Consider the following 72089-nt stretch of genomic DNA (forward strand, 5'->3'; position numbering starts at 1 on the left):
ACAGGAGGTTCAGTGGAGACACCTAGATGGTGGGGAAAAGTGCCAGGGTATGGGGCAGCGGGATTCTGACGCAATGCATAGTTGTGTTCGCTAAAATGACTCAACAGTTTTGTCACAATATCATCGTACCCTACAATAAAATTCTTCGCATCCTGATTTTGTCCTACAGTCCGTAGTGAACACCGATGTGAAATAATCATCAAGGATTTACCGAATTCCTTGTCTCCAGATAACCGGCTTTCTCCTTTTGAAGGCACACCATTCTCCTCGCTCCCCATTTGCGCCTCATATACTTTCTCAATATCCCTCGTTTCAACATTCGCGCTTTGCTTAGTAACCTCCGCGTGTCTGGCTCGATCTCGGATGACTAAACATTAATCATCATTAACTTCCTTATGCCCATATCTACAATGCTTCGAAATATTTACCTTCTCCAACTCTCCTTGTCCTGTTTTCCCGGGGTGGGGGTGGTGGGGGACATGCTGTTGCTGAGATCGATATGATATGAAATCCACATGTCATGTCTGGGTTTATACCGGACGGCGGTTATTAATGAATTTTGCCCAGTTCCTGCCCAATGCGTTCCTATTCGGCATTCGACCGACTGAGCTCTCTCCCGTGAAGACCTGTTTCATCATAACCTGTAACGACCTTCACACTTCTGTGATTACGGCCACTGCTCCCAAAATGGTCCCAATCTAATTACTGATAATTTGGTCGGTGTAACTCAATATATTTTTCTTATCTAGACCCTGGGCACGGGAAATGTAACAATTGAAAACTAATGTTCTTTAATGACCTGTAAATTTAACCGGTTCTTTACATCTGTGTTTGCTGTGGAAAACACTATCAGGGTGCCAGAGTCCCGAGAGTCTCAGGAACCGAGAGTGAGTGCTGTTTTAATTACAAATGAAAAAGTGCTCAGCAAAGACAAAGTTCTTAAGATGCGAAGTCTCCTGGGACAGATGGATTATATTCTAAGGTGTTGAGAGTGACTGCTGGACAGATAATGGATAGATTTGTCATCTTCTTTCAAGAGTCTGCTGAATCTGGCATTTCTCGGAGGAATGGAAGATTACAAATGTGATTCCACTCTTTACGAAGGGATGAAGGCAAAAGATTGGAAATGTTGGGCAAGTTAGCTTAATCTAACTGGGAACGCTTTGTACTCCTCTATTAAGGATGAGATTGCGAGTTTCTTGGTGCGTAATGATAAAATAAGTCAAAGTCAGTAGGGTTTCTCTGAATGGAAATCTAGCCTGATACATCTGTTAAGAGTTCTTCGAGGAAGTGAAAAGCGGGAGGGGGGCCCGGAGGTGGAGGATACAAGTGAGGCAGTGGCTGTCATTTACATGGATTTTCAGAAGGTATTTGAAAAGGTGCCACACATGAAGCTGTTTCACAATATAAAATCCAATGGTGTTACATGAACGATAACAGATGTGAAGGATAACAGAATTACTGTCAGGCAGGAAGCAACGCGTGGGAAAAATGGGCTTTTTGTGGATGGCTGCTGGTGACTTGTGGTGTTCCTCAGGGTGAGTATTGGGACATCTACTTTTCACGTTGTTTGTCCATGATTTGAATGAATGAATGAAATTAATTTATTTCGGTCAGTACAAACGTAAGAAAAGGTATCATTTACAACGATTATTTCATAATACAAAATTACCAAAAAATATTAGATATCCTTTAAAACAGACCGAAACGATGTAAGTTGAAGCTATATCAAATTTCGCCTCTCCCTCTTACTTCTTCAACAACATATTTGGCGCCAATCATCACATCAAAAACAAAAAAAATCATCATCTTTTAACACAATATGTAATTCCAAATACATTTTATTACATTACTCCCTTTCATTTTAAATCACGTGTTTTATATTTGATCATTAACTAATCCTAAAATAATTAGGATTATGGAATTAAAAGCTTTGTAGTAAAGTTTGCAGACGATATGAAGATAGGTGGGGTGGGGTAGGTAGAACTGTGGAAGCAATGAGATTGCAACAAAACTTAAACAAATCGGCAGGATGGGGGAAAGTAGCAGATGGAATAAAGTTTTGGAAAATATATAATAATGGATTTTGATACAAGGAAAAAAAGTGTAGACTATTATCTAAATGGGAAGAAGATTCAAACATCGGAGGTGCTGAAAGTGCAGACTCGGGATTCCTCGTGCAAGACTCCCAGAAGGTTAATTTACAGGTAACATCTATGGTAAAGCAGAAAATGCAATGTCAACATTTATTTCAAGGGGAATAGAAAACAAAAGTAAGGAGATAACGCTGATGGTTTATAAGACGCTAGTCAGGCCCCACTTGAGAGTATTGCCAACAGTTTTGTGCCCCATATTTCAGAAAGTATTTGTTTTATTGGGCATTTCAGAGGAGGTCCACGACAATGATTCGGTGAATAAAGGTGTTAACATATGGGGAGTGTTTGACAGCTTTGGGCCTGTATTCGCCGGATTTTAGAAGAATGCGGGGGGATCTCATGGAAACCCATAGAATACAGTAAGGATTTGATAGGGTCGATGTGGAGAGAATGTTTTCGTCTGGTGGAGTTGTCCATCACTGCAGGACACAATCTCACAAATGAGGTGCGACCCTTCAGAGAAGATTGCTGTGCTGCCCAGGTCCGTGTAGATAGATGTGCAAGGTGGAAATCAATCGCACCCTGATCGATCAGGGCATCAAATGATACAGCTTGACAGCTTGAAGGTGGATCTATGTGTTTGAGTGAGCTCTGGAATCAACCATGATAGAATGCCGTAGAAGACTCGACAGCCCAATGGCCTATTTTTGCTCCTCTGTCTAATGGTTTTATGGACTCACTGAATATTTTATTCGCATCTCACTTTTTTTTTACTGTTGTTTTAATTTTCATTTATCATTCATCCCACGATTTACTTTGAGGACGTGATTTACTCATTACACTGCATTCTGTTCTCGTGCTATATCAATGCTCAGTCTATCAACACGATCTCCGGAGAATGAATGAATGAATGATCTTTATTGTCATTATACAGAGATACAATGAAACTCTGTTCGGCTTCCTCTCAGGCAATTAAACAAAGCGGTAGATAACAACAATACAGTAATAGAAAAACAGTATAGAATAGATAACTTGCAGAAAATAAATTGAATCAGCACCAGAATATCACAGTAATGCACAAAGTGCCGATAGTGCAAGTATTTGAGTCCGTGTATGTGCGTGTGTGTGCTCACGGTTTCAGTCATTGTTTTGTGGGAGTGGTGTGATGGAGGCCAGAGCTCTGAGGTAGAAGCTGTTCCTCAGTCTATTTTCTTCCGGCTTTTAGGGTCCTGAAACTTTTTCTGGACGGTAGCGGGTCAAACAGGATGTGGCCGGGGAGCGTGGTGTCTCTGGCTATGCTGATTGCTTTCCTCCTGAGTCTGCTGGAATAGATGGTGTCCCGTCCTGGGAGCTCCATCCTGACAATTTGTGAAGACGCTGTGAGGAACCGGCCAGATATTCATCGGATATTCTATCTGATGTTTTTCTACATTTCATGGCCATTCCAGCAGATTGCCGTAGGCTGTGACAATTTACAGAGCAAAACACTTTGTACAACCACGCACCCCACTCCCTTCAACACCCATGCCTGCCAAAAAAAAAGATTAAATGGCGTTGTATTGGGCCCGGTGCAGGATCACGATAATGACAATGGGAATAAAAGGATTAACAAATGAAGTTCTGAACTTGTACTCGCTGGAGATTAGAGCAATGAGGGGAGTTGAGGAAATCACATCGAAATCTATCCAATGTTAAAAGGACCAAGACAAATTGGATGTGGAGGAGTCTCGGAACAGAGGGCAGAACCTCAGAAAAGACCGGTCGATGTAGAGTGGAACTGAGATGAAATTTAAACTGCCAGTGTCTGGCTAATCTAAGGAATTGACTGTCCCGGACGGCTATGGAGGCCACGTGTTTGGGGTATTCAATGTGTAGTTTCATAAGGAAGTTGAGGAGGCAGATCGGATAGAGTTGGAAAGACCCTTAGTAGAACGTGCGAGCAGGCGCGATGGTTGCGAATGATCGAATTCCGCTGTTTTGCCTCAGATTTCTCTTCTCTCTGGTTATCCATTCGTCCATACGATATCGGAGCAGAATTCGGCAGTTTCACACATTGAGACTTCTCCGCCATTTCATCATGATTGAAATAATTTTCCACTAATCTCTCAGGTCCTCCTTTCGCCCCGTATCTCCTCATACATAATGGCCTCGACAGCTGCCTGATGAATTTTGATGAATTTACTCAAGGGAAATAAGGAGGAAGTGTGTAAAGCTCCGCAAGTTCGGGTCGAACGAGACGCATGAGGAGTGAAAGGAAGCCAAAAAAGAACTAAAGGAGGAGAAACACAAGGAAATTGCAGATGCTGGAAATCCAAGGCAAAACACACAAAATACTGGTGGAACTCAGAAGGACAGGCTGTATCTATGGAAATGAATAAACAGCAGGCGGTTTCGCTGGAGACAGGTCTGCAGGGAATTAGGAAATCTGGGAGGATAAATAAAAATTAATAATTGGCAATCATCAATAAGATGGATCACCAGGCACTGTGTAGATTCACCAGGACGAAGAAGTGCCAGGTCCTCTCACTAATAAAGGGGGAAGATGTCCTTGCAGGCGCAGATTGCGCGGGGGTACTGACAGAGTCCTTTGATTCAGTATTTTCCAAGCAAACGGATATGGGGAAAATCTGAGCTTCACTGCCCAGTGTATAAATCCGTTGCAACTTCTTGAAGTCAAGGAAGAGCAGGGGCTGGGCCTCCAAAAATGTTGGCCAGCTCCGCGGATCCTGATGGAATACATCCCATGGATATTGAAAGCGGGAACAAGGTCTTTTGGTGCGGCCTTGATTGTTTTCCTCATGCCCCATCCAACCACAGGCGAGTTCACGCAGGACTGGTCAGTGGTAATGTTTTATCTCTTTTTAAAAAGAGAAAATGTTAAAATCCAGGGAACTATCTATACATGAGACTCATTTCAGTTATATAGAATTAGTAGGAAACGATTCTCATGTGCAGGATTTACGAGAGTTGGCAAACCCAGCCAGATTAGGGAGAGCTAGCATGGCTCTGTTCAGGGCAGATCTTGTCTTACAACTTGATTGGGTATTTTAACAAGCTGACAAAAGGGATTGATGAGGGTAGGGCAGTGGATGCTGTTGACATTTTTTTCAGTCAGGCCTTTTACAACCTCACTCAAGGGAGGCTAATCCAGTATTTTAAGAGGTTAGGCAGTTAAGTGTGAGGTGGTTAAATTTGGTAGGTCAAATCTGACGGCAGGATATGGTATTAATGGTAAGATCCTTTGCAGTGAGAGTATCAGAGGGGTCTTCGGGTCCAAGTCCATAGAACACTCAAAGCAGCTGCGCAGTTTGACACTGTGGTCAAAAAGGCATTCGGTTTCCTGGCCTTCATCAACCGCGGGGTTTGCTTTTGAGAGCGGAGAGGTAATGTTACAGCTATATTGGACACTGTTGAGTTACCACTTGGTGTACTGTGCTCTTTTCTAGTCACCTCACTACATGAAAGATGTGGAAACTATAGAAATGGTTCAGATAAGATTTGGAAGGATGTTTCCTGGATTGGGGAGAATGTCTTTTCTCCTTGGAGTGACGGAGAATGAGTTGAGACTTTATAAAGCTGTATAGCTGTATTAGATGATGGGAGGCATTGATCATATGGATAGTCAAAGGCTTTGTCCCAGGGTTGAAATGGCTATCACGAGAGGGAATAGTTTTATGCTGCTGGAAGGAGGTACAGAGTCAGTCATATATATATTAACTTAATACTATTCTTTATGCGTTGTGATTAAAATGCGATTCCTGGGATACGACATAATATCTGTGCATCGCAATCTGCCAAGTACTGGCGGCATACAAATCTACGTTTTTATTTTTGCAGATGAGTGAGTTAAACTGCAGTGTTACTGAATTACCTCTCCAAGAACAGGTGTTTCGACCAAGCATAACATTCTTATAATACCTGATCATAAACCATGTTTTGTTCACTCCATTTTCTCTATCTTCCTAAAAATATTTCCAATTCTCGTATTTTTCTATCGTTCGAGACCGAACTGTCGAATTAGCATAACACAGTTGTCATATCTCCGGCCACATTTCCAACTGGACTTTTACTAAATTTCCTCAACGTCGACAACTCCATCACGTTTGTGTCGTCTGCAAGAGTGTTTATGAGCCCCACCCATTTCAATCAAATCAGACGCCAGAACATTCCCATCAATTGTCACATGCAGAATGGCTGCCCTCCACCACTGCCGTCTGTTTTCTATTTGAAGCCTTGCTATCCAACGCAACTTAGTCTCATGTCTCAGACTACCGGAACGGGTCCTTCTCAAAAGTCTTACTTCCAGTCTAATCCCAACGTTCGGGACTTGACTGGCGCAATGCTTCACGGTCCGAGCGACCCTACTCATGGGAAAATTTACAATGACCGATTAATCTATCAACACATAGGTGTTTGGTATGTGGGAGGAATCAGGAGTACGCCGAGGACACCCAGGCGGTCACGGTTTACAGACAATGGCGGGAAATGAGTAGAACGGCTTATAATCAACCGGAGAAGGAGAAAGGCCAAGCTACGAGGGAATCAATAAATAAATAGACATTATGTGCCCTTTCCTCAGCAATCACCTTCACCACATACTCAATGTACACAATCCAATTTGGGACGTAGGACAACTACTACAGGAAGTGTCCAAAAATTATTTAATATCCCAAAGGCTTTGCGATGGGGATTGCTGCTAGGGACGGACGATTGGATGAGCGGTTTTACGAGTGCGGGTTATTAAATAATTCTCGAGGTGGCTGACAGATCTCCAAAGAACTCCGCTGCAATGGGACACTTGCGGTATGTTCACGGTAACCAGTCTGCCTGAACGGTTCAAAGGCAGGGGCTCTTGGAAGCAATAGCCCTCGCCAGAGGGAAGAGATGGGGATACATAGGGAGCACCTGACCAGCGATTCGGACCGAAAGGAATACCGACAGGGCACCACGGTCGGATTGCGATGGTGATGTCAAGGCTTCGCATGCCAATAAGGGTAAAACCACGCACTTGTTGGAACTGAGGGAGATATTACCGCGAACCCGTGAAGAAAGTAAACTGGAAGGAGCAGAGTGGAGACAGACTGTGGATGCTCCCAAATCCTGTTGGTGCATGGAGGGGTGGAGGGCGGGAGATTTTTAGGGACGTCCACATCCCCAATGACGAAAAGGGATATTTTGCAGCGGTATGGGAGAAGCGTCACTGAGGATTAAAACTCTCCTGACAACGCTGAGTGAACTTTGTCATTAGAAGGAAGGGAGATTTCATCGTCTCCTTCAGCTGTACCCTGAACCTGACCTGTACAACGGCGTAGAGGGCCGTGTTGGTGCAGCAGCTCAGCAGCTGCAGCATGTAGCCCAGCTCCCGCAGGGTTGACGGGGGATTCACGAAAACGTAAACACCGATGCTCTCCCATACGGAAGACACCGTCAGCAGAGCCCATAGGAGGATGAAATTCCCCGACATCACCAGCAGTAACAGGAGGGATTGCCTGCGGTTCCTCATCTCCGGGTCGGCGGGCTGCTCGCTGTCGCGTGAAACACGGAGTCTCCTCCGGGCTCGGCTGGCCACTAAGACGTGGCTGATGGTTAAACTGTTGAGCAGGAGAATCAAGATAAAGGGTAATATTGGGGTAAAGACGTAATGAATCACAAGAAATGTTCCGAGCTGCGGTGGGGAATTGTCACTGCCATAACAGACCAGGGACGTACTTAATATCGAATATGTCCCAGCGAGCAAGAAGTACCAGAAAATGTTCTTTACGCAGCTCAGTACAGTTACTGTCCCCAGAACCAGAGCCGCCCCTCTCCCGGTGCAGTATTTTCGTTTCAGCTTCTGAAAACAAATGGTGACAAATCGATCAAAGGTGAAAGTGACGGTGAACCAGACAGAACAGTCCGTGGCGGCGTAGAGCACGACAGCGTGGATATTACACACGGGAACACGATGCGACCAGAGGAAAATCTCTTCTGCAATGTGAGTCATCGGAATCTTACTCAATACCAGATCGAAGAGAACGACCAGCTGATCCGCCGCTACCATGGCAACCAGGTACCTTGTGACGCCTTTGGAGAGACCGCACTTTCCTCGCGACAGGATGACTAATGTCACCACGTTCACTGTGCGGAGAGAAATAAAGACCATTAACACACGTTTTGATGGAAACATTCTCTGTGAACTATTATTTTATTCGACAACACTTCAGAGAGCAGAGATGAATATAGAATTAATGTATCTGCTAAGGAGATTATCGGGAGTCATTACTAAATCGGTGGTGATCATAATGTATCTGCTGAAGTTCAGGGCAATGAGGGGAATCTCATTGAAACCTATCGAATATTGAAATGCCGAGATATCATGGACTTAGAGAGCTAGCTTCTGTAGTTGGAGAGTCTGCACCTGAAGGCGAGAATTAATAATAGAACGACATCCCTTTGGATCAGAGATGGAGAGCAATTTCCTCACTCACAGACTCGTGAATATGTGGAATTTTTCGCCACAGAAGCCTATGGGGGCCAGTACATTGGAAACTTTTGCAGCGCAGAGTGATAGGCTCTTGATTCGTCGGGGTGTCAATGGATTCGGGGAGTGGGCGCAAAAATGTGGGTCAGAGGGATGATAAATCAGCTATGATGGACAAGGTTCGGTGCTCGAAAATCTGAATTCAGCTGGCGTGCCCTGTGGGCTAATCAGGGATATCAGTGTATGGCTGGAATGTATTCTGATCGTTGCCGTCAGAAGAAGGAATTGAGACCGACAAGGTTTAAGCGAATAGTAAACTGATTAATATGCCATGTATCGCGGTAAGAATTTCAGGTCCCCTCAGCTGTAAACACGAGAGAAAAGGAAAACATAAGAACATTAGCAATAGTATCAGGAATAGTCCATCTGTTCGAGTAGGCATGATCTGGCAATGTAAGTGATCACGGCGGATCTAGAAACATCGAAATATGGAAAACGTACAGCACAATGCAGGCTCTTAGGCCCACAAAGTTGTGCCGAACATGTCCCCAACTGAGGAATGATGAGGCTGACCCACAGCCCTCTATTATTCTAACCTCTAAGTACCTATCCAAAAGTCTCTTAAAAGAACCTCTCGAGTCCGCCTCCACCATTGTTGCCGGCAGCGCATTCAACACACTCACAACTCTCTGCATTACAAAAATCCCCATGATATCTCCTTTGTACGTACTTCCAAGCACCTTAAACCTTTTTCATCTCATCTTCAGAACATGGAAAAACCCTCTGACAATCCAAACGATTAATACCTCTCATCATCTGAAATAGCTCCATCAGGTCATCCCTCATCTTTCGACGTTCCACGGAGAAAAGGCCGACTTCACTCAACCCGTTTTCATAAGGCATGTTCCCCAGTCCAGGGAACATCCTCGTAAACCTCCTCTGCTCTGCACCTTTTCTATGGCTTCCACAGCCTTCCTGTACCAAGGCGACGAGCACTGAGCAAAGTACTCCAAGTAGAGTCAAACCAGGGTCCCATATCGCTGCAATATTACCTCTCAGCTCCTCAAATTATTTCAACTATTAATGACGGTCAATACACCGTGTGCTTTCCTAACTACAAAGTCAACCTGTGCAGCTGCTGTAAGCGCCCTATGGACTCGAAACTCAAGATCCCTCTGATCCTCCATACTACCAACAGTCTTACCATTAATACTATATTCTGCAATCATATTTGATCTACTAAAATGAGCCACGTTGGACTGATCTGGGTTGAATTCCATCTCCATTTCTCTGCCCAGTTTTGCATCTCATCAATGTAACTCGCTGTAACCTCTGACAGCCCCTCTACACTATCTACAGCACCTCCAACCTTTGTGTCACCAGCAAATATACTAATACAGCCCTCCACTTCCTCATCCAGGACATTTTCAAAAATCACGAACAGTACGATTATCATACTAGATCACTGAGGCATACAACGGGTCACTGTCCTCCCTGCGGAATATGACCCGTTTACAACAACTCTTTGCCTTCAGTGCGAAGTCAGTGTTGGAGCCACAAAGCAATGTCCCCTCCATGCCTTCTTACTTGCAAAATAAGCCTTGCATGGGGTACCTTATCAAATGCCTTCCTGAAATCCATACGCTCTACATCTCATGCTCTTCCTTCATCATTATGTTTCGTCACATCCTCAAAAAATCAAATCAGTCTCGTAAGGCACGACCTGCCCTTGCCAAATCCATGCTGACTACCCCTAATCATATTATTCTTCTCTAAATCTTTGTAACTTTTGCCTCTCAGGATTTTCCCCATCAAGTTACCAGCCACTGACCATGCCTACCTACCTTTTCCCCATAGCCGTTAATTCTTCTTCTATGCCAAAACCAGTGCCAACCAGTCTTAAATATACTTATTGAGGTCTCTTCCATTGCTTCTTTGAGCAGAGTATTCCACAGATTCACCACCCTCCGAGAGAAGCAGCTCCTCCTCTTCACCGTCCTAAATACACATGCTATTTCCCGCTGTTTTAGTCTCACCAACCAGTGGAAATAACTTTGCTCCAACAGTCATATCTATCTATTCCATAATTTTACATGTTTGCAGAGGATTTCCTCTCATCCTTCTGAGTTCCAGCGAGTACGATCCCAGTCGACTCAATTGCCCCTCATAGTCGAACCACCTCATCTCTGGAATCAGCTGGTGAACCGCCTACACAGACAGTTTATCAATCCTCAAGTCGGGAGACCAGAACTGCGCAGTACTCCGGATGCCGCCTCACCAGTACCTTGTGCAGTTGCAGCATGACCACCCTGCTCTTAAATTCAATCCCTCTGGCAACAGAGGCGAACATCCCATTTGTCTTCCTGATAGGCTGCAGCACCTGCAAACCAACCTTTTGTGATTCAGGAATAAGCTCTCCAAAGTCCCTCCGCACAGCAGCATACTGCAATCGTTTACCACTTAAATAATATTCTGTTCTTCCAGTTGCCCTTCCCAAGTGGATGACCTCGCATTTACCAACATTGCACTCTAACTGCGAGACGCATACTTTCGCTGAACATATTAATATCCCACGGCACTCTTTGTCTAATGGCAGTGCTGATGCCCACGTGGCCTCATGCTTTTAACTGGTGAGGCGTTGGAGTAACTTATTTATTTGTTTAATTAATTCCGTTAATACTATATTCTGCTATCATACTTGACCTACCAAAATGAGCGACCTCACACTGATCTGTTTTGAACTGCATCTGCATCGTCTTAGCGCAGTTTTGCATCCCATCAATGTCCCGCTATAACCTCTGGCAGCCCTCCAGAATATCCACAGCATCTCCAATCTTTGTGTAATCAGAACATTTACTAACCCATCGCTCCAATTCCTCACCCAGGTCATTTGAAAAAATCACGAAGAGTAGGGGTGCCAGAACAGATCCTTAAGGCACATCATTGGTCAACGACTTCAATGCAGAATATGACCGTCTGCAACAACACTTTTCCTTCTGTGGGCAAGACGTGTTTGGATCCACATAGCAATGTGCCCTAGGATCACATGCCTCCTTACTTTCACAATAAGACTTGCATAGGGTACCTTATCAAATGCAGTCAGCCGATGTTTGCTGCAGCGATACCGTTTGGAAAGACCTGTCTTGCAATATGCGAGTCTTTAGGTGACAGGTATTGAGGAGAGGTTGACTTATATTTTTCAAGAGATATCATGAGGAAGAGACGAGACACTTACCAGGAAGAGCTACAATGGCGAGTACAGGGTAGTAAACCACTTGGAATGTCCCCAGCGCCATAGCGATTTCAGAGTCCAACTTCAGCCTATTGAGAAAATATTGCATTGTCCAGAAAACATTCTTCACAATTCCCGTAGCATTGCGTGATATATTTTGAAGATTATGATCCATTGCTGGGCGAGTCCAGACTCCTGTTCCCGATCCAGCCTCTGGCTTCTCTCTGTCTGCCACCGCTGCTCTCACTGAAACTGTCGTCGTGAGGGATTCTGGACATACTAATAGTGTAGGCAACCAGTAGCCACACCTCCGTGGTGACGTCGTTAATCCCCAAAGATACTCCCATAATTAGGTTCTACGGAATGACAGGTGCACGTGAACCCATTTTGTTTTCCGACCGTCAGAGAAGCAGTTCAGACGCAGATTGGAAGTGTATCTAATAATCCCAGCAGTCGGCTGTCCATGGATATGTGCCGTTACTGTAAATGGACACAAAATAGAAAATTATTGGCACACAGTTAGACACTGATATACTACCAGTCTGGAAAGGAAGGTACACGCAGAAAATAATTTAAAAAAAAACAAAGAATAATGATGATATAAATAGATTTAAAATAATTATTGCATAGATAGTTCCTAACAATTATAGTTGCATAGGTAGTTTGAAAATTATATCGAGTTAGTTCAATCGCAAATAATGATTTTCAGAAAAAGAGTTTTGACAAGCGTCAAATCAGGTCTTCGGGTGATTTGTGAGGAGAGGACTTCAATCAGCAGGGGCATAAAATGCGACAAAGGGTTCGTATAGTGAAAATCAGCTCTGACCAGCGAATAGGTGGCTTTTGTCTTTTGTTCGCAATAGGCCGGCAGGGGCAAGTGCAGTATCGATCATCTGAATGGACCGTCAAGCAGGTGATCTTCAGGCTTCTGCTCGCCGAGGCTTCAGTTAAAGCAGGCAAATAAAAGAAAAGCACTTGGCTAAGAGTTTTTCTTCCTTCCCTTCTTTATATCTGATCAGATTGGGTAACAGAGATGCCAGGCAGGATAGTTGAATGCTCCTCTTGCGGAATCTGGGAAGGCATAGAGAACTCCAGTAACCCTGACAACGACAGTTGCGAGAGCTGCGTTCAGCTACAGCTTCTGACAATCCGCGTTAAGGAGCTGGAGGTGGAACTGGACGAGCTCCAGTTCATTCGGGAGGCTGAACTGGCGGTAGACAGGACAGACAGTGAGAACAAACAACTCACTACAGCCAGATGCATTCCAGTCAGGCTGTAAGGTGCATGAACATATCAAGGGAGATATTGAAGTCAAGTGGGCTGTTCAATGATGTTACCATAGCGGGATGGAACCTGTCTTTGAGCCTCCACTTGAATAAAGAGGAATGTTCGTAATTGGAGCTGGTCTTCATTTATTTAGACGGCTTAAACTGTGTAAACAGAGTTCATGGAGGGGAGATTGTTTAGCATCAGTGATGATGCTGACATTACCTCAGCCCATCACCGCATAGAAGATTGTACTGGCGACAACAGACTGTTAGAACATGACGAAAGAAATTAATGGACACTGCAAAGGACCTGAGTCTTCTCATGAATTAGAGGTGCCTCTGACCCTTCTTGTACACAGCCTCTGTGCTGGGGCTTCACTCAACTCTGTCATCCAAGTACACTCCCAGGTACTTGTAGGTCCTCACCTCATCCACGTCCTCACTATCAATAGTAACAGGGAGCAGTGCGGGCTTCGTCATCCTGAAGTCCATCCTATCTCCTTTGTTTTACTGATGCCAAGTGGCAGATGGCTCAGCTTGCATCAATTGACAAAGTCCTCCACCAGAGCCCTGTATTCGACCTCCCGTCATCCATTTACACACCCAAATATTGCAGAGTCAGCAGATCATTTCTGCAGTTGACATGACTTAGTGTTGTATCAGATGTCCGAGGTATACAGGGTAAACAGGAAGTGAGCCAGTATAGTTCCCTGAGGGCACACAGTGCCACCTATAGCCTTGTCTAAAGCACAGCTCTGAAGCCGCACAGACTGTAATCTGCCCGTCAGGGAGTCCATTATCCAGGATACAATATATCCGGGTAAGATGTTTTTTATGATGAATCAGTAAAACGTTGCTGAGGATTTAAAGAGAGGTGTAGAACTTATTTAGCCTGCTAAGGGATTAGAAGTTTTGGTCAGCCATCTTGCTCTGACGTCAATGTGACGGACTAACACAGGTCTTCTCGCGATGATCACATGTACATACTTGATCTCGGTACCATTGACCTGAACAGGAGCTTGTGGACGCGATTGTACATTCCTGAAGTCCATATCTAGCTCTTATGTTCTGCCGCCACTGATGGAAATCCGAACTATTCATGGAAGATGCAAAGTTACAACGGGAAATCCTACAAAAGTACTGGATATGACCCAGTGCACTCCGGGTTAAGCCCTCACCACCATTCAGCGCATCTGCACTGAGCGCTGTCGCTCCAAAACAACATTCAGCATGGAGGAGCCCCAGCTCCCAGGACATGATCTCTTTTCGCTATTGCCGTCATGTAGAGGGGCCAGGGGTGCCCATGTCCCTCACTACCAGATTTGAGAACAGTTGTTACGTAAGCGATTATCACGCTCTTGAACTCGGGGTACGAACCTCACTCAATTTCACCCGGTGGATCACTAATCTGTTCCCACGACCTATGGATGCATATTAAACACCCTTCATCTCCTTCTTGATATTTATTGCTTATTGGCTTGTTATTACTATTATTATTGATTTCCATAGTTTATCTGTTGCATATTGTTGTATTGTGTGTTTTTGTACGTCTTATTCGCTGCTGTCTTTCATTCAATCTATAGCGTTTCTTCTATTAAATATGCATGCCGACAAGAAAAGGAATCTCATTTCTGTATATGGTGGCATAAACCCACTCCCACAATACATTTACTTTGATCATTGAAACGTCATTTTTTAGAATCTTGCTTTAGATACACCAAGCGGACAGTAGTTAGCCCTCTAGAGCCATGAGTGAAGCAGACGGATGAATAGTTAAAAAGCCTTTTTGAAAAAAACTGCTCCAGCCCTCAGAAAATCATTCCTCTATGTGCCTCTGCACCAGGCGTCTTCAGAACGATTAAGCGGGTTGGAACTGTCCCAACAGAGGCACTAACAATGACGACAAACAGGTGTTGACTGGGGAGTTTGGCAGTGGTGGTAGTTGAGAAGAAATAAATGTTGGCTTCTGCGGTTAGTCCATGCTCAAATGTGCATAGATATGGAATTGCTGAAAAATATTACTAAAGTACAGGAAATGGCATCACATGATGATCCTATCTACATTGACAAAGTTGCTGTTCAACCATTTCCGATCCTCTGCCCGTTCCAATGTCTGGCTGCAACCGGTAGAAAACGTCCATCTTTGAAGGTGTCCGCCTCTGACGTTATGTGTCTGCTGTCTGGTATTTGACATGTTCAGTTTCGCAGAGGTCTGAGTGTTCGGTGCGTTTCTAAAGTGCTCCACCCCCTTAGAAGTTGTACTGGGTTTCAACATTGAATCGCAGTGGATTTAATTTGCCTTTTATGACACTGATTAACAGAATAAAAGACACGTCGTGTCAAAGTGAAAGCAGATCTCAACAAAGTGGTCGAAATTAATTACAAATGAAAACACAAAAGCATTGAATGTACAGTTATTCGCCCCCTGTAATATGACACGTCACATCATCACTGAGGCAGCTAATTGGTTTCAAAGTCACATAATCCAAGCGAGGTGGTAACACCGATACTGCTGGTGTGTCAGAATCCATACAAAAACTACACCATGAGGAGGAAAGTACACGCTAAACAGTTCTGCGAAATTTCCATTGGCAAGCACAAGTCGGGAGATGGATACAAGACATTTTCCATGTCACTGCTGGAGAACAATTAAGTCATCATCAGGGAATGGAAAGAATATGGCACAGCTGTAAATCTACCCCGAGCAGGCCGCCCACAAAAACTGAGTGACCGTGCAAAAAATGGACGACTGAGGGAGGCCTCCAAGAGACCTACAACAACTCTGGAGGAGTTACAAGTGTCAGTGTTTGAGATGGCAGAGACTGTGCGTGGAGCAGCTGTTGTCCCGGTGATTCAGCAGCCGCAGTGTTATGGGGGATGGCAAAGAGAAAGTCACTGTTGAAAGCGACACTCACATGAAACCTCAGCTAGAGTTCGCCAGAATGCATGAGGGAGACTCTGCAGTCAGCTGGAAGGAGGTTCTACGGTCTGATGAAACCGGACTTGAGGAATTTGTCTTATGGACGACACAGCTAAATGCTATGTTTCACGTAAGCCAAACATCGCTTCGCATCAGAAACACACCACCCGTCCCATGAAGCATGACGATGGCGGCATCTGGCTGTGAGGCTTGAGAAGGTAGAGGGCAAAATAAATGCAGCAAAACACAGGGGAATTCTGGAGGAACGCCAGAAGCAGTTTGCAAGAGAACCTGGACTTCGGAAAAAGAATTGTTTTTCCAGCAAGACGATTGCCACAAGCATAAAGCCAATAAGACACCGGAATAGTTATAAGTCAGGAGAGTTAAAATAAGGTAGGGAGACGAGCAAAAGGCGATCTGGAACGTGATAGGTGAAATCAGGTGGGTCGGAGCGGTTAAAGGCTGGACAAGAAAGTATCTGATAGGACAGCAGAGCTGTCTATACGATAAAGGGAGTGAGGAGGGAACCCGGGGAAGTAACAGGTAGGTGAGAAGAGGTAGAAAGTCAGTGGCGAATAAGGAAAGTGTGGGGATTGCGGTTCGGTTCAGGGTTAGAGAATGTTCAAAGTGGGATTCATTTCTCGAAGGATTAGACCACGTGGGTACAGATGCCTCCAGTTGCCCTCTTCTCCAGCCCTTCACCTTTCCTCGCCACCTGGCTTCACCTATCGCCTTCCAGATAACCTCCATTCCTCCTTCCCGTTCATTCCTCGGCCGCCCACATCTCAGGCCGCAGCAGCCCGTCAGTTACCCGCAGTCTGAACCTCAAAGCCGAGTAACACACAATTTCAACTCAGAGCCACCAAACATGCGCACACAATCAGTGACAAACTCTACACAAATAACCTTGCGAGGTATGACGACTCTATATTATTCTATGTCTGTTTATGTTCTGTGAGATTCCTCGCGTCCCTGTCGTGTGTTGTTAATGTACTGGCCGCAGACCCCTCCTCTGACAATTCTTTTCAGTTCATTTATAATAATTTTGTAATAGCTAGAACAGTCAATGTAACGTAGAAGACACTCGGATCAACGTAAGCTAATCAGTCTGAGGGCCTGGTGGAAGAAGTTGTCCCGGAACCTGTTGGTCCTGGCTGTTATGTTGCGGAACCGTTCCCCGGATGGCAGTAGATGGAATAGTTTGTGGTGGGGTTACTCGGGTTCCCAATGATCCTGCGGGACCGTTTTACAAAAGTGTCTTTTTAAAAGTCTTGAATAATGGGAAGTTCACAACTTCAGATGTGCTGGGCAGTTCGCACCACTCTCTGCAGAGTATTCCATCTGCCAGATCTTCCCCATTCTCCCAGTCTGTGCTCGCCAATCTGTAGACTCTCCACTTTCTGCAAACTACCTGCTTCTTCACCTATCTCCGTATCGCCTGCAACCTTTGCAGACTCTATTGTGGACCTGTACTCTTTCAGGTTGAAGAAGAGGGCAGGGAACATCATAAAGGACTCCTCCCATCCTGCGCACGGACTGTTGGATCTGCTTCCGTCTGGTAGGCGCTTCAGATCCCTCCAGACTAAGACTAATAGGCACTGGAGAAGTTTTTTCCCTTCTGCGGTCACTTTGCTGAACAGTTAACTGCCGGTTAACTGTCGGCTAACTATTACTTGGATTGCACTACCTGTATGTACATTTATATTTATCATTATTATTGTTATGAGCAGAGAGACAACATCTGCCGGAAGTAAATTCCTTGTATGTGCATAGGTACTTGGCGATTAAAGTCTGATTCTGATTCTGATCAAGGCTATCAATTCCGTCATCCAAATCATAGACATTTAACGTAAAAAAAAAATCAGTGCCAACACAGACTCCTGTGGAACACAACCAGTCACCTGCAGCCAAACAAGAAAGGCTCCTTTATTTCTACTATTTGTCTCATGACAATCAGCCACTATTTTAACTATTGTATCCATCGCAGACCCTGATGGGGTACTTGCCTATTCTCTCGTTTGTCGACATTTACTTTATTTCCCTTCACCTCTAAAAGTTGGTTTCGCTTGCCAACAATTGCTAAGAAGTCATCGTCACGGAACACGGTTACAGCACGTCGGATCAAACAATCAATGCCTGTGTCATATCACTCTGATGCCCACCCCTCCAAGTATATCTCCACTTGGTTTTTAATGATACTCTCGTGTCTTTCTCAACCACTCTTTCTGGTATATTTTCACTTTCAGATAACTCCATCTACGTACGTTAAAAAATTCCCTTCCGTTCCCTATTACAACTCTCTCATCTCACGATCCTATTTTACCTGCTTTTGCCTCTTGCTGTTCAGGTCGTTTCTATAACACGGACTTCCTCAAAATGACTCCTTTTAATCAATCCTACCCCCTTACCTGAACGCACGTCTGCAAGACTTAGACTCCCCGATGCAGGACCTCAAAGACTACCTCGACTACGCCAGTTCAAATGCAAAAGAAAGTTCTGCAAGTTCGTCTCTCATTCTATTAAGTTCCAAGTATCCTACCAGTCTCCATGCCTCAAACCCTCTAGTGCTGGGTACAAGCCCGTCACTCTTTTCTACCCTTGTTCCTGCCCAGCCGCACCTTTGCATGGTGACCAAATACTGTACTCAGTATTCCGAGTGCGCCCTCATCGACAACTCAAAGAACTGCAACATGATCCCAAAGCGTCTCTGCTGAAATCCCTGTCTGAGCAAGTCAGGCGTACTGAACGCTACTTTTCGATTGCTAACCTGTAATCGTTTTCTGTATGAGATCCTCTGTTTGGGGTTCGAGACTACAGGACACTCAAAGCTGCTGCGCAGGTTGTCTCTGTGGTTAAGAAGGCATAAGTTTGTCGTACTGCCTCTCAGTTTGTAATCCATCCCCTCATCCCGCTGAACCCACACTGTCTCTTGGTGTTTCCACTCCCTGTGAATGATCTCGCTCCGACGTGTCCGCTGTTCATTCCCAGATTTAGAATCGAGGACATGGAATATTACAGCACAGGAAGAGACCCTTCGTCCCACAATGCAGTGCTGACCCAGCTGAATTAGCAACATAACAGCTAACAAATCTTTTCTGCTTATATACTGAGAGTATCCTTCAATTTTCCTCCTCGGCACAGGTCTGTCTCAGCTTCCGCAGGCAGCTGTGCGGAGCAAGCCTTTGGGTATATTCAGGGCAGTTGTTGATGTTTCTTGATAGGTCAGGGCAAGAAGAGATATGGGGCAAGGCAGGAGATTTGGGCTGAGAAGGAAATTAGTTCAGCCATGATAAAATGGCAAAGCAGACTTGCTGGGCCAAAGTGGCCTAATATCTCCAAGATCTTGTGGTGTTATGGTCGAATTGTCAGGAATCTTCGCGGGGACAGAGACTTTGGTAGTGCCCACATCCAAATCCTCGCCCGGTTTGATCGGGGGCTGGGTGGTTATGAATGTGAAATACGCGTTAGCATTCATGAAGAAGATTTGGATGCAGCTGGAATAATGTGGCGGACCGCAGGAGCAAAATTCGACATTTGGCCATCGAATCTACACAAAAAGAATAATAGATGCTGCTTGACCAGTGAGTTTCTCCAGCAATTTGTGTGTGATTGTCATGGACCCCGTGACGGGTTTACAGAACCAACAGAAATGGAAAACACTCCGGAGTTTGGTATCCTGGAAACTAATAACTTTTATTAGTATCTAAGCAATGCAGTAATATCGATGTAAGTATATCAAACGGGTTAGCATTATATATACATAAGTGTAGAAACAGGAACTAGCTGGTCTCTTTCAAACCTAGAGGTAAATCGGTACAGACTTAAGATATGATGAGGAGAGTTCAGTTCAATTCGAGGTAATTTGTTGAGTAACGTTGGAGACAGATAGAGTGAGTGAGAGAGAGAGAGAGAGAGAGAGAGAGAGAGAGAGAGAGAGAGAGAGAGAGAGAGAGAGAGAGAGAGAGAGAGAGAGAGAGAGAGAGAGAGAGAGAGAGAGAGAGGTGAGAGGTGATGCCGTCGATCTTCCCGTTGTCTTCCGAAGTCATTGTTGTGGTCACCGACTATGACAATGGTACGTACGACCGTTCTTCAGTGGTGGGTGGAATTATCACACAGGCAAGGATGGACACACAAATAATTCCGCACCGGTCGCACCTTATCACACTGTGAGGTACTGATCGATTTCCCCGAATCGAACCTCCGACACCCCCGCCTTCCTATGAGTGCAACAGAGCTCATCCAATGCCTGTGTTGTGTGTCCCGTGGTGTGTGCGTCTGTGTAACAGCGGAGCTGGCTTTAATCTCTCCATGTTGGACACCAGCTGTCCATCAAAGTGCTCCGTCCTCCACTTTCTGCAGGAACTCTACAAGCGGGCAAGTGACCTCGCGGAAAAAGTAAACAAGCTGGCAGAGAAACCCTAACATCAACCTTCCGAGCAGTTTCTGTCCCTCTCTCCAAATAGCAGCAGAGTTCAAAGGGTCTATTCTGGACCCCGTTTCAGACTAGGTTTTCTCCTGACATGCTGATTTAGCTTTCCAAAATCAGTAGAACTCTCGTGTTTATGATTTGCTGCTGCATAGTCTCCTCGGGGCATGCCTATCTTGAGGAAATTTAAATCCTCATTTCAACAGGGGTTCAGTAAGATCCTCTCTCACTGCTCTCCCTCTGGCCTATCAGATTATTTCCTCTCCCACCCTTTTACTTTCACGACCAACTGGCTTCATCTATCACCTTCTAACTATCGTTCTTCTACGCCACTACCTCATCCACTTTTATTTCTGGGGACTTCCCCCATCCTCTCCAGTCCTGTGGAAAGGTCTTGCTGCACAAAATTGACTGTATATTCATTTTTGTTTGTTAAGTTACTCTCGCATTTTTAAAGAAGATAGTTCACTTCCCATTTTTATTCTCCAACCGAAAATTGTATATACTCCGCTATTCCGTCATGGCTGATTTACGATCCCTCCCAATCCCATCCCCCTACCGTACCCCGTAACCATTGACTGCCTCAGTCATGAAAAACCTTTCAAAATCCACTTCAAAGATGCACAACAACACCACCTCTCGTCTCTTCTGTTCAGCTCACTGACCATTATTTGTCAGCTGGAGAACCCATGCCTTCTATTTTGCCCATTGCCAACAATCCTCAAATTCTTTCTTCATCGTTCCATTCCCACTTACTCTTATCTCCTTACAGAAACTTACTGCACCCCCAACCGCTCATTCCCCGGCATTTCCCGTCACTCTGTTTGCCCTACCACCTGCCAGTTTGTAACTCATCCCCTCATTTCCTCATCCCGCTGAACCCACCCGGCCCCTTGCCGTTTCCAATCCCGATGAAGGATCTCGGTCCGAATTGTCATTTGTTCATTCCCTGATTTAGAATCCAAAGCATGGAACCGTACTGAACAGGGACAGAGTTTCGCAAACAATGTCCTGCTGATCCAGCTAAATTAGAAACCAAGTTTGTAACTGATCTTGTCAGTTTACATAATGAGCAAATATTTCCATTAATTTTCCTCATGTGCACATGCCTCTCCGAGCTTCTCTTAAAAATCACTAATAATTGTCCTCTACCACCTCACCAGGAAGAGCATCCCATGTACTCACGACTCTCTGTGTGAATCTCTTGCCCTTTACACATCATTTGAAATGACCACCCGTCCTACTTTAATTTATCCCGCACTTTTTGCATGTCTCCAAATATATATTATTATTTTTTCTGCAAGATCATTTATCAGCCCATCTGCATTCCTTCCAGACGGTTTCGTATGTACACAAACCCCAGAACAACTCCCTGTTAAACACTGCCTACTGATGTTTTTAAAATGCGATCCCTGGGTCACCACATTGAAATGTCTGAATTGCTGTTTCACACTTTCTAGCGGCATACGAATCTCCGTTTTTTATTTATTATTATTGCATATGAATGTATCAAACGGTAGAGTTACTGATTTACCTGTCCACGAATGGGTGTTCCTGTCCAAGTCCACGAAGCTTAGCATTTTTCTGATACCTCAACTTGAGCAAACTTGGTGTTATCTCCTTTTCCTCTGGATTCCTATCAGAAATCCCTTTCCCGAATACCCTGTCGTTTAGAAGCAACGTAGAGACCGAACTGTCGTATTAGTTTGATAAAGTTGTCATTTCTTGGGCTAATTTTCCGACCCATCTGCACTTTCACCAAGCTTTGTCAACATCCACAACTCCATCACGTTCTGTGTCCTCTGCAAGCGTATTTATGTGTCATCTACATTTACGCCAGAGCATAACCAATCCATGTTAAAACCAGAATGGTTGCCCTCTACCACTACACTCTGTCCACCACCTCTGGATCAAAAATTGACTGGATGCTGTGCCCTGAGGCCTAGTCTTCTGCCTCATCCTACCCGGAAACGGTCCTTCTTGAGCATAACGGGGAATAATCAAACGGAGAAGGAAAAGGGCCAAATTACGAGGCACCTAGTAAAGATGCGCATCGGCGTTTCTGACTGTTGCAATCAGTGTCTCAGGCGGAATAGTCCAGTGCAAGATGCTGATCCGGAAGGGTCAGCGGGAAAAATCTCTGACGTATCCATACCAATTCAAGGTGTTTATCCTGGAGCCATACTTCTGACAGCATCTCACATTTCGTGCCGAATCTCATGTCAAGTCAAGTCCCTTTTATTGTCATCTCAACCATTACTGCTGTTACAGTTCACAGCAAAAGCAAAACAACGATGCTACAGAACCATGGTACTACAGGAAACAACAGAAAACTACATTAGTCTTCAGGCCGACACAGAGACAACATAAAGTGCACAAAACAGTGCGAGAGCACAGTACAAACACATCACAATATAATAATGAACTATGTAAATGTAAATGCAAATCTAATCAATGTAAACAATGTTTCCGCAAGAATTGAGTAGGAAATGACCAAAAGTTGCAAAGGGAGTGGAGTAATGTTCAGTTGAGTGTGTGTGTGTGTGTGTGTGTGTGTGTGTGTGTGTGTGTGTGTGTGTGTGTGTGTGTGTGTGTGTGTGTGTGTGTGTGTGTGTGTGTGTGTGTGTGTGTGTGTGAGTAATCTCAATAAATACATAATCATCAGGTGCCCTTTCCGCAGCAATCACCTTTGCCACATACCCAATGTACTCAATCCAGTCCGATAGATTGGATCTCCACTGCACAAAGCGTCCAAGTATTTCCTTTATTTCACAGAAGGCATTGCGATGGCAGTTGCAGCTTGAGGCGGACGAAAGACGATTGGGGGCGAGTGGTTTTACGAGCCCGCGTTACTGGATTATTCTCGGGGTGACAGGCGGATTCCAATGAACTCCGGATCAATTGGAGATTTGCAGTATGTCCACAGTAACCAGACTTCCAGAACAGTGCAATGGCTGGGGGTCTTGGAACGAAAACCTCTCGCCAGAGGAAAGGGATGGATCTACATCTGACGTACCTGAACAGGCATTCGGGCCTCATGAAATACCGGCAGGGCACAAGCGTCGGATTGCGATGGTGATGCCAGAGCATTGTATGCAATTAACGGTAGAAAATAGAACGTAGAATAGCTCAGCGCATTACAGGCCGTTCGGCCCACAATATTGTGCTGACCCTCAAATCCTGCCTCCCATATAACTCTCCCCACATTAAATTCCGCCACTTGGTAGAAACACCCACTTGGTGGAACTGAAGTAGACATTACAGGGATCTCGTGAAGAACGTAAACTGGAAGGAACACAGAGGAGGCAGATTGGGAACACGTCACGGATCGTTGTCTTGCATGGAGTTGGGGAGGACGGGAGCTAATCGGGGTCGTCCACAACCTGAATGGAACTGCACATGCCATTGACGAAATGAGATATTTTGCTGCGAAATGGGGGAGGCGTCAGCGGAGATTACTGCGGTCCTGAGAACGCCGAGTGAACTTTGCTATGAGACTTACGGGCAATTTCACCGTTTCCTTAAACTGCACCCTGAACCTGGCCTGTACAACGGCGTAGAGGGCCGTGTTGGTGCAGCAGCTCAGCAGCTGCAGCATGTAGCCCAGGTCCTGCAGAGAATTCGAGCGTAGCACTTTAACGTAAAAAAAAAACAGGCTATCCCATAGGGAAAGCACTGTTAGCGGCGCCCACAGCAGGATGAAATTCCCCGACATCACCAGCAGTAACAGCAGGTATTGCCTGCGGTTCTTCATCTCCGGGTCGGCGGGCTCCTCCGGGCTCTGCTGGCCACGACGATGTGCCTGATGGTTAAACCGTTGAGCAGGATAATCAGGATAAAGGGTAATACTGGGGTGAGGAGGAAATGAACCAGTTTGAATGCTGTCTGCAGAGTTTTGGAAAAACGATAAGAACGCATACAGATCACGGGCGAAATTACCATTGAATAATACCCAGCTAGCAAAAAGTACCAGAACATGCTCTTTACGCAGCTCAGCACAGTCACTGTCCCCAGAACCAGAGCCGCCGCTCTCCCGGTGCAGTATTTTCGTTGCAGCTTCTGAAAACAAATGGCGACAAATCGATCAAAGGTGAAAGTGACGGTGAACCAGACAGAGCAGTCCGTGGCGGCGTAGAGCACGAAGGCGTGAATATTACAAACAGGGACACGACGCGACCAGACGAAGACATCTGCTGCAATGTAAGTCATCGGAATCTTGCTCAATACCAGGTCGAAGAGAACCACGAGCTGATCCGCTGCTACCATGGCAACCAGGTACCTTGTGACGCCTTTGGAGAGACCGCACTTTCCTCGCGACAGGATGACAATTGTTACCATATTAACTGTGCAGAGAGAAATAAAAACCATTAACTTATATTTTGTCGGAAACATTCTCTGAAAACTATTATTTTAAATGACAGCCCTTCCGATTATAAAGGTGAACATGAAATTAATGTACCTGCTGAGGAGATTATCGGGAGCCATTGCTAAGACGGTAATGTTTATGATGTACCTGCTGAAGTTCAGGAGAATGAGGGGAATCTCATTGAAATCTGTCGGATATTGAAATTCCTAGATATTGTCGAAATGGAGCAGTAGCTCCTGTAGTTGGGGAGTCTGCACCTGAAGACGAGTTTTCACAAAATAAAGACATCTCTTTAGAACAGAGACTGGGAGACACTTCTTTACACAGAGGCTGGTGAATGTGGAGAATTTATCGCCACAGACAGCTCAGGAGGGCAGTTCATTGCTACTTTTTGCAGTGGATACGCGGAGATGGCTCCAGAATGTGATTGAGAGGAAGAATAAATCAGCTATGTTGGTATGGCGGAGAAGGCTCGGTCCTCAAATGGCTGAATTCAGCTGCCGTACGCTATGTGCTGAGCACGGATATCAATGGACTTGAATGTTCAGATCTTTGGCGTTAGAAGAAAGAGTTGAGACCGGCAAGTGTTGAGAATAATAAACTGATTAATATACCATGTATCACAGTGACAGAAATTCCACTCAACTGTAAACACGAGAAGAATTGGGAATATAAGAACATTAGTAATCGAAGCAGAAATAGTCCTTCTGTTCGGACTGGCATGATCTGGCACTGAAGATGATCATGGCTGATCTAGAAACATAGAAATCCAGCACAATACAGGCACTTCGGCCCTCAAAATTATTCCGAATATGTCCTTGTCTTAGAAATGACTAGGGTTACGTATAGCCCTTTATTTTTCTAAGCTCCGGAAGTCTCTGAAGAGATCCGAACGTACCAGCCTCCGCCAACGTTGCCGGCAGCCCATTCTACGTACTCACCACTCTCTGCGTAAAATAGTGTCCTGAATTCTCCAGTGGTACCTACTCCCCAGCACCCTAAACCTGCGTCCTCTTCTGGAAACCATTTTTGCCCTGGAAATAGCCTCTGACTATCCACATGATCAATTCCTCTCATGATCTTATACACCTTTATCAGGTCACCTCTCATCCTCCGTCGCTCCGTGGCCAGAGGGCCGAGTTCACTCAACGTGTTTTCACAAGGCATGTTCTCTATTCCAGGCATCATCCTTGTAAATCTCCTTTGCACACTCTCTATGGTTTTCACATCCTTCCTGTAGTGAGGTGACCAGAACTGAGCACAGTACGCCAAGTGGGGTCTGACCAGGGTCCCATATAGATCCAATATTTCCTCTTGGCTCCTAAATTGAATTCCACGATTGATGAAGGTCAATACACTGTATGCCTTCTTAACCACAAAGTCAACCTGCGTAGCAGCTTTGAGCGTCCTATTGACTCGGACCCCAAGATCCCTCTGATCTTCAAACTCCGCCTACATTCTCACAATTAATTCTATATTATATCATCATATTTGAACCATCAAAATAAGCCACTTCACACTTATCTGGTTTGAACTCTATCTGGCACTTTTCAGCCCAGTTTTGCATCTTATCAATGCCTCATCGTAAACATTGACGGTCATCTACACAATCCACAACACCTCCAACCTTAGTGTGTTCAGCAAACTTAATAAACCATCCCTTCAGTTCCTCATCCAGGTCATTGAAAAAAAAATCACGATCAGTAATGGCCACAGACCAAATCGATGAGGCTCTCCACTGGTCACCTAGATCCATACAGAGTATGACCCGTCTACAGGCAGTCTTTGCTTTATCTGGGCAAGTCAGTTCTGGATCCGCAAAGCCATGTCCACTCAAATCTCATGTCTCCTTACTTTCTCAATGAGCCTTGCATGGATTACCTTAGAAAATGCCTTGCCGAAATCCATATACACTACACCTACTGCTCTCCCTTCATGAACATGTTTAGTCACATCCTCAAAACATTCAGTCAGGCTCATCAGGCACCGACTGCCCTTGACAAAGTCATGCTGACGATTCCTAACAATATTATAACATTCTAAGTGTTCATAAATTCTGCCTATCAGGAACTTTCCATCAACTTATGAACCACTGAAGTAGGACTGACCACATTCTAATCGCTGCATGCCCACCATTTCCTCATAGCCCTCGATTCTTCTACTATGCAGAGACTCTGCCAGCCAGTCTTAAATATTTTTTTTATTATTGTGATAGCCTCCACTGCTTCTTTCAGCAGAGAATTCCACAGATTCACCACCCATGAAAGAAGAAGTTCCTCCTCATCACGGTCCTCAATTTACTCTCCAGAAACCTCAGGCTATGTCCGGTAGTTCTAGTCTCACCTGCCAGTGGAAACCACTGTCCTGCCACTATCTAATCTATACATTCCCTAATTATATATGTTTCTAGAAGGTTTCCTGTCATCCTTCTGAGTTCCAGTGAGTACGATCCCACGCGACTCAATTGCTCCTCATTGTCGAACCATCTCATCTCTGGAATCAGCTGGTGAACTGCCTACACAGACAGTTTATCCATCCTCAAGTCACGAGACCAGAACTGCACAGTTCTCCGGATGCCGCCTCACCAGTACCTTGTGCAATTGCAGAATATCCTCCCCGCTCTGAAATTCAATCCCTCTGGCAACAAAGGCAAACATCCCATTTGTCTTCCTGATAGGCTTCAGCACCTGCAAACCAACCTTTTGTGATCCATGAATAAGCTCTGCAAAGTCCCTCCGCACAGCAGCATACTGCAATCGTTTACCACTTGAAGAATATTCTGTTCTTCCATTTTCCCTTCCCAAGTGGATGACCTGGCTTTTACCAACATTTCTCTCCATCTGCCTGACGCTGGTACATTCGCTGAGCATATTAATATCCCTCCTGAGTGCTGTTAGTTTCCTCGGCACTCTTCGTGTCGGCGACAGATCAAGGCAGTGATGAAGCCCACGTGACCTCCTGCTTTCTAACTGGGTAAACGTTGGAGCTACTGATTTGTTTATTTAATTTCCTTAATCCTCTATTCTGCCATCATGTTCGACCTACCGGAATTAACGACATCACACTCATCTGTGTTGAGCATCATCTGTCTCTTCACAGCGCAGTTTTGCATCCTATCAGTCTCCCTCTGTAACCTCTGACAGCCTTCCACACCATCCACAACACCTCCAACCTATATTGCCATCACCATATTTACCAACCCATCCCTCCACTTGCTCATCCAGGTCATTTATGTAAGTCACGAAGAATAGGGCTGAAAGAACAGATCCCTGAGGCACACGACTGGTCAACGAGCTCAATGCAGAATATGGCTGCCTGAAACAACACTTTGCCTTCTGTGGGAAGCCATTTCTGGATCCACATAGCAATGTTTCCTTGGATCACATGCCTCCTTACATTCACAATAAGCCTTGCATGGGGTACCTTATCAAATACACTCAGCCGATGTTTGCTGAAGCGATACCGTTTGGAAAGACCTGCCTTGCAGTTAGCATGTCGTTAGAGGACAGGTATGAAAGAGAAGCTGACTTATCTTTTTCAACGTAGTTATGAGGAAGAGACCAGGCACTTACCAGGAGTAGCTACAATGGCGAGTACAGGGTAGTAAACCAGTTTGAATATCAGAAGCACCACACTGATTCGAGTGTCCAACGTCAGCGATTTGTAATTTTCAAAAAGATATTGAATGCTTCCGAAAATGTTCTTCGCCATTCCCGTCGCATTGTGCGATGTTCTTCGAAGATTATGATCCATTGCCGGGATAGTTCAGATTCGTGTTCCCACTGCAGCTTCTGTCTTCTCTCTCTCTCTGCAGCCGCTGGTCTCTGATAGCGCAGACTGGCGGCTCTCACAGAAGCTGTTGTTGTGTGGGATACCGTACATATTAATATACCAGGTAATCAGTAGCCACACCTCCGCGGTGACGTCGACAATCCCCACGGACACACCTTTAATTCGATTCTGCGCAATCACATTGCAGTTAACGCTTTTTTTTTTCCAGACCGTCAGAGAAGCGATACAAAGGCAGATTGGAACTGTATCTAATAGTGCGAGTAGTCAGCTTTCCACGGATTGGGCCATGTGTGTAAATGGACACAACATTGAGAAACCTATTGACACACAGCTAGACACGGATATAAAAAGGGTGTGGAAAGATTGGTACACGCAGCAAATAATTAAAAAATAAACAATAATGATGAATTAAACAGATCGAAATAATTATTGCATAGAGAGTTGTTAATAATATAGTTGCATAGGGAATTCGAAAATTATATCGAGTTAGATAATTCCAAAATAATGATTTTCAAAAGCAGAGTTTTGACCAGCGGCCAACCGGGTCTTCGGGAGTTTTGGGAGGAGAGGATTTCAGTCAACACGGGTTTAAATGTCTACAGCGTGAAGAGCCAAAAGCAGACGAAGGCAGGGACAAATGCTGTAACGATCATCTGAATGGACCGTCAAGCAGCTGATCTACAGGTTTCTGCTCGCCGAGGCGTCAGCTCACGGAGGCTTCAGACAAAGTAGGCAAAGGAAAGAAAAACACTTGGCTAAGACTTTTTTTCCTTCCCTTCTTTCTATCTGATGAGATAGGATGAGAGAGATGCCAGGGAGGATAGCTGAATGCTCATCTTGCGGGATCTGGGATGGCATAGAGAACTCCAGTAACCCTGACGACGACAGCTGCGAGAGCTGCGTTCAGCTCCAGCTTCTGATATTCCGCGTTAAGGCGGTGGAGCTGGAACTGGATGAGCTCCAGATCATTCGGGAGGCTGAAGTGGTGACGGACAGGACATATAGACAAGCAGTTAAACCCAGGGGGCAGGGCACAGTAGAATGTGCTACATTCTGGAAGGAGAGACGGCTAAAGGGCGCAGTGCAGAGTTACCATGTGGCCATCTATCTCAACCTGTTGGATACCGTCGCGGAGATTGGGGGGTGGTGGGCGGAAGAATGACCTGACATTGTTCAGTTACAGTGGTCGGGTCTCAAGCACTAAGATTGCCTCTGGGACTCAGAAGGGAAGTAAACGTTGAGCGGTGTCGTTGAGTGTTTTGTAGGGGGTGGATGTTGCGGCGGCTTGAAAGTCTCGATGTGGTGATAGGATATTCTTTAGTGGTGCGGATAGGTAGCTCTTTCGGCGATAACGTCTCGGATTATGTCCTCATCAATCCTAACTAGATTATGAGCAGCTAGAAATCGTGGTCCATTGAGTTACCAACGACATGGGTTCTATGAGTGACGACGTATTGCACTGCCAGTTCCGGGAGTTACAGTGAAGTTAAAAGGCAGGAGCCGCCTGGATTTTCTGCCCGTGCTGTGGGCTTGTGAGGCCAGAACTAGGAAGGTTATACAGATCGTAGGTAGCTAAATAGTTGTTTTTATATCCTAGTCTTCTGCAAAAGGATGCCAACATTGCTTTTGGCTTCCTCACTTTTCTGCAAATGTTCCTGTTACGGAATCTTTTGAAATGGTTCTGCACCTCTCCTTTTGTTCCATTGTTAAAACAGTCCAGACCTATACAGAGCGTGCACAGTTTATTACATGGCGAAGGAGTTGTTTTTATACACCAGTCCTCTGAAAATGGATTGGAACATGGATTTCGCTCCCTCACCACTGACACAATCTGCAGATCTTCCTGTGGCTCTGCAACTCTCTTTAATCAATTCAGTTGTTCTTCCCATTTTCGAAACAACCCACGCCTTTATTCGCTCTGCCAACGTGTGAGACTAGGCACCTCCCGGCATAAATCGGTCATGATATAAAGAAATCCTTGCAGTGAGCGACATTTTAATTCCGAAAACGTCTTGCTAACGAGTGTGCTCAGAGGAGAGTGGTCTTCTTACTCTTACCGGTTGAGCGTCAAAGTGGGTGCGGTTTTTCATCGATTCTGTCCACATGATTATTATTCTATTAGGAATTTATTGAGTATCCTAGCAAGGAAATGATTCCTGTGCTATATAGAAATGTATGTATACTGACCCCACCTCTCGGTTCCTTCGGCTGCCTGCGTCCAGGGAAAGCACTCCCCGGCTACCTAGATCCGGTTCCCCCAAGCCTAGTAAGATTGAGATAGGTCAATTTCAAACCAACTCTTACCGAACTGCTGAATTAAAGGGATGATGCAAATCAGTAAAAATATAAAGCAGGAAATTGCCCTATTTTGATAGCCATTGTGCATTGAATTTTGTACTTAGAACGGAAACGCAAACAAAATGCTGGGGTTATCTCAGCATCTCTGGAAATGTGAAAACGCTCGATGTTTCGGGCTTAGCTTAGTCCATAATATATCGAAGCAGAAGTGGAGCATTTGGCCGATCATGTACTCAATCATGGCTGATCCTGTGTTTCCCTTCCTCACCGCCATTTCCCAGCCTTCTCTCTGAAACGATGGGAGCCAACAAACTATAAATCTCTGTCTTAAATACACTGAAAGACCTGGACCCCACAGGTGAACGTGTTAACAAATCCCCAAGTTCACCATTCTTCGGAGGAAGAAAGTTCTCCGCATCTCTGTTTGAAATTGAAACTCTCTAATCTGAGTCTACGCCGTCTTGTCTCAGACACACCAACCTTGAGAAACATCCTTTCCACATCCACTCTACCGAGGGTTTTCAACATTCGAAAGGTTTAAATGAAATCCCACCTCAGTCTTCTGAATTCCTGCGAGTAACAGAGCCACGACACTGACACTGACTGATTTCTCGTATAATTGTCCTTTCATTCCTGAAATAATCCTTGTGATACTCCCCTAGGCCCTTTCCAATGCCAGCACAACTTTTTTATAAGATGAGGATCCTACAAATATTACGCTGAGGCTGCAGCACTACCTTGTAAAGCCTCATCACCGCATCACTGGTCTTGCATTCTAGACCTCCTGAAATGAATGATAACATTAGAGTTTTCTTCCTGATCTCCGACTCTACCTGTATGTTAACCCTTTAGGTGTTCTGCACAAGGACTCGCAAATATAATTTGCACCTCAGTTTGGTGGATTTTCTCCACGATTAGTAAATAGTCTGCACATTGGATTCTACTTAACAAAGCGCATGACCATGCATTTCCAACATTGCATTTAACTTGCCACTTTCTTGCCCATTCTCCTTAGCTTTCTAAGTTCTTCTGCAAACGGCCCGATTCCTCAACAGTACCTGCCCCTACACCTATATTTGTACCATCTGCAAACTTGGCAACAAAGCCATCTACTCCATCATATATATCATTGGCACACAGTATAATAAAGTGGTCCCTGCACGGACGACTAGTCTCGGGCAGACGATCAGAAACAGATCCATTTATTTCCACTCGCTTGCGCCTACCGTTCAACCAATGCTCATGGTATGTCGTGTAATTCCATGGACACTTAACTTGGAAAGCAGTTTCATGTGTGGCACCTTGTCAAAGGTCTTTTGAAGGTCCAAATGCACAAAGTCCACTGCACCCCTATATCTATCCTACATATCCTCCTCAAGGATTCAGCAAGTTCCCAGGCAAGATTGTAACAGACTTCTGAGATATGCAAGTCTCTTGGGCCTGATGATATCTGCGCAGAATACTGAGAGAGCAACGAGGTGAATTTGTCCTTTCTTGTCCTCTGTAACCTTGTCCTGCAGAACTGAATTGGACTGGACTCTCTGACGGTGGTGTCTAAAACCAGGATGCTGTTCAAGCTGCATGCCATCTTGGACAATGTATCCCATCCGTTCCGTAATGTACTGGTTAGGCACAGGAGTACGTTCAGCCAGAGACTCATTCCACCGAGATATAACACTGAGCGTCATAGGAAGTCATTCCTGCCTGTGGCCATCAAACCTTACAACTTCTACCTCGGAGTGTCAGACACCCTGAACAAATAGGCTGGTCCTGGGCTTATTTCCACTTAGCAAAATTTACTTATTAAATTCAATTATTTATGTTTTTATATATTGCTATATTTCTACACTATTACTGGTTGGTGCGACTGTAACGAAAGCCAATTTCCCTCGGGATCAATAAAGTATGTCTGTTGTCTGTCTGTCCGTCTGTCCCTTCTCAACACCTTCCCAACCACTAAGATCAGGCTGTCAGGTGTATAACTCCCTTTCAGATATTTATTTCCTTCCCTAAAGAGTGAAGTGGCTTTAGCAATATTTCTGTCCTCTGGCGCCATGCGAGATTCTAATGATTTTAGAAAGATCATTGGTAATGCTTCCACAATCTCTACCACGCACTCTTTAAGAACCCTAATTTGGAGTTCATCTGATCCGGATAATTCATGCACCGTTTGGTCTTTCAGCTTTTTGAGCAGTTTCTCTCTTGTAGGAATAACTGCACCCATTTCCGTTCCTTCACATACTACAACATCAGACACACTGCTAGTATCTTTCACAGTGACGATTCATGCAAAATAGTTATTTATTTCATCTGCCATCTAATTGTCTCCCGTTATTATTTCTCATTTTCTAGCGGTCCTACATCCACTCTCGTTTTTCTTTCACCACACACCTTGAAACCACACCCCGCATTTCTGCACCGCAGACAATCCTGACAGCGTCTCCTTCATTTGTTATATGGCCAACACCTTTGTCATACGACTGTAAGTTCCTTTACTACACTGAAAGATTGATTGCTGGGGGACAGCCTACCTGAGGGAAGCAACATTGGCCGCGCCTCTAGCAGAGAGTCCGGTCCTGTGTCTCAGAAGGTTAGGGAAAAGATGAGGAAGGCAGTAGTGTTAGGGGCCTCTATATTTAGGGGGCAGACAAACGATTCTGTGGACGCCAGAAAAAAAAAACAACTCAGATGGTATTTAGCCTCCCAGTTGCCAGGGTCCGGGTTGTTTCAGATCGTTTGAAACATACCTTGCATTGTGAGGGAGAGCATCCAGAGGTCGTGGGACATATTGATACCAATGGCATAGGTAGGAAAAGTGAAATGGTCCCGAAAAATAGACTACAGGGAATCAGGAAGGAAGTTGAGAACCAGGACTGCAAAGATATAATCTCGGGGTTACTGACTGTGGTATGCGACAGTGAGATTAGAATTAGAATGAGGTGGAGGATAGATACGTGTTTGACAGATTGGAGCAGGGGACAGAGATTCACATTTTTGGATCATTGGGACATCTTTCGGGGCAGGTGAGACCTGCACAAAAATAACGGACTGCACTTCAATCCCAGGGGGAGCAATAACCCGGTGGGGCGGTTTGCTAATACTACTGGACAGAATATCAACTACAATTGTTGGGGGGGGGGGGCTGGGGGATGCTGGTAACGGAACTGAGTGCACTGAAGAAGAGGAGGTTCTCTCACAATTAGCGAAAGCTTGTCGACAGTGCGAATGGGAGGATAAGGAGATGATAGAGAAGGGACGCGCTTAGACCGACGGTTTGAGATGTGTTTATTTTAAAGCAAGGAGTACTGTGAGCGCAGCGGATGAGCTCAGAGCGTGGATTAGTACCTGGATTCAGTATCAGTATCAGTTTTATGTGTTTCATTTAGCAGTTCGGTCAGAGCAGTCTGTTCTGCTGGCAGACTGTTTGGGTTACTGTTGAAGATAACAAATGCGAGCTATCGAATTGGTATGGTAGAATTAGTGGCAGCTTTTCTACGGGAGATGAGGAATGAAGACGCTGGGAGAACGGATCGTAGGACTTAACTGTGTGGCAGTCCCGTTTGTTGGAGATGGATTGCGAGCGACGTTCGGAAGATGTCGTGTGTGCTTTCACATTGACCGAGGGACCAGCACGCGAGTTCCAAGAAAGTTCAAGGTCAGATCCAACTTTTGCATATTTGACTGTTTAATTACAATGGGCTTTCTTCTTTTTGCTCCTCGTTAGAAACCCATTAATTAAGTTAAGATTTATACAATAATCCCTTTTAATCGTATGCTGTCTGTTATTTCATGGTACTAATTTGTAACAGGGTTGCAAATTACACAGCAGTATAACCAAACGGGGTGGAATCACTACCTATACGTTTCTATATGCCATGAGATGCATTTTCTTGCTAGGATACTCTGAAAACTCTTAATGGAATGATAAACATGACAGTATCGAAGAGAGATCGCACACACAGAGGCGCTTAATCGGTCAGAGTAAGAATACCGCTCTCGTCTGAGCTCACTCGTTAACAAGACGCTTTCGACAATGAAATGGTGCCCACTGGAAGTTTTTCCTAAACATGGTGACTGATCTATTATCCTTCCTTAACCCCATTCTCTTCGTTCTACCCGTGACTTTTGTAACCCTTTCTAATCAACAACCTTGCAACCTCTGCTTAAAACATAAGGACAAGGTGACTGGTTTCTGTCTATTTCATCACCTGATTATATTCTGTGCAACAGCACAGCATGAAATCTAGATCTATTTTCTGCGAATTCAGTATCTTTAAAAATCATACTCTTCTGGGATGCTAGCCTGTAAAATAGGGAGAGCGAGAGAGCGAGAGAGAGAGAGAGAGAGAGAGAGAGAGAGAGAGAGAGAGAGAGAGAGAGAGAGAGAGAGAGAGAGAGAGAGAGAGAGAGAGAGAGAGAGAGAGAGAGAGAGAGAGAGAGAGAGAGAGAGATCTTCACATTGTTTCACTGTGTCTCCACACCGATGAACCGATTGCCAATTACCCAGAAAAAGAGTGTCTTCAACATGATAAAATTCCGAGTCAATGATTATCCACTGGTTATGAAAGGACAGGAAAATATAAATATTGGGGAGTGTCAATGGGCACCTGGCGAATTTCCTTGTCCTTCTGAGGAACTAAAGAAGTAAGGGTGCCGTCCTGACAACGACGCAGCTGGACATTGCCGAATTTTTTGCTTTTTTTTTCTCTTCAACCAGGGACTTGAATCAGGGTTCAGGATTTCTAATTCAGGTTTAGGAGCAGTTGTGACATCGCAAATGTCAGGTTCTTGAACGAGAGTGGATACCGGCGCTCACCCCACCACTGATAAATCCTGAAACCAACAGGGCCATTTCTCAATTGCCCGGAGCTTTCGGAATATTTAGAGCTGCCTAGTGTTGCAGCTTTCTTGAGAATTATGTAAGTACTTTATTTGTAGGGCAAATTTTAAAGCAGTTTTGTAGTGACTCCGATGATCCTCTTTGTAAATATTATGATTGAAACAATATATAGCCTATTCATGTTTAATCCTTTTTCACATTCCTCTTTTAACGCATACATACTGTTCGCGTCAAATGTAAGACGCTATGACATTTGACAGGTGTAAAAACACCCTGAATGCCAATTTTTAGCAGAAATTGTTTGACTTTTCCTAAAGTGATACAAAATGCACAATATTGAAAATATTTTAAAAAATGTATACTTTTGTACATTCAGTATGTTCCGGGTCAAGTTTGACCCGTAACTATTGGAATGGGTTTTAAATCCACCAGTGTGGTTTGTGGAAATATTAAAACTGTAAAACTGTATACGCCATGCCTGTGTATATCTTTATGGGTCTGTAGCGATAGAGTTCAAGGACAACCGTGACACTGCAAAAAGACCTGCCTGCGTTCCCAGCACATTTGCCCAGGTTCCCACTGAGACAGGCACCTGTTGGTCTTTGAAGTCCCCTTTTTTACTTGCAGGTCGCTGTCCTTTCCGCCAGTACATGCTCAGCAACCCACGAAAATACGGAATAAAGTTAAGGGTAGCCTATGATGCACGTTTCAGTTATGCTTGGAATATGCAAGTATGTTAAAGTATGTTATTGGAATCCAGCTGTGGGAGCCACGGAGCGAAAACAAAGCATGCGCGTCGTGTCAGTGACGGCAGAAGGGCTAACAGGACACAATGTGATCTGAGACAACTTCTTCTCATCTCCGGATCTTGGTCAGGTGCTCCTTAAGTGGAAAATCACAATGGCGGCCACTGTGACGCGGAACAAGCCTGAGCTGCCACCTGCTGTGATTGGAACAACGGGGAGAGACGTCTTGTCTTCCAAGTTTGCTTTCACCCATGACACCACAGTTGGCTCGTAAATGCAAAAGAAGAACAAGAATGTCATCCTCATGAGCACAATACATGAGGCTGCAGAGGTCAGCGCTCAGGAGGGCAGAAAACAAACCATTATCCTTAACTACAGTGCCAACAAAGGAGGAGTGGGGAACCTTAACAAGGTAAGAGGCAGATACAGCTGCAAGAGGAGAACAGCCCGCTTGCCTCTCGCCATATTCCAGACCATCATTGACATATCGACCTGCAATGCTTTTGTCATATGGTGTGAGATGAACCCTACCTGGAGGGTGACCAGGAGGAAAGGTAGGAGGTTATTTTTGGAGGATTTTGGTAAGACACCTTTTATGCAAAGGCGACACCACCTTCCCCGCACAGCAGCCTCAGCAGCAGTGGTAAGGGCAGTGCGGCGATCTGAACCTGGTCTTGATCAACAAGAAGTCCCACAAGAAGCCAACAGAAGTGGACAGAAGAGACGGAGATGCAACATCCGTTCGGCAAAAAAGGACTGCAAAACAGGGACAACTTGCTGCAAATGTGGGTAACACATATTCAAGGGCCACACACGCAAGGTATCCGACCACTGTTTTGAATACGAAGACTATTTTTCAAATACCATTTTTTTGTATTGTTTGTTGGTTTGATGTTAGTTAATGTTGAATTAATAGTTGATAGACCTGAATCTTTCTTGGAGTGGAAGCAAGAGGAAAAGTAGGTGTTTAGTTTTGGAGGAGCTTGAAAGCCCCGTGTGACTCCTGGTATGGGCAGTGCCGCGATCTGACCCTGGGCCTGATCAACAAGAAGTCCCGCAAGAAGCCAACACAAGGGGACAGAAGGGAAGGAGAGGCAACTGCTGCTCTGCAAAAATGGACTGCGAAACAGGGACAACCTGCTGCAAATGTGGGAAACTCACACGCAAGGGCCACACACGCAAAGTTTCCAGAACTGCGTTGATTGCGAAGACTATTTTTCAAATACCAATTATTTTGTATTGTTTGTTGGTTTAATGTTAGTTAATGTTGAAATAATAGTTAATAGTTATAATTACATAGTAGCTATGGGGATACATAATGATATACCAGTGAGGACATGTTTGATAGTGGTATCTAGTAAAAAATGGTTATTTAACAAAACCCCATAGTTCCCGAATGTCGTTGCCATTTTCAGTTTCAACAAATATATTTTAATCATTATGGCTGTTATGTTTTCATATCTTAGATTAACTAGGACATGATATTGTCTAATAGTAGATGCGTTTTTTTTTCTCAATAAACTATTTTTTTCTCTAAAAATACACTCTCCCTGCACTCTGAAACATTAATTAAGGAATAATCACCCATTTATTAATGTCAGATAAGCTACATATACATTCTAAAAAGATCTATGGTTCGGAATTTGTAGCAGACGCTTATGAGGGGATTCTTGGGCCGGGTCAAACTTGACCCGGACTATAATGTGCAGGTGTAGAATATGAACAGTATGGAAGGATTAATTCAGCATATTGTAGTGTTATTAAAGCAATGATTTGTGTATGTTGTGTGTGCCTGCAATTTGTTTATCCATTGAATAAGTGAATGTTCTTTGTCTGTCCTCTGTTACTATATCCGGACGGTTATTATGGATTATCCCATCTGTAACTACTGCTCGGCAGTCTTATAATTTGTTGCAACCTGACTGTTATATTGATTGTAAGCTGTTGTGCGATTTCTGTTTTTCCGCAGCTGGTGAAAGCTCATGTCCCGACATAGCCAAGCACGCTAACTACTTATTTGCTCGGAACTTTCAGAGTACCCTGGTGGTGTTTAGTATTGCGGCCTTTTGGAGATGTCCTTAAACATTACTGCGTAGGCCCTTTTCTGACTGGATATGATGATCAGTGGAGTTCCACAGCAATCGGTGTTGGGACCGCTTCTTATCGCGTTGGGCGTCGATAATTTGGATGAATGATTTGAATGCTTTGTGGCAGGGTTTGCGGATCATGAGAAGTTTGATGGAAGGGCGGGTAGAGTTGATGAAGCACGGTGCTTGAAGAAGGAATAAGACATATTGGCTAACAGGCAAAGAATTTACAGAGGAATATAATGTAGGGGCGTGCCTAGTCTCACACTTTGGCAGAGGGAATAAAGGCGTGGACTATTTCGAAAATGGGAAGAACGATTGAACTGAAAAATCAGAGATGCAGAGCTACAGGAAAATCTGCAGATTGAGTCAGTGATGAGAGAGACAAATGCATGTTCCAATCCATTTTCTGAGGTTGGTATATAAAAAACACCTTCGCCATGTAATAAACTGTATATTCTCTGTATAGGCCTGGAATATTTTAACCATGGGGAGAGCATTGAAAAAACCCAGAGATACAGAAACTTTTGGGAGGATTCCAATCAGGAAAATTTACAGACAGCTGAGGAAGCCAAATGCAATGTTAGCATCCATTTCCAGACGACTAGGATATAAAACAACTCTTTAGCAGCCTATTAATCTGGAAATTGTTCCTATTTGTGACCGCACATGCACATAGCACGGGCAGAAAATCCTGGAGATCCTTCCTTTCAACTTCGCTCTTAACTCCCGGAACCGCAGTGCAGTGCTTCGTTACTCATCCTACTAATGTCATTGGTAACTCAATGGGCCACGATTTAGAGCTGTCTACCCTCCCAGTCAAGAATGCTGAGGACTCGATCCGATATATCCCTGAAGCTGTCGTCGACAGAACCACCTGTCCGCACCTCTAACGAACATCCTAACACCACAGCGTAACTTTCACTATGCCGCCCCGCCCACACACACCACAAACACAGACATACACAGACACCGCTCAACGCCCACTTGCCATCTTAGTCACAGAGGCAAACTAAGTGCCTGCGACTAGACCACTGTGACTCAACACTGTTAGGTGATTCTCCCGACCCACAAACTCCGCGACAGTATCCAAAATGTTGAGGCGGATGGCCACGGGGGAGCTCTGCCCTGACCTCTTCAGCCGTTTCTCCTTCGTGACTATCACAATGTTTCCTGTGCCCTATTCCCTGGGTGTAACTGCCTCTCTATATGTCCATCACCACTTCAGCATCCCGAATGATCAGGAGCTCATCCAGTTCCAGCTTCACCTCCTTAACACAGATTGTCAGAAGCTGCAGCTGAACTCATTTGTCGCAACATTCGTCGTCATGGCTACTGGGGTTCTCTTTACCTTATCAGATCCGGCAGAAAGAGCATTGAACTATACTACATCGCAACACTGTTATCCTATCCGATCAGATATAAAGTACGGAAGAATAAAAAAGACTTAGCCAAGTTCTTTACTTTTCTTTGCCTGCTCTGACTGAATTCTCCCTGAGCAGACGCCTCGGCGAGAAGAAGCCTGAAGATCACCTGCTTAACGGTCCATTCAGACGACGGCTACTGTATTTTCCCCTGCTTTCTTCTTGCGGTTCAACGACAAACGCTGCCTGGTCGCTGGTCAAAGCTGCTTTTCACTGTAAGGACACGCTGTGGCCTTTTATACCCGTGCTGATTGAAGTCTCTCCTCACAAATCACCGAGAGGCTGTTGGTTCAAACTATATTACAGAAGATCATCATTTTGCAATTATCTATATCGATATGATTTTCAATCTACCTACGCAAATATAATTTTCAGAACAGCATATGAAATAATTATTTATAATATGTTCATATCATCATCATTGTTTGTGTGATTTTTTTTGTATTTGCTGCGTGTACCTTCCTTTCCAGACTGGTTGTATATCAGTTCCTAGCTGTGTGTGAACAGGTCTCTGAATTTTACAGACACGGCAGTGAACGTATCCGTGGACAGCCGACGAGTGGGATTATTAGATAGATTTCCAACCTGCTTTTGTATTGCTTCTCTGACGGTCCGCAAATAAAGGGTTAACTGCACCTGTCTTTCAGTAGAACCTCATTAAGGGAGTGTCCCTGGGGATTGTTGACGTCACCGCGGAGGTGTGGCTGCCGGTTGCCTGCTCCATTAATATGTGCGGTATCCCTGACAGCGACAGTTTCAGTAAGAGCCGCCAGTCTACGCTATCAGAGACCAGCGGCTGCAGACAGAGAGAAGGCAGAAGCTGGATCGGGAACAGGAATCTGGACTATCACGGCAATGGATTATAATCTGCGAAATGCATCGCGCAACGCTAGGGGAATTGAGAAGAAAGCTTTCTGGGCGTATTATGCTCGTGTTGAAATTTCCGAAGGGTTAACGTGGGACTTTCGAATCACCTTGGCGCTTATAACATTGCAAGTGGTTTACTACCCTGTACTCGCCATTGTAGCTCTTCTTGGTAAGTTTCTCGTCTCTTCCTCATGATAACGTTCAAATATATAAGGCAGCTTCTCTTTCATACCTGTCCTCTAACAACCCGCTAATTGCAAGACAGATCTTTCCAAACATCAGCGGATTGAATTTGATAAGGTACCTCATACAAGCCTTATTGTGAAAGTAAGGAGGCATATGATACTAGGGGACATTGCTATGTGGAACCAGAAACGGCTTGCTCACAGAAGACTGAGTGTTGTTGTAGACGGTCGTGTTCTGCATTGAGGTCGTTTACCAGTGGTGTGCCTCAGGGATCTGTTCTGGTACCACTACTCTTCGTGATTTTTATAAATGATCTGGATGAGTAAGTGGGGCGCTGGTTTAGTAACTCTGGTGATTAAAAAAATTGCAGGTGTTGTGGATAGTGTGGAAGGCTGTCGGAGGCTAAAGAGGGACATTGATAGGACGTAAAACTGCGCTGTGAAGAGCCAGATGATGTTTAACACAGACAAGTCTGATGTTTTTCATTTTGGCAGGTCAGGTATGATGGCAGAATATAGTATCAACAGAATTAAATAAATAAGTAAGTAGCTTCAACGTCTCACCAGTTAAAAACATGAGTTCATGTGGACATAATCACTGCCATTAGACAAAGAGTGCAGAGGAAACTATCAGCATGCAGAGGGATATTACTATCTTCAGCGAATGTATCAGCGTCTGGCAGATGGCGTTCAAATTTGGTAAATACAAAGTCATCCACTTGGGAATGGCAAAGGGGAGAACAGAATATTATTTAAGAAGTAAACGATTGCTGTATGCTGCTGTGCATAGGGACTTTGGAGTGATTGTGCTTGAATCACAAAAGTTTGGTTTGCAGGTGTAGCAGGCTATCAAGAATGCAAATGGGAGGTTCGCCTTTTTTTGCCAGAGGGATTGAATTTAAGAGCGGGGAGGACATGCTGCAACTGCACAAGGTACTGGTGAGGCGGCATCCGGAGTACTGTGCAGTTCTGGTCTCCCGACTTGAGGATTGATAAACTGTCTGTGTAGGCGGTTCACCAGCTGATTCCAGAGATGAGGTGGTTCGACTATGAGGGGCAATTGAGTCGCCTGGGATCGTACTCGCTGGAACTCAGAAGGATGAGAGGAAATTTTCTGCAAACATATAAATCTATTCAATGGATAGCTAGGACTGTGGCAGCAATGTTGTTTCCACCGGTAGCTGAGACTAAAACAACAGGGAGTAGCATGAGGATTTAGGACCGTGATGAGGAGGAACTTCTTCTCTCAGAGGGTGGTGAATCTGTGCAATTCGCTCCTTAAATAAACAGTGGAGGTTACCTCAATAAGTATATTTAAGACTGGCTGGCATTGTTGTTTGCATAGTAGAAGCATTAAGGGCTATGTGGAAAAGGTAGGAAGGCGTGGTCAGTGACTGGTGAGTTGATGGAGAAGATCCTGAGAGGCAAAATTTATGAAAATTTAGAGAAGGATAATATGATTAGGAGCAGTCAGCATAGCTTTGTCAAGGGCAGGCCGTGCCTTACGAGCCTGATTAAATTAATTGACGAAACACATTGATGAATGAAGAGTAGGAGATGTAGAGCGTATGGATTTCAGTAAGGCATTTGATAAGGTACACAATGCAAGCCTTATTGAGCAAGAAAGGAGGCATGGGATCCAAGGGGACATTAGAACACAGAAACAGGACATCTCGCTCCCTTTCGTCCGTGCCGAACGCTTACTCTCACCTAGTCCCACTGACCCACACTCAGCCGTGAACCCTCCATTCCTTTTCTGTGCATATACCTATCCAATTTTACTTTAAATGACAATACCGAACCTGCCTCGACCAGTTCCACCACTCCAACATTCAGAACATTAATGCATATGACAAACAACATTGGACACAGTACAGATCCTTGAGTCAAACCATTAGTCACCGGTCTCCAACCTGACAGTTATCCACCACTCGTCTCTGGCATCTCCCATCCAGACACTGTTGAATCAATTGTACTACTCCAATATAAATATCTAACGATTGAACCTTCCTAACTAACCTTCTGTGTGGAACGCAGACCAGTCCAAATTGTCTCATTTGGGCAGATCATATATGATGGAGGAATATAGTATTAATGGTAAGACTCTTGGCAGTGTGAAGGATAAGAGGGATCTTGGGGTACGAGTCTATAGGGCGCTCAAAGCAGCTGCGCAGGTTGACTCTGTGGTTAAGAAGGCATACGGTGTTTTGGCCGTCATTAATATTTGTATTGAAATTAGGAGCCTAGAGGTAATGTGGCAGCGATATAGGATCCCGGTTTGACGCGACTTGGAGTACTGTGCTCAGTCCTGGTCGCCTCGATATAGGGTGGACGTGGATTCCATAGAAACGGTGCAGAGGAGATGTACAAGAATGTTGCCGGGATTGGGGACCATGCCTTACGAAAACAGGTTTAGTGAACTCGGTCTTTTTTCCTTGTAGCGACGAAGGATGAGAGGTGACCTGATAGAGGTCTATTAGATGATCAGAGATATTGATCGTGTAAACAGTCAGTGGGTTTTTGCAAGTGCTGAAATGGTTGCCAGAAAAGGTCGAAGGTTTAAGATGCTGGGAAGTGGGAACAGAGGAGGTGTCATGGGGATTTGTTCTATTTTTTTGCAGAGAGTAGTGAGTGTGCTGAATATGCTGCCGGCAACGCTGGTCGAGGTGGACACGAGAGGGTCTTTTATGAGACTTGTGGATAGTGTCATAACGGCGAGATTGGGAGTGGACCCGAAAGCAAGACACAGACACTGAACTACCAGGAACAGGACATGGCGTGAGAAGGAAGCAGGCAAAGTGAGGAAGAAAGAACGCTGGACATACCACCGGCCCCGGACGAGACAAGGATTCCGGGCCTGGGATAGGACCTGACTAGTATAGGGAACCAGGACATGGAACAGGGGACTGGGAGCCCGGGGTTACACTCCGAGCCAGAGACTGGAGAAGAATACAGAACCTGAGTCTTGACTCGGGCTCGGTCCCCAGAACTATTCGAGGATATGACGAGGTTACAGGACGAGGAGAGGCAAGAGGACTGGACGTGAGACTCATGGACAGGATAAGGAAACGCCAGCACAGGACGAGAGAACCAAAGCACCGGGCTGGGCAAGGTACAGTTGACTCGGCGAGGCACATGACAAGACGAGAACACAAAGTCGTGTCGAGGACAGGACAAGGACCTTCGAAGTGACTAGGACAGGACGATAACTTGAAGCCTTGACTTGCTCGAGGAAGAGACAGGAACGCAAAGCCTTGGTCAAGGGAGAGACAGCAACGCAGAACACTGAGCGTGGGTCGAGGGAGGACAGGCAAGCAGAACGCAGAGGCTGGTTCGAGGGAGAACAGGAACGCAGAACACAGAGGCTTGGTCGACGGTTAACAGTCACGCAGAACCCTGGGTAGAGGGAGCGACAGGAACATGGAACACTGAGCCGGGTCTCCTCCTGAGTGCAGGACGTAGGGCCGGGACGAAATACTCTTAACACTGAACACGACGAGCGAGTTCCCAACGCCAGGTACCGGCAAAACGGCCGGATCTATCTGGCGAAGGCGTGGACACGGACAGTTCACAACGCTAGGTAGCAGCAAACGGCCGGACCTACCTAACGAAGACCTGGACACAGACAGACAGCTCCAAATAGGGCAAGGCTCCAGGCAGAGGCAAGGCGAGGCAAAGCTTCAAGCAGAGGCAAGGGGTGGAATAGTATGTATATTGGATTAGTAAGTATGCAGATGATACTCAGGAAGGTGGCGTTGTGGATCATGAAGTAGGTTTTCAAAGCATGCAGACAGATTTAGGCCAGTTAGAAGAGTGGGCTGAACAATAGCAGATGGAGTTTAATGCTGGGAAGTGTGAGGTGCTACATTTTGGTAGGAATAATCCAAATAGGACATACATTGTAAATGGTAGGACATTGAAAAATGCAGTAGAACAGAGTGATCTAGGAATAATGGTGCATAGTTCCCTGAAGGTGCAATCTTATGTGGATAGGGTGCTGGAGAAAGCTTTTGGTATGCTGGCCTTTATAAATCAGAACATTGAGTATAGGAGTTGGGATGTAATGTTAAAATTGTACAAGGCATTGGTAAGGCCGAATTTGGAGTATTGTGTACAGTTCTGGTCACCGAATTATAGGGAAAATGTCAGCAAAATAGAAAGAGTACAGGGGAGATATACTAAAATGTTACCTGGGTTTTAGCACCTAAGTTACAGGGAAAAGTTGAATAAGTTAGGTCTTTATTTTTTGAAGCTGAGGGGGGAATTGATAGACGTTTTAAAAATTATGAGGGGGATAGAACGAGTTGACGTGTATAGGCTTTTTCAATAGAGTGTAGGGGAGATTCAAAAAAGAGGACAGGATATGAGAGTTAGGGGGCAAAAATTTAAGTGTAACACGAATTGCTTTACTCAGAGAGTGATAGCCGTGTGGAATGAGCTTCCAGTAGAAGTGGTAGAGGCAGGTTCGGTATTGTCATTTAACGTAAAATTGGATAGGTATATGGACAGGAAAGGAATGGAGGGTTATGGGCTGAGTGCGGGTCAGTGGGACTAGGTGAGAGTAATCGTTCAGTACCGACTAGAAGGGCCGAGATGGCCTGTTTCCGTGCTGTAATTGTTATATCGTTATATGGTGGCAAGGCTCCAGGCAGAGGCAAAGCGAGACAAGGGTCCAGTCAGAGGCAAGGTGAGGCAAGGCTACAGGCAGAGGCAGGGCGAGGCCAGGCTCCAGACACAGGTTGCAGGACAAGGCTCCAGACACAGGTTGCAGGGCAAGGCTCCGGACACAGGTTGCAGGGCAAGGCTCCGGACACAGGTGCATGGCACGGCTCCCGACACAGGTTACAGGGCAAGCTCCGGTCACAGGTTGCAGGGCAAGGCTCCGGACGCATGTTGCAGGACAAGGCTCCGGACACAGGTTGCAGGGCACAGGTCCGGACACAGGTTGCAGGGCAAGGCTCCGGACACATGTTGCAGCGCAAGGCTCCAGTCACAGGTTGCAGGGCAAGGCTCCAGACATATTGAAGGAGTTTCTATGTTTCTATGTTTCTAGATCAATTTCATTGTCAGATCATGCCAGTCCGACAGATGGAGAATTACTGATCTATTGCTAATGTCCTTATGTTCTCATTTTCTCTCGTGTTAACAGCTGAGGTGACTGAATTTCTATCAGCGTGAAACGTGGCATATATAATCAGAATGTTATTCTCTTAACACGTCCTGGTCTCAACTTCTTCTGACGGCAAAGATCAGAATACTTTCCAGCCATCCACTAATATCTCCGATTAGCCCACAGGGCACGGCAGCTGGTTTTAGCCATTCGAGCACCGAGCCTTCTCCATCATAGCTGATTGATCATCCCTCTCAACCACATTCTGACGCCCACTCCCCGAATCCATCGACACCCCGACGATTCAACAGTCTATCACTCTCCGCTGCAAAAGCTTCCAATGAACTGGACCCGTAGCAGTCTGGGGGCGAAATATTGCGCACATTCACCAGCCTTTGTGTAAGGAACTAACTCCTCATCTCTGTTTCCAAAGTGATGTCGTTCTATTGTGAAATCTGGTCTTCAGCTGCGGACTCCCCAAGTACAGAAGCTCCCTCTCCAGGCCCACAATACCTCGGCCTTTCAATATTCGATAGGTTTCATTAAGATTGCCCACATTCTCCTGAACTTCAGCAGGTTTATTATAATCACCACCGATTTAGTAATGGCTCCCGATAATCTCCTTAGCATATACATTAATTCCCTAATCATCTGTGCTCTCGGAAATGTTGTCGATTAAAATAATAGTTAACAGAGAATGTTTCCATCAAAATGTGTGTTAATAGTCTTTATTTCTCTCCGCACAGTGAACGTGCTGACAATCGTCATCCTCTCGCGGGGAAAGTGCGGTCTCTCCAAAGGCGTCACAAGGTACCTGGTTGCATGGTCACAGCAGATCAGTTGGTCGTTTTCTTCGATCTGGTGTTGAGCAAGATTCCGAAGACTTACATTCCAGGAGAGGTTTTCCTATGGTCGGAACGTGTTCCCGTGTGTAATATCCACGCCGTCGTGTTCTACGCCGCCACGGACTGTTCTGTCTGGTTCACCGTCACTTTCACCTTTGATCGATTTGTCGCCATTTGTTTTCAGAACCTGAAACGAAATATTGCACCGGGAGAGCGGCGGCTCTGGTTCTGGGGACAGTGACTGTGCTGAGCTGGCGTAAAAAACATCTTTTGGTACTTCTTGCTCGAAGGTTCATATGCGGTATTCAGTACGATCCTGCTCTGTTTGGACAGTTACCATTTATTTTCCCCACTTCAGCTGTCAACATTTCTGCTGATTCATTTCGGGCCTCACCCCAGTATTCCCCTTTGTCCCTGATTCTCCTGCTCAACAGTTTAACTATCAGACACGTCTTAGTGGCCAGCCGAGCCCGGAGGAGACTCCGTGGTTCGCGCGTTGGCGAGACGCCCGCCGACCGGAGATGAAGAACCGCAGGCAATCCCTTCTGTTCCTGCTGGTGGTGTCGGGAATTTAATCTTGCTGTGGGCGCTGTTGACGGTTGCTATCCGTATGGGAGAGCCTCGGTCTTTACGTTTCGGTGAAATCCCCGTTCTCTCTACGGGAACTGGGCTACATGCTGCAACTGCTGAGCTGCTGCACCAACACGGCCCTTACGCCGTGGTCCAGGTCAGGTTTAGGGTTCAGCTGAAGGAGACGGTGAAATCTCCCTTCCGTCTCCTGACAAAGTTCACTCGGCGTTTTCAGAGAGCATTAATCCTCTGTGATGCTTCTCCCATATCGCCGCAAAATATTTTCTTTTTTTGCCGTTTGAGCTGTGGACGTCCCTGAATAGCTCCCTTCCCCCACCCCTTCATGCACCAACATGATCTGGGAGTATCCCCAGTCTGCATCCACTCTGCTCCTTCCAGTTTACTTTCATCACGGGTTCCATGTAATGTGTCCTCAGTTCCACCAAGTTTGTGATTCTACATTTATTTGCATCCGAGGCCTTGACATCACCCATCGCAATACGACCGTTGTGCCCATTGATTTTAGACGTAATTTCATAAGGACCATGAAATTTGGCTTGTAAAGGGTTCGTCTGCACTGGAAAAGAACCAGCACCTTATCTCCAGGCTTGAACATCCTCATTCCTGAGCTTCTTTATCGTACCAGGTTTTCATTTTCTCCTGAACCGATTTTAAATTTTCCCTGGCTAAGCTACAAGCTTTATGTAATCGTTCCTTAATATTAAAAAGTAGTTCCATCTCTTTCCTCTGGCGAGGGCGATTGGTTCCAATAGCCCTTGTTTTGAGCCGTTAAGGAGTACTGGTTACCGTGGACAGACTGCAAGTCTCCGCTTGCAACGGAGTTCTTTGGAGATCTGTCTGCCACCTCGAGAATAATTAATAACTCGCACTCGTAAAACGGCTCAGCAATCGTCCGTCTCCAGCAGCAATCCCATCGCCATGCCTCTGTGAAATTAAATAATTCTGAGACACTTTGTGTGGCGGTGCTCCTACCTGTCCAATTGGATGGAGTACATTCTATATGTGGGGAAGGTAATTGCAGAGGAAAGGCCACATGATGTCTATTATTTATGATTCCCTCGTAGTTTTGGCCTTTCTCCTTCTCCGATTCTACTCATTTCCCGCCGCTGTCTGTAAAGCGTGACTGCCTGGGTGTCTTCGCGTACTCTGATTCCTCCCACATTCCAAACATCTATGTGTTTATAGGTTCATTGGTCATTGTAAATTGTCCCATTCGTAGGGTCGCTCCGACCATGAAGCATTGGACAATCCAAGGCCCGAACTTTGGACTTCAAATGGAAGTACGACTTTTGAGAAGGAACCTTTCCGGTAGGCTGAGCCATGAGAGCGAGTTGCATTGGATAGTGAAACGTTCCAGCAACAATGAATACATAATTGAGACTGTTTTATTTTTCTCTTGTTACGAAGGATGAACAGCTCTGAGGGCAGAGGGTGCAGAGTTGCCCATATGCCACCCCCCCCCCCGGGAGAATCACAAACCGTTACTGTTGCTATGCTGCTAATGGGAGAGAGGAGAGATGTAAGACGAAAACATGCTGGAATTGGAACATCTGCTACAGATAAAGAGAGAGATAAAGCAGGGGAGTGAGAGACTTGTTGATTCACCGTATTATGACTTCTGAAAGACATGGCTTCTGAGAGGGTTGTTTATCTTGTACTATTCTGTTCATTAAAATTCTTCAGTGGACAGCCGGAGTGGGCTGGTTTGATGGACACTGCCATCAAAATTGATTGACACCTGATACCCCGTAAGTAGGGATAAAAGTGAGTTCTGAGGAGACACCCTCAGAAACACCAAGCGACACACTATTTAGCACTGATTCAGTGTTGGAACCCACGGGAAGGTGTGGGGCATCGGAGACCGACAACGAGATCGTTCAGTTTAACTCACAGTGTTATAGCAGGGCCGGTGTGGGCTTGTGTGTGTGGTCCACTCATGCCAGAGTGACGAGTCCACCACAGAAGAACGGTCTAGCTGAAGGACAGAGGGGTCATACCTGAATGGCCACAACGAAACGATGGATCAAGAACGTAAAGGAAGGTTTTGCCTGCCTGTAGCTGTTACTGCTCGCTCGCTCGCTCTCTCTCTCTCTCTCTCTCTCTCTCTCTCTCTCTCTCTCTCTCTCTCTCTCTCTCTCTCTCTCTCTCTCTCTCTCTCTCTCTCTCTCTCTCTCTCCTCTCTCTCTCTCTCTCTCTCTCTCCAACGATTACAACACAACAACCAGCATCTACCTCAGCACGTATGAACTGAACTGAATTTTATACTTATAAATGACAATTCATTATCCCCTAGACATCGATAGATCTTGTTTTATTATTGATTATTATTATTATACACACATTTTTAGGTTTATGATTACTAACGTGCATTATCTATATATATTTGCATTATTGATATTGATTTGTATATTTTACTAATAAACACGTTTGAAAATAGTACGACCAGACTCCAACAGATACTTCTTTCTCTGCTGGTTAGACACCCAGTTACGGGGTACGTAACACTCCAGCATATAAAACATGTATTAAACACTGCTAAAACAACCCCAAAATAAACAAACGACTAACTTAAACCGGAAGTCGGCTGCTCTGCGGCAGCTTGAACACTTCTTAAAGCGATAATGCGAAAACAGTTCTTCAAGCGATTGTGTATAAATATGTTCTTAGAAGAAGCAATGCGAAAGTCCAAATGTTTTACCCAGTCGCTTTGGAGAGACTTTCTTGTGGTATAAATTCTTCTGTTGCGTTACTGCCTATCCCAGCCAAAGTATGCCTTGCCCGGAAGATTTATATGAAGAAAATAAGATGGCTTAAAGGCACTGACCTTTCGTTGGCGAAAACCTGCACCCAGTCCCTTTCTGCTCTCACAACAGGGACTAATATGGGTACAGATGACTAATTCTTTCCGAAGAAGGATCAAACAATGTCGAAACTATTTCACCGTCAAAATCAACTTTCCTCAGTCTTTCGGGTTCTTCGAACTTCGATAATTCTTTACTCTCCGACTGAAGTTTAACTGGCAGCAATTTTCAGAACTACCGGCTCAATCTTCGACTTAAGTCAGAAAGTAAAATTCCACTTTTAAAACAAATCTGCGTCATAACATCGAATTCGCAATGGAATGGAATCACTGGCAAATTCAACCACGAACTGCTGCGCGTCGCAGGGAGTGTTTCCATTTATACCCTGTTGAGAAAAAAAGCTATCCCACGACCTCTCAGTGGCGGGAAAATTACGTCACTCCAACATCAGAAGACCATTCAATCATGCCCAGCAGAGCCTCAATGACATCATACTCATGTGACAGGCACAATCTACCAACTGGTTAGTAACAATAGCATGGCTTCAAGTAAAGTACAGAGGGCAGTGATGGAGGACATCCATTATGCATGTGAGAATTGTTGGAAATGTCCTGGCGTTTGACTTGGACGAGAATGGGAGTGACTCATAAATACTCTTGCAGACGACACAAACGTGATTGAGTTGTGGATGTAGAGGGAGACTGGTAAAGGTCCAGTTGGAAATATGGCCGGGTAAATGACAATTTTGCCATACTAATACGACAGTTGTGCTCGAATGATACAGACATAATGGAAAAGCAATGTCCGACAGTGAGTCCTTCTCTGGAACTGTGATATATGTAACTGACTCGGATGTCGGCAAATAGGCTAAGTAATAACCGTACAGATGACACAAAAAACGTTGGCACGTTCACAAGCATGACTTTTCCACAGGGAGTTGTGGGTACATGCGATGCAGTTCTTGGAGTGGTGGTAGAGGCACAAGGATAACTGGCCTTTAGAATTAGCCAAGACAGACTTTTGTCTATGAGGAAAATGGAAGGATATGCTCATTTTACAAGCAGAAAAGATCAGTTAGCCATTATAGAAAACATAGAAAATCTACAACACATTACAGGAATTTCGGACCACAGTTGCTGTGCCGAGCATTAACTTACTTTACCGGCAGGTCACCATTTTTTTTAAGCTCCATGTGCCTATCCAACAGTCCCTTAAAAGGCCCTACCTTATTCGCATTCACCACTGTCACCGGCACGCACGCACGCACCAATCTCTGCGTGGAAAACGTAACCTGACATCTCCTCTGTACCTCCGTCCAGCAGCATAAAGCAGTGCCCTCTCGTGATATCAATTTAAACCTTTGTCTATCCATATGATCAATGCCTCTCATCATCTGATACAGCTCGAAAGGTCACCACTCATCCTCCGTCGCTCCAAGGAGAAAAGGCCTATTCTCCTAAGGCACGCTCCCCAATCCAGGCAACATCCTTGTAAATCTGCTGTACACCATTTCTATGGTTTTCACGTCCTTACTGTAATGAGGCGACCAGATCTGAGCACAGTACTCCAAGTGGGGTCTGACCAAGGTCCGAGATAGCTGCAACGATACTTCTCGCCTCCTAAACAGAATCCCACGATTGATGAACGTAAATACGCCGTATGCATTCTTAACTACAGAGTCAACATGAGCAGCTGCATTAAGCGTCCTATGGACTAGTACCCCAGAATCCCTCTGCACTTCGACACTGCCAAGATACTTAACAAAAATACTATATTCAGCCATCACATTTCACCTTTCCAAAATGAACCAATTCACAATTATCTGTATTGAACTTTATCTGCCACTTCTTTGCCAGTTTTACATCCTGTCAATGTCCCACTGTAAACTCTGACAGCCCTCCATTCTATCCACAACACATCCAACCATTGTGTCATGAGAAAATTTACTAACCCATCCTTCCAGTTTCCAACCGTGATATTTAAAAAAAATTCTAAAAGTCGCTGTCCCAGAATAGATCACTGAGGCACACCACAGGTGACCGACTTCCACGCAGTATATGTCCTGTCTACATCAACTCTTTACCTTCTGTGTACAAGCCTGTTCTGGATCACAAAGCAATGTCCCCTTGGATCCCATTCCTCCATAATTTCTCAGTTAGCCCTGCATGAGGTAGGTTATTAAATGCCTTGGTGAAATCCTTATACACTACATCTACTGCACTTCCTTCACCTACATGTTTAGTCATATCTCCAAAAATTCAATCAGGCTCTTAAGGCATGACCTGCCCTTGACAAAGCCATGCTGACTATTCCTAATCATGTTATACCGAATCAAATGTTCACAAATCCTGTCTCTCAGGATCGTTCCATCGACTTATCAACCACTAACGTAACTTTCTATAATTTCCTGGGCTATATACTTGACAGATAGACCTCAATATGTGCGGTTGGGAGACTGTAGGTCTGACACGGTGGTCAGCAGCACAGGAGCGCCGCAGGAAACCGTACTCTCTATCCGGTCCTGTTCACCCTGTACACATCAGACTTCCAATATAACTCGGAGTCCTGCCATGTGCAGAAGTTCGCTGATGACACGGCCATAGTGGGGTGTGTCAGGAATGGACAGGAGGAGGAGTATAGGAAACTGATACAGGACTTTGTGATATGGTGCAACTCAAACTACCTGCGTCTCAATATCACCAAGACCAAGGAGATGGTGGTGGACTTTAGGAGTTCTAGGCCTCATATGGAGCCAGTGATCATTAATGGAGAATGTGTGGAGCAGGTTAAGACCTACAAGTATCTGGGAGTACAGTTAGACGAGAAGCTAGACTGGACTGCCAACACAGATGCCTTGCGCAGGAAGGCACAGAGTCGACTGTACTTCCTTAGAAGGTTGGCGTCATTCAATGTCTGTAGTGAGATGCTGAAGATGTTCTATAGGTCAGTTGTGGAGAGCGCCCTCTTCTTTGTGGTGGCGTGTTGGGGAGGAAGCATTAAGAAGAGGGAAGCCTCACGTCTTAATAAGCTGGTAAGGAAGGCGGGCTCTGTCGTGGGCAAAGTACTGGAGAGTTTAACATCGGTAGCTGAGCGAAGGGCGCTGAGTAGGCTACGGTCAATTATGGAAAACTCTGAACATCCTCTACATAGCACCATCCAGAGACAGAGAAGCAGTTTCAGCGACAGGTTACTATCGATGCAATGCTCCTCAGACAGGATGAAGAGGTCAATACTCCCCAATGCCATTAGGCTTTACAATTCAACCGCCAGGACTTAAGAACTTTTTAAAAGCTATTATTAATGCTTTTTGAGATAGTGATTTAGTTGCATATCATATTTTTTACTGAGTTATGTATTGTATGTAATTAGTTTTGCTACAACAAGTGTATGGGACATTGGAAAAAAGTTGAATTTCCCCATAGGGATGAATAAAGTATCTATCTATCTATCTATCTATCTATCTATCTATCTATCTATCTATCTATCTATCTATCTATCTATCTATCTATCTATCTATCTATCTATCTATCTATCTCTACTTTTTTTCTTGAATAAAGGAGCAACATCCGCAACCCGCCAATTCTCCGGAACCTCTCCGGTCCCAGTTCCTGATGCAAAGATCATCGTCAGAAGCTCAGTAATTTTCTCCCTCGCCTCCCGAAGTTAGCTGGAATACATCTCATCCGTTCCCGGCGACTTATCCAACGTTATGCTTTCCGAAAGCACCAGCACATCCTCTTTCTTCTTATGTAGATGCTCAAATTTTCAGTCTGCTGCAAGTCATCACTACAGTCACCAGGATCCCTTTCCATTGTGGACACTGTATTAAAGAATTCATATTGTCCCTCTGTTAATTCCTTCGGTCCCATTCACACGTTCCTGCTGTCACACGTGATAGGTCCTATTTTTTTCACGTCTTATCCTCTTCACCTACCTGTAGAATGCCTTGGGGTTTTCCTTCATCAGCCCGCCAGTGCCCTATCATGGCCCCTTCCGGCTCTCCTAATTTCCTTATGAAGCTCTTTCCTGATCGTCTTATAATCTTCTAGATCTTCTAGCATTACATCATTCTATTCCTAGCACAGTCAATAATTATCCCGAGACTACTAGTTTTGCTGTTCTGCTTCTCAACTTCCTTCCTGACTCCCTGTAGTCTTTTTTTTTCGGAACCTCTTCCCTTTTCCTACCAAATGTCATTGGTATCAATATGTACCAAGACATCTTGCTTTTCTCACTCCAACTGCAGGATATCTTGTACACGATATCAAAAATCCTGTACCCTGGCACCTGGGAGGCAAATTTCCATCCAGGTTTCATTCCTGCGTCCACAGAATCTCATATCGACCCCAAACTATAGAACCCCCTATCTCTACTGCCTTCCCCTTCCTTTCCCTACCCTTCTGAGCCACAGGTCCTGACTCTGTGCCAGAGGCATGACCACTGTTTCTTCCCCCAGGTAGGCCTTCCGCCAACCATCAGTACTCAAACAGGTGTACTTATTGTCAGGAGGTATCACCAATGTGGCACTCTGTAGTAGCGGACTCTTCCACTTCGCTCTCCTGAATGTGACCCACTTGTCTGTCTCCCGTGGCCCCGGTTGGAGCTCCTGCCTATAACTCCTTTCTATCACCTCCTCTCTCTCTCTGACCATACGAAAGTCATCGAGCTGCAGCTCGTCACACGGGGTCCACATATTGTTGACCGGGAGTCTGGGCGACTCCCGGACCTCGCACATCTGACACCGAACACAAAAAACGGCCTCAAACACATACATCCTGTCCCCAATTAACACAGGCAAATCTACCTCACTGTTGCAGACTGCCTGATCATAGGATGTTACGGCCATCACTGAATCGTGCTGAAGGTTGGTCGTATTTCTTATATGAATGTCCCAGGTTACAAGTTGTATCGGAGGAATTGGAAGGTCTTTAGATTGGATGACGTGGCTCTGCAGTAAAGAATAGCATCAGCTCAGTAAAAAGATGTGACATAGGATCGTAATCTGTGGAATCATTGTGGGTTGTGTTAAGAAACTGACAGAGTAAAAGGATCCTCATTGGAATCCAGACCACAGATTCCTGATAGATCTGGAATCCAGACCACAGATTTCAACGGGAAAAATGTGTGCATAAACGTCGATGATATGATAACCATGGGATTGTTCTACATGCAACTCGTTTGGGTTGGTTTGTTTTTACAGTTTGTCCTTACGCCGACTTGTTGATTAGCTATACTGGATTGGTTGTTAAGAAATGAATCGGAAATGATCAGGGAGCTTAAGGTAAGCGAAGATTTAGGAAGCAGTCATTACAATACAGTCGAGTTCAATTACAAATATGAGAGATAAATTTAAAGTCCGACGCAGCAGTATTTCAGTGGCGTAACGGATATTACAGTGATATGAAAAATTTCTTGGCCAAATAACAATTGAAGGAGACGCTGTCAGGATTGTCTGCAGGGCAGATATGCGTTGAGCTTCTGGCGAAACAGAGAAAAGTATAGAATAGATGCATATAAATACTCAAATGACGAATTCGCACATCGGGACAAAACGTAAAAGCAAAAGAGAAGGCATATAACAAGGAACAACTAATGGGAAAACAAAGTATTGGGAATCCTTTCCGATGAAATATGAAAGCAAGATAGTGAAAAATATCAAGGTGGGTAGAAATTCGTTTTCAAGTCCAAATAAATCAAAGAGAACTAAGAGTGGATATAGGACCGCTAGAAAATAAAGCAGAAGAGATAATAATGTGGGACAAGGAGACTGCAGATGATATAAATTAGGATGTTGCATTAGTCGTCACTGTGGAAGATACTAGCAGTTTGTCTGATGTTGTAGTGTGTGAAGGAACAGGAGTGAGTGCAGTTATTCTCACAAGAATGAAGGTTCTCAAAAAGCTGAAAGACCAAAGGGTACATGATTCACCCAGACCAGAAGAACTCCACATTCTGCTTCTTAAAGACAGAGCGGTAGAGATTGTGGAACATTAGCAACGATCTTTCTAAAATTATCGGACTGTCTCATGGTGCAAGGTGACAGAAAAATTGCAAATGTCAATTCGCTCTTTAGGAAAGGAGGAAGATAGCAGGAAGGGAGTTATACACCTGAAATGATGTTTCCCAAGGTTTGGGTGTCTGGGACAGGAGGGCATAGCCTCAGAATAGCGAGGCATCCATTTAAAAGAGAGAAGCGGAGGATTTCCGTTCGCCAGAGGTGGTGAAGTTTTGGGATCAGTTTTCACATTCAGCTTTGAAATCTGTGTCCTTGGTTTACTTAAGGCAGAGATTGTTCTGTTTTTAGAATATGCAAGTATGTAAGGGGAAGTCAGCTGGGAGATTCCCCGAGAGAAATTAGGGCATCCGGGCCGTGATAGAGATGACAGAAGGGCTGAGAGGACACGATGTGACCTGTAACGACTTCTTCACATCTCAGGAGCTAGGTCAGGCGCTCCTGAAGAAAAAAATTACAATGGTGGGCACTGTGAGGCGGAATAAGCCTGCGCTGCCGCCTGCTGTGATTGCAACAAGGGGGAGAGACGTCTTGTCTTCCAAGTTTGCTTTCACCCATGGCACAACATGCAAAAGAAGTACAAGAATGTCATCCTTCTGAGCACATTACAGAAGGTTGCAGAGTTCAGCGCTCAGGAGGACAGAAAACCAGCCATCATCCTCGACTACAATGCCAACAAAGGAGGAGTGGACAACCTTGACAACGTAACAGGTACATGCAGCTGCAAGAGGAGAACAGCCCGCTGGCCTCTCGCCATATTCCAAAACATCATTGACATATCGACCTGCAGTGCCTTTGTCAGATGGAGTGAACTGAACCCTACCTGGAGGACAAACAAGCGGAAAAGTAGGAGGTTATTTCTGGAGGATTTTGGTAAGACACCTTTTATGCAAAAGCGACACCACCTTCCCCGCACAGCAGCCTCAGCTTCAGTGGTAAGGGCAGTGCGGCGATCTGAACCCGGCCCTGATCAACAACAAGTCCCACAAGAAGCCAACACAAGGGGACAGAAGAGAAGGAGATGCAACTTCTGCTCGGCAAAAAAGGACTGTAAAACAGGGACAACTTGATGCAGATGTGGGTAACACATCTGCAAGGGCCACACACGGAAAGTATCCGACTACTGCTTTGAATGTGAAGACTAGTTTGCAAATAGCAATTGTTTTTTTTTTTCAGTTTTGTGTTGGTTAAATGTTAGTTAATGTTCAATTAAGTTACTATTTATAATTACTTCGTGATTATGAGTATATTTTATGATATAGCAGTGAGGACAGTGCTTCATGGTTTCACTGGTTATAAATGGTTATATAAATAACCACACAATTGCAGAATGTTCTTGCCATTTTCAGTTTCAAAAAATATTGAAATAATTATGGCCGTTATGTTTTCTTAGGTAAAATAGAACATGATATTTTGTGGTAGTAGATTTTTTTTCTCTCCAAAAACACACTCTCCCTGTTCTTTGAAACATTAGTTCAGGATTATTCTCAAATTTATTAATGCCATATAGGCTATTTACACATTCTAAAAAGATCCGTGGTTCAGAATTTGGTATCGACACTTGCTATGAGGGGATTCTTCGGCCGGCATAAACATGACCCGGACCAGACTGTGAAGGTATAGAATGTGAACACTATATAAGGGTTTATTCCGCATATGTTAGTGTTTTTAAAACATTGATTTCTGTATGTTTCGTGCGTTTGCAATGGTTTAACTATTGAAAAAGTTGTTGTTCTCTGTCTATAATCTGTTAGGATATCGGGACGGCTATTATGGATTGTCTCGTCTTTAATTACTGTTCCACAATCAAATAATTTCTTACAATTTGACACTTGTATTGATAGTAAGTTGTAGTGTCTTTTATGTTTCGCAGCAGCTGGTGAATCCTCATCTCCGCAGAAAGCCAGTCACGCTCATTTCTCATTTGGTCGGATCTTTCAGACTACCCTGGTGCTGTTTAATATTGTGACCATCTGGAGTTGTCCAAAATCATTACAGCGTAGCTCCTTTACTGAATGGACGGCGGTGATCAGCGGCCTTCCGCAACAATCGGTGTTAGGACCGCTTCCTAACGTGTTATACATAAATGATTTGGATAAAGGATATGTTTGATTTGTGACAGGGTATGAGACACATTATTCCTGCACTTCTGTATTTATCATTGCTAACCTGTTTTATATGTATATATATTTTTTTGATACTGTATTGCTTAGTTTACTAATAAACACCTTTAGTAACAGTACCACCAGTCTCCAAACTCCAACATTTCTGCTGGTTTACTAACCCGGTCACGGGGTACTTGACAACTCTAACAGTGTTCATCGCATGTTCATCATGCTGATGAAGGTTTCATGAAAAGGATACAAGACAGCAACCACTGTATCTGACCAACTGTGGTGAGGTGATTTATTAACAGTTAAGGCTGCTTTATACTTATGCATCGCATCTATGCTGTAGGTACCATGTACCAGACACCGCACCCTGCGAAGTGCCTACGCCGTCACCTATGCCATATCATACGTCGTACCTGCACCCTACTTTGTCAACTACGCCGTAACCTACGCCTCACCTTACGCCGTCAACAACGCTGTACCCTACATCTTCAGCAACGCTGTACCCTACGCCGCTTCCGAACTATACGCCGTTACCAACGCCAGACTCTACGTCTACGCTGTACCCGCACCCTACGCTGTACTCTACGTCGTACTCGTACCCTACGCCGTATCCAAAACCTACGCCGTACCCTGCTCCATACCCGTACCATACGCCGCATCCGCACAATACGCCGTCACCTACGCCGCATCCGCACAATACGCCGTCACCTACGCCGTACCTGTACAATACACCGTATCCGAAACCTACTTCGTACGCCGTACACTACGTCTACCTGCCCTTGCATCTTTTGGGAAAATTCCCCACAGGAAAATTTGCAGAATGGAGGGGAAGCCAAATGCAATTTTACTATCTATTTCCAGAGAAAAGGGATATAAAAGCAATTCATTAGCAACCTATTAATATGTAGTCTTCCTGCTTCTGGCCTCAAAGCCCGTAGCACGGGCAGCAAATCCTGGAGGTCCTTCCTTTAACGTAGCTCTTGTCCAGCAACTGGCAGTGCAGCACCTCGTCTCTCATCGTACACAGGTTATCGGTAAGACGATGGGCACGATTTCTAGCTGCTCACATACCAAGTGAAGAATGCTGAGGACTCGATCCGAGATATCCCTGCCGACAGAAACATCTGTCCGCACCACTAACGAATATTCTATCACAACATCTTGACATTCAACCTGCCACCCCGCCCCACACACCCAACACACAAGGACACCGCTCAACGCCCACTTCCCTTCTGAGGCACAGAGGCAAATAAAGTGCTTGAGATCCGACCACTGTGACTGAACACTGTTAGGTGATTTCCCCCAATCACCAATCTACGCGAGGGTATACAAAATGTTGAGGGAGATGGCCACATTGGAACTCTGCCCTGGCCCCTTCAGCCGTTTCTCCTTCATGACTGTCAAACAGTCTCCTGTGCCTACGCCCTGGATGTAACTGCCTCTCTTTATGTTCTGCCAATCACCAACTCAGCCTCTCGAATGATCTGGAGCTCATCCAGTTCCAGCTCCACATCCTTAACGGGGATTGTCAGAAACTGCAGCTGAACGCAGCTCTCGCAGCTGTCTTCGTCAGGGTTACTCGAGTTCTCTATGCCTTCCTAAATCCCGCAAGAGGAGCATTCAACTATTCTGCCTGGTATCTCTGTTATCCTATGGAAAAAAAAACAACAAACATAAAATTGATTTTTTTTTTCATTTTCCACTTTGACTGACGCCCCGGCGAGCAGAAGCCTGTTGATCATCTGCTTAACGGTCTATTCAGACGATGGCTACTGATTTTGCCTCGACCTTCCTCTTGCGGATCAACGACAAACGTCGCTTGGCCAATGTTCAAAGATCGCTTTTTTTCTTTACTGTAAGGACCCGCTGTCGTATTTAATACCTGTGTGATTGAAATCCTCTCCTACCAAATCACCCGACGTCCCGATTAGCCGCTGGTCTAAGGTATTTTCTCAAAGTTATTATTGAGAAATCATTAACTCGATAATATTTTCAATCTACCTATGCAACTGTAATTTTTAAGAACTAATAGTATTTTAATCTATTTATAAATCATTATTATTGGTTATTTTATTTATTATTTGCTTCCTTTCCTGATTAGTATGTCAGTGTCTGACTGTGTGTCAATACGTTTCTTAGCTCTGTGTCAACTTACAGACACGATACGGATCGGTGCGCAGCCGACTGCTGGGATTATTAGAGACACTTTCACTCTGCGTTTGCATTGCTTCTCTGACGGACTGCAAATAAAGGGTTAACTACACCTGTCATTCCGTAGAACTTAATTAAGGGAGTGTCCATGGGGATTGTCGACGTCACCGCGCAGCTGTGGCTGTTGGTTACCTGTTCTATTGATATGTGTCCCTCAGATCGACAGTTACATTGAGAGACGCCAGTCTGCGCTATCAGTGTTCCCGCTCCAGGTAGAGAGAGAACAAAGTCTGCATCGGGGACGGAGTCTGGTGTATTCCTGCAATGGATCTGCAAAAGGCATCGCGGAATGCTGTGGCAAATGTAAAGAATATCTTCTGGGAGTATCAATATCTTGTTGAAAATTATGAATGGCTGACGTTGGACTCTGGAATCTCTCATGCGCTTGCCACAGTTCAAGTGGTTTACTACCCTGTCCTCGCCATCGTAGCTGTTTCTAGTCCGTGTCTCGTCTCTTACTCCTGATTAAATTGAAAAATAAAATTCATCTTCTGTGTGATGCCTGTCTTCTGATTGCACGGCAGGTTTCTCAAATTGATACCGCTTCAGCAAACCTCGGCTGAGAGCATTGCGGGCGTTCGCTCTCCAGCTTTGGGGCTGCAGGCGTCCCGGATACTGCTCAGTCAGGCAAACGTTGTCTGTACCTCTTATCCACCCAAACACTTCCACCACGCGATCTCTCATGCACATTCACAGCAAGAGAAGCAAGTCCCAGCTCCCACAACCTCTCCCTATAGCGGGTGGTCTCCATTCCAGGCAGTGTTCTGGCAAATTTCATCTGCACCCTCTGTGAAGCAGACACATGCTTCCTGTGCAGAGGTGACCAGAATTTCGGGACTTTATGGTCCACAGTCCAGTTCGGACTTAGTAGGATTAATCAGCTTTCTCAAACTTTGTTGGATTGTACTGTATCGCTGAAATGTGGAGGGAATTTAGAGTGTTTGTTCTTCGATCACAAAAGGTTGGTTTGCAGCAGCAGCAGGCTAACAAAAAGGCAAATGGGTTATTGGCCTACATTGCTACAGGGGTGAATTTCAGAGCAGGGAGGTTATGAAACAACTGCACAAGGTCCTGGTGAGGCGGCATCTGGAGGGCTGCGTGCAGGTCTGGTCTCCCGACTTGAGGAGGGATTTACTGGCTTTGTAGTCAGTTCACCATTTTGATTCCAGACATGAGGTGTCGAGACTATGAGGAGAGTTTCAGTCGCCAGAGGCTGCACATAGTTGGATTCAGTAGGATCAGAGACGATCTTATAACAGCATATAAAATACGAAAGGGAAAGGTAAGACAGGGACAGGGACAGGAATGTTGTTACCACTGGCAGGTAAGACTAGAACTGGGGAACATAGGCTCAGGGTTCTGGAGAGTGAAATTAGGACGGAGATGAGGAGGAACTGCTTTTCCCAGAGGGTTGTGAACCTATGGAATTTTCTGCCCAATGAAGCAGTGGATGCTACCTCAGTAAATATGTTTCAGAAAGGTTTGGATAGATTTTTGCGTAGTAGGGGTATTTGGGAGGAAAAACAGGTACATGGAGATGAGTCCTTGGTCAGATCAACAATGATCATCCTCAATGGCGGACCATGCCATTCCGAACTGATGGACAATTCCGGCTACCATTTCCGTAGTGTTCTCCTCTGTTCACAGTTGAAGGAAGTTGAATTTGGGTCGCCGTGATACTTGATTCTTATTCAGTAATCGGTTAATTATCACATTCCGTTTTCAGCTCCTGCTCCTGACACCAGAGTTCAGCAGACATTCCAGCCATCTATTGATGTTACTGTTAAGTCCACAGTGGTCGGGAGTTTAATTCAGTCATTCCTGCACGGAGGTTTTTCCGCCATTCCATCATAGCTGAGTTAATATCCCTCTCAACCACATTCTGGATCCCATTCTCTATGTTCATTGACGTCCGGACGAATCAGGGGCATATCACTCTCTGCTGCGAATGAACTGACTCCCATAGCCGTCTGTGGCGAGGAATTCCACATATTCACCAACTTCGGTCAAAACAGATTTCTATCCACCTCTGTCTAAAGTGATGTCTTTCTATTTTCAATCTTCATCTTCTGGTTGTACAGTCTACAACTACAGTAGATATCCTCTCCACTTCCACTAAATCTTAGTCTTTCAATATTCGTGGCGTTTCAATGAGATTCCCCTCTTTCTTCTGAACTTCATTAGGTATATTATAATCTCTAACGAATCAATAATGGCTCCCGATAATCTCCCCAGTTGATACATTGATTCCATATCAATCTCTGCCTTGGGAAATGCTGTCGATTAAAATAGTTGTTTTCAAAGAAAGTTGGCTCCCAAGTTTCTGTTAAACGTCTTTATTGCATTCCGCACAGTGAACGTCGTGACAATCGTCATCCTGTCGCGGGGAAAGTGCGGTCTCTCCAAAGGCGTCACAATGTACCGGGTTGCCATGGTCGCAGCGGATTAGCTGGTCGTTCTCGACGATCTGGTATTGAACAGGATTCCGGTAACTTACATGTCAGTGGAGGTTTTTGTCTGGTCGCATCGTTTCCCCGTGTGTAATATCCACGCCGTCCTACTCCACGCCGCCACGAATTGTTTTGTCTGGTTCACCGTCGCTTTCACCTTCGATCGATTTGTCGCCATTTGTTTTCAGAAGCTGAAACGAAAATACTGCACCTGGAGAGCGGCGGCTCTGGTTCTGGGCGCAGTAACTGTGCTGAGCTGCGTAAAGAACATTTTCTGGTACTTTACGCTCGATGGGTCATATTCGACATTATCTATGTCCGTGCTCTGTCTGAGAATTTCGCTTTTATTTTCTCCATATCAGCAAGCAACATTTGAACTGAATCATTTCCTCATCACCCCAACATTCCCTTTTGTCTTGATTCTGCTGCTCAACAGTTTTACCATTAGGAACGTCTTAGTGGCCAGCCGAGCCCGGAGGAAACTCCGTGGTTCGTACGATGGCGAGACGCCCGCGGACCCGGCGATGAAGAACTGCCGGCAATCCCTCCTGTTACTGCTGCTGATGTCGGGGAATTTCATATTGCTGTGGGCGCTGCTGACGGTGTATTCCGTATGGGATAGCCTGCATGTTTACATTTACGTCCTGCCCCCGTCTTCTCTGCGGCAGCTGGGCTACATGTTTCAACTGCTAAGCTCCTGCACCAACACGGCCCTTTACGGCGTGGCCCAGACGAGATTCAGAGTGCAGTTCAGGGAAACCGTGTAATCTCCATTCCGTGCAATGACAAAGTTCACTCGGCATTTTCAGGAGAGCATTAATCTTTCGTGACGCCCCAAAATGTCCCATTTCGTCAGTGGCATTTGCAGTTCCATTGGGGCAGTGGACGTCCCTGCATAACTCCTGCCCTACAGCGCTCCATGCACCAACAGGATGAGGGAGAGTCCCAGTCTGCCTCCATCTGCTCCTTCCAGTTTAATCTTTTCACGTGTTCCCTGTCATGACTCCCTTAGTTCCGCCAAGTGGGTGATTCTACCCTTATTTGCATGCAAAGCCTTGCCATCGCCTTCACAATACGACCGTTGTGCTCTGCCGGTATTCCTGCTCAGGCACTGCCGATGAAGCTCCATCTCTTTCCTCTGGCGAGGGTGATTGGTTCCAAGAGCCCCTGTCTTTGAGCCGTTCAGGAAGACTGGTTACCGTGAGCAAACTGCATGTCTCCGCTTGAAACTGAGTTATCTGGAGACCTGTTTTGCCACGTCGAGAATAATTTAGTAACTCGCAGTGAGGAAAGGCACATAATGTCGACTTATTCATCTATTGATTCCCTCGTAGTTTGAACTCTCTCGTTCTCCGGTTGATTATTCGCGGTTCTACTCATTTCCCGCCGTTGCCTGTAAAGCGTGACCGCCTGGGTGTCCTCGGCGTACTCCTGCTTTCTCCCACAGGCTAAACTCCTATGTGTTGATAGGTTAATAGGTCATTATAGGTTTTCCCATTAGTAGGGTCGCTCGGACCGTGAAGCATTGCGCCAGCCAGGTAGTAAATCTACAACACAACACAAGACCTTCGGACAACAATGCTGTGCCGAACATCTGCTTACTTTATAAATTGCCTCGTGTTCCCGATAGCCCTCTAATTTTTTAAGCTCTTTGTGCCTATCCAGGAGTCTCATAAAGGACGCTGTCGTATCCGCCTTCACCACCATCACCGTAAGCCCATTCCACGCACTCACCACTCTCTGTGTAAAAAAATAAACTTACCCCTGACATCTACTCTGTACCTCCTTCCGCCAGCTTAAATGTATGCCCTCTCGTGATAGCCATTTGAACCCTGGGACAAAGCCTGTGACTATCCATCCGATCAATGCCACTCATCATCCTATACAGTTCTCTAAGGTCTCAAACTCACCCTCTGTCGCTCGAAGGAGAAAAGGCATTCTCGCCAATCCAGGCAACACCCTTCTAAACCTCCTCTGAACTTTCTATAGTTTCCTCTAGACTAGAACAGAGCACACTACTCCAAGTGTGGTCCGACAAAGGTCCAATGTAGCTGTAACATACTTCTCCACTGTCTACCGGAATCCCACGATTGATGAAGGCCAGTGCACCGTATGCCATCTTAACCACAGAGTCAAACTGCGCAGCTGTTTTGGGTGTCTTATGGACTTGGACCCCAAGATCCCTCTGATCCTGCACACTGCAAAGAGTCATACCGTTAATGCTATAATCTACCGTCATATTTGACCTACTAAAATGAACACACCTCACACTGAACTGCCTTGTCTCTTAAAAGCTGGATCAGCCTCCCTTGAGGGAGATTGTCAACGCCTGACTGAAACCATCCACTGCCCTACCTACCCTCATCAATTGCTTTCGTCACCTTGTTAAAATACTTATTCAATTTGTAAGACAAGAACTGCCCCGAACAGAGCTATCTCTATATTCTGTCTGGGGTTTCCAGCTCTCGTAAATCCTGCACAGAGGAATTGTTACCTCCTAATACCATATAACTGAAATGAGTCGCGCGTATCCATAGTTTCCGTGATTGCTATCGTTTCTCTTTTTGTAAAGAGATACATTATCACTGACTAGTCCTCCGGGACCTCGCCTGTGGCTGGAGGGGACATGAGGAAGCCGAACAACGCCCCAGCAATATTGCCTCTTCCCTCTTTCACTGACCATGTGATGAATTCCGTCAGGTTCTACGGAACTCGCCAACATTTTTTGGAGTCCCAGCCCACGCTGCTGAACTTCAAAACGTTGTAACGTATTTATACTCTAAACACTGAACCTCTGCTTCCCCCATATCCGTTTGCTTGGAAAGTACTGAATCTAAATTCTCTGTTAATACCCCCGCGCATTCTGGAATCCAAGGATATATTCCCCCTTTAACGGTGAGTGGATCTACCCTGACTTCTAATTCCTGTAGATAGATAGATAGTTAGATAGATAGATACTTTATTCATCCCCATGGGGAAATTCAACATTTTTTCCAATGTCCCATACACTTGTTGTAGCAAAAACTCATTACATACAATACTTAACTCAGTAATAATATGATATGCATCTAAATCACTAACTCAAAAAGCATTAATAATAGCTTTAAAAAAGTTCTTAAGTCCTGGCAGTTGAATTGTAAAGCCTAATGGCATTGGGGAGTATTGACCTCTTCATCCTGTCTGAGGAGCATTGCATTGACAGTAACCTGTCGCTGAAACTGCTTCTCTGTCTCTGGATGGTGCTATGTAGAGGATGTTCAGGGTTTTCCATAATTGACCGTAGCCTACTCAGCGCCCTTCGCTCAGCTACCGATGTTAAACTCTCCAGTACTTTGCCCACGACAGAGCCCGCCTTCCTTATCAGCTTATTAAGACGTGAGGCGTCCTTCTTCTTAATGCTTCCTCCCCAACACGCCACCACAAAGAAGAGGGCGCTCTCAACAACTGACCTATAGAACATCTTCAGCATCTCACTGCAGACATTGAATGACGCCAACCTTCTAAGGAAGTACAGTCGACTCTGTGCCTTCCTGCACAAGGCATCTGTGTTGGCAGTCCAGTCTAGCTTCTCGTCCAACTGTACTCCCAGATACTTGTAGGTCTTAACCTGCTCCACGCATTCTCCATTAATGATCACTGGCTCCATATGAGGCCTAGATCTCCTAAAGTCCACCACCATCTCCTTGGTCTTGGTGACATTGAGACGCAGGTAGTTTGAGTTGCACCATATCACAAAGTCCTGTATCAGTTTCCTATACTCCTCCTCCTGTCCATTCCTGACACACCCCACTATGGCCGTGTCATCAGCGAACTTCTGCACATGGCAGGACTCCGAGTTATATTGGAAGTCAGATGTGTACAGGGTGAACAGGACCGGAGAGAGTACGGTTCCCTGTGGCGCTCCTGTGCTGCTGACCACTGTGTCAGACCTACAGTCTGTATTTATAATATCCTATTTTCTGGCAGATGTGTCTCCAGCAGTTGGTGCGGGAGTGACGTGACACGGTATAATTTCTGATTTCTTGAACTACCAGCGAGCCATTCTCTCTGTAATGGAGGCACGGAGGCGTGTTTTGTCTTCTAGTCCTGAGTCATATCCTCTTTTCAACCGCGTACCAAATAGTACCAAATCCCGGGTCATCTCGTTCAGCAGCTGCCACTTCCGCTGAACTCAGTTCCGGAAGCTGCTTGATCTTCAGAGCATTCAGGTTACAGTAAACTGGGGGTCGGGTGTCCTCAGAAGCCCCCAGTTGATCTCTTGCTCGATCTGTCCTCTCCTTTTCTTCGGCCTTCACGGTGATAGCAAACTGACACATGTCTTTCACCGCGGGGGTAGGATCGCTCTCTCACTCCTCGTCCATGTCAGTCCCTCATGCATCCGTCGGGACAACGCGTCTGTACCGATCATTCGACTCCCCAGTCGGTACTTCAGACAGTGCCGCCAAACACCGATGGCCTGTAGCATCCATTTTCGCCGAGGTCAGGATGAAAGCGAGAGGGTTGTTGACCAACCGCACCTCAGACTTGGCGCCGCAGATATAGTCACACAACTGATCCACAACCGCCCATTTCAACGGCAGGAATTCCAACTTGTGGGTGGGAGAGTTTCTTATAAACGTTCCTTTCCCTTTCTTGCCCAAGGGAGGGTTTCCACGCAGAAGCTGCTAAAGGGGTAACTCACCTTGGCGTCGCCCTTCACGAATCTCCGATACTAACCACAAAACACCAAGAGCGAACGCAGAATACTCACCGTCTGGGGCTTCGGCCACATGGTGTGAACTTCCGGGTCTGTAGCTACTCCATCCACCAAGGTTATGTGCCCGACATAGCTAACAGACTTCTTGCGAGAACTGGCAGTTGCCCAGGGATACATTTAACCCTTCCTCCTTCTGTCGGCTTAGCATCTTCAGTAGCCTTCTTTCGTGTTCTTACAAGGTGGATCCAAATCCTATAAATTCATCAAAATACACAAACACTTCGAGGAAATTCATATCCCCCACCGTCTTCTCCATGAACCTTTGGAATTTGACAGGGGTTCTCGATAAGCCCTAGGGCATCCTTTCGAAATGGAAAAATCCCTGAGGTCATATCAATGAATGCCGTGGCTTGTTCATCCTGCAGCATGTAGGGAATCAGGCATACATCCAGTGTCCCTGACGACTATGTGTGCAGGAAGTGTGTCCAGCTGCAGCTTCTGGCAGACCGCATTGAACGTCAGGAGCTGCGATTGGATTCATACTGGAGCATCCGCGATGCTGAGAAAGTCGTGAATAGCACGTTCAGTGAGTTGGCCACACCTCTGGTAAAGGCTACACAGGCAGAAAGGGAAGGGGTGGCCACTAGACAGCGTAGCAGTAGGCAGGTAGTGCAGGAGTCCCCTGAGGTCACCTCCCTCCTAAACAGATATACTGTTTTGGATACTGTTGGGGAAAATCTATCATCAGCGGAAGGCAGCAGCAGCAGAGTTCATGGCATCGTGGGTGGCTCTGCGGCACAGGAGGGAAGGAAAAGGAGTGGGAGGGTTAAGGTGATAGGGGATTTGATTGTAAGGGGAATAGATAGGCGTTTCTGCGACCGCAACGAGACACCAGGGTGGTATGCTGCCTCCCTGGTGCAAGGGTCAAGAATGTCTCTGAGCGGTTGCAGGACATTCTGGAGTGGGAGGGTGAACAGACAGTGGTCGTGGTGCACATAGGAACCAACGATGTAGGTAAAAAACGGGATGCGGTCCTACAAGGTGAATTTAGGGAGTTAGGAGATAAACTAAAAAGTAGGACCACCAAGGTAATAATCTCTGGATTACTACCAGTGCCACGTGCTTGTCAGAGTAGAAATAGGAGAATATTTCAGATTAAAACGTGGCTTGAAAATGGTGCAAGAGGGAGTGATTCAAATTTCTGGGGCATTGGAACGAGTTCTGGGGGAGATGTGTCCGGTATAAACAGGACGGTCTGCACCTGGGCTGGACTGGTACCAATGTCCTGGGGGGAACGTTTGTTACTGTTGTCCAGGAGGATTTAAACTAATGTGGCAGAGGGATGGGAACAAGTGCAGAGAGTCAGAGGGGTGTAAAATGAGGGTAGCAGCAAAAAGTAGCAAGGTGAAAAGTAAAAGTGGCAGGCAGGCAAACACAGGGCAAAAAGCAACAAAAGGCCACTTTTCAGCATAATTGTATAAGGGCTAAGAGTGTTGTAAAAACAAGCCTGAAGGCTTTGTGTGTCAATGCGAGGAGCGTTCGTAACGAGGTGGATGAATTGAATGTGCAGATCGTTATTAATGAATATGATATCGTTGGGATCACAGGGACATGGCTCCAGAGTGACCAAGGATGGGAGCTTAACATCCAGGGATATTCAATATTCAGGAGGGATAGACAGGAAAGAAAAAGAGGTGGGGTAGCATTGCTGGTTAGAGAGGAGATTAACGCAATAGAAAGGAAGGACATTAGCCTGGAGGATGTGGAATCGATAAGGGTAGAGCGGCATAACATTATAAGGGGCAGAAAACGCTGGTGAGAGTTGTGTACAGGCCACCTAACAGTAGAAGTGTGGTTGGGGATGGCATTATTATAGGAAATTATAAATGCGTGCAATAAAGGAACAACAGTTATAATGGGTGACCTCATCTATATCTAGATTGGGTGAACCAAATTGGTAAGAGTGCTGAGGAAGAGGATTTCTTGGAATGTATGCGGGATGGTTTTCTTAACCAACATGTCGAAGAACCAACTAGAGAGCAGGCCAGTCTAGATTGGGTATTGAGCATTGAGGAAGGGTTAGTTAGCTATCTTGTCGTGCGAGGCCCCTTGGGTAGGAGTGAACATAATATGGTGGAATTCTTCATTAAGATGGAGAGGGACATAGTTAATTCAGAAACAAAGTTTCTGAACTTAAAGAAGGGTAACTTTGAAAGTGTGAGACGTGAATTAGTTAAGATAGACTGACAAAAGATACTTGAAGGGTTGATGGTGGATATGCAATGGCAAGCATTTAAAAATCGCATTGATGAACTACAACAATCGTTCATCCCAGTTTGGCAAAAGAATAAACCAGGGAAGGTGCACCCGTGGCTGACAAGGGAAATTAGGGATAGTATCAAGTCCAAAGAAGAAACATATAATTTAGCAAACAAAAGCGACACACCTGAGGACTGGGTGGAATTCAAAGACCAGCAAACGAGGACAAAGGGCTTAATTAGGAAAGCGAAAAAATATTATGAGAGAAAGCTGGCAGGGAACATAAAAACTGACTGTAAATGCTTTTATAGATCTGTGAAAAGAAATTGATTGGTCAAGACAAATGTAGATCCCTTACATTCAGAAACAGATGAATTGATCACAGGGAACAAAGACATGGCAGAACAATTGAATAACTACTTTGGCTCTGTCTTCACTAAGGAGGACATAAATAATCTTCCGGAAATAGTAAGGGACCGAGGGTCTAGTGAGATGGAGGAACTGAGGGAAATACATGTTTGTAGGGAATTGGTGTTAGATAAATTGAAGGGTTTAAAGGCAGATAAATCCCCAGGATCAGATGGTCTGCATCCCAGAGTGCTTAAGGAAGTAGCCCAAGAAATAGGGTATGCATTAGTGATAGTTTTTTCAAAACTCCTTAGATTCTGGATTAGTTCCTGCGGATTGGAACGTGGCTAATGTAACCCCACTTTTAAAAAAAAAAGTAGGGAGAGAGAAACCGGGGAATTATAGACCGGTTAGTCTCACATCGGTGGTGGGGGAAACGCTGGAGTCGGTTATCAAAGATGTGATAACAGCACATTTGGAAAGAGGTGAAATCATCCGACAAAGTCAGCATTGATTTGTGAAAGGAAAATCATGTCTCACGAATCTCATAGAATTTTTTGAAGATGTAACTAGTAGATTGGATTGGGGAGAGCCAGTGGATGTGGTACATTTCGAGTTGCAAAAGGCTTTTGACAAGGTCTCACACAGGGGATTAGTGTGCAAACCTAATGCACACAGTATTGGGGGTATAGTATTGATGTGGATAGAGAATTGGTTGGTAGACAGGGAGCAAAGAGTGGGAGTAAACAGGACCTTTTCAGAATGGCAGGCAGTGACTGGTGGGGTACCACAAGGCTCAGTGCTCGGACCCCAGTTGTTTACAATATATATTAATGATTTAGACGAGGGAATTAAATGCAGCATCTCCAAGTTTGCTGATGACATGAAGCTGGGCGGCGGTGTTAGCTGTGAGGAGGATGCTAAGAGGATGCAGGGTGACTTGGATACGTTAGGTGAGTGGGCAATTTCATGGCAGATGCAATTTAATGCGGATAAATGTGAGGTTATTCACTTTGGTTGCAAGAACAGGAAAACAGATTATTATCTGAATGGTGGCCGATGAGGGAAAAGGGAGGTGCAACGAGACCTGGGTGTCATTGTACACCAGTCATTGATGGTGGGCATGCAGGTACAGCAGGCGGTGAAAAAGGCAAATGATATGTTGGCATTCATAGGAAACAGTTGAGGCCGGTTCATTGGCTATATTTAAGAGGAAGTTAGATATGGCCCTTGTGGCTAAAGGGATCTGGGGTACGGAGGGAAAGCAGGTACAGGGTTCTGAGTTGGATGATCAGCCATGATTATACTGAATGGCGGTGCTGGCTCGAACGGCCGAATGGCCTACTCCTGCACCTATTTTCTATGGTTCTATGCTTGCAGAAGGAATTAGAGAGACTAGAGGAGAAGCAAATAATTATGAAGGAATTTCATATAGAGAAGAGCCCAGTCTTACTCTTTGGCAGAGGAAATAAAGGCTTGGACTATCTATGAACTATCTATGCAACAATTATTTAATCTGTTTATATCATCGTTATTGTTTGTTTGCTTGTTTTTTATTTGCTGCGTGTACCTTCCTTTCCAGATTGGTTGTATATCAATGTCTAGCTGAGTGTCCGTGGTGAGCCGACTTCTGGGATTATTGGA

This window comes from Hemitrygon akajei, unplaced genomic scaffold (genome assembly GCF_048418815.1).
Source record: "Hemitrygon akajei unplaced genomic scaffold, sHemAka1.3 Scf000051, whole genome shotgun sequence".
Taxonomy (NCBI): Eukaryota; Metazoa; Chordata; class Chondrichthyes; order Myliobatiformes; family Dasyatidae; genus Hemitrygon; species Hemitrygon akajei.